Source organism: Protopterus annectens, chromosome 15.part0 (assembly GCF_019279795.1).
Source record: "Protopterus annectens isolate FY-2018-M chromosome 15.part0, PAN1.0, whole genome shotgun sequence".
Lineage (NCBI taxonomy): Eukaryota > Metazoa > Chordata > Ceratodontiformes > Protopteridae > Protopterus > Protopterus annectens.
Genome location: NC_056749.1, coordinates 855,512,065 through 855,584,153, shown reverse-complemented (window position 1 = coordinate 855,584,153; position 72,089 = coordinate 855,512,065).

Here is a 72,089-nt window from a genome sequence, read left to right as displayed (position 1 = left end):
TATAATTATAATAATTCATTAAAATTGATTATAATAATTTATAATAATTATAATTAATATATTATATACTATTATATATTAAAATAAAAATAACAAGAAGCCGCGGTGGTGCAATGGTATCATTGTCACCTCACAGCAAGAGGTTCTCCTATTCGATTCTTGGGTGGAGCACCTTCTGTGTGGAGTCTGCATATCCTCCCCGTGGTCAAGTAGCATTCGAAAGACATGAGTGAATGGGCATGCCTTCGGTAAAGGTTGGGCGTCGAGCTGGCACCGTATAAATCTACTGCCAATCATTAGCAGACTGGAGTTCCGCTGTGGCAACTGCTAACTGGGAAAAGCAGGAAGAAAAACATATATTAAAATAATAATAAGGATAATAGGAATAGTGTAATAGGAGTTATGATAAACAAATAAGGGGAATGGCAGGCAATGCTAATGACCACTGTAACATTTTAAAAGGGAGAAAAGGCACTTATCAACTTATTGCAATAAAAGGGCATAGTATATTTAACAAAATGCAAGACAACAAAAGAAGAAAGTCCTATAATTAAGGATCTTTTTAAGAGTAGCCCAGCCAGAGAGGCAGGTTGGTGGACAGACATGTTGAGGAACATGTTATCTGATCCAGGTGCTCAGTATTCTCTCATGGTAAATAATAGGTCAAGACTTAACATGGAAAGCAAGATAGAAAGAGAAGCTATTATACATACTAGTACAAGGTCAAACGTGAGGTGCTTAGATGACTGGGATGGATGTTGTTCCAAATGTATGTAGAAAAATCATCCCCAATGAGAGTGAACCTATTTATTGTAGTGTATAGTTATCAAGAGATCTATTTACTGTGTCAAGAATGCTCTTTCTTTAATTTCTTGAAAACAATTGCTTGTAACAGTTCAGATCAAGTCTGTTTCTAGTCTGTCAGTTAGCAAAGAAGATTAAGGCATTGAGCTTCATCTTACAGTACAGGTTTTGATTCCCTCCAGTGGCCTATTTTGTGATTCAGAGCTTGTGACTTTATCAGTGCCCTTCACAGTTGGGGTAGGTTAAGCTCCTCACTGGACGCCGTTACTTGCAACTACTTCTGAACTAAGCCCTTAAAAATATATAGCTTTTAAAATCCCTATGAAAATGAACTATTTCCATTGAAATCTAAGCTAATAAATAAAAATGCACAATGCAGAACAAATAAATATCACACACAAGATTTTGCCAAAATGAACTACTAAACGACTGGAAAGGAAGAGGAGGAAAACAGACCACAGAAAGCAGGTTTACGTAGATATACTACCTCTACAACTATCCATGGGGAAATGATAACTTAATGAGCAGGGGTATACTAACTCTACAACTATCAACAGGGAAGTGATAACTTAAGGAGCAGGGATATACTACCTCTACAACTATCCATGGGGAAGTGATAACTTAAGGAGCAGGGGTATACTACCTCTACAACTATCCATGGGGAAGTGATAACTTAAGGAGCAGGGATATACTACCTCTACAACTATCCATGGGGAAGTGATAACTTAATGAGCAGGGGTATACTACCTCTACAACTATCCATGGGGAAGTGATAACTTAATGAGCAGGGGTATACTATCTCTACAACTATCCATGGGGAAGTGATAACTTAAGGAGCAGGGGTATACTACCTCTACAACTATCCATGGGGAAGTGATAACTTAATGAGCAGGGGTATACTACCTCTACAACTATCCATGGGGAAGTGATAACTTAAGGAGCAGGGGTATACTACCTCTACAACTATCCATGGGGAAGTGATAACTTAAGGAGCAGAGGTATACTAACTCTATAAATATCCATGGGGAAGTGATAACTTAAGGAGCAGAGGTATACTACATCTACAACTATCCATGGGGAAGTGATAACTTAAGGAGCAGGGGTATACTACCTCTACAACTATCCATGGGGAAGTGATAACTTAAGGAGCAGGGGTATACTACCTCTACAACTATCCATGGGAAGTGATAACTTAAGGAGCAGGGGTATACTACCTCTACAACTATCCATGGGAAGTGATAACTTAAGGAGCAGGGGTATACTACCTCTACAACTATCCATGGGGAAGTGATAACTTAAGGAGCAGGGGTATACTACCTCTACAACTATCCATGGGGAAGTGATAACTTAAGGAGCAGGGGTATACTACCTCTACAACTATCCATGGGGAAGTGATAACTTAAGGAGCAGGGGTATACTAACTCTACAACTATCCATGGGGAAGTGATTACTTAAGGAGCAGGAGTATACTACCTCTACAACTATCCATGGGGAAGTGATAACTTAATGAGCAGGGGTATACTAACTCTACAACTATCCATGGGGAAGTGATAACTTAATGAGCAGGGGTATACTACCTCTACAACTATCCATGGGGAAGTGATAACTTAATGAGCAGGGGTATACTAACTCTACAACTATCAACAGGGAAGTGATAACTTAAGGAGCAGGGATATACTACCTCTACAACTATCCATGGGGAAGTGATAACTTAATGAGCAGGGGTATACTACCTCTACAACTATCCATGGGGAAGTGATAACTTAATGAGCAGGGGTATACTATCTCTACAACTATCCATGGGGAAGTGATAACTTAATGAGCAGAAGTATACTAACTCTACAACTATCAACAGGGAAGTGATAACTTAAGGAGCAGGGATATACTACCTCTACAACTATCCATGGGAAGTGATAACTTAAGGAGCAGGGTATACTACCTCTACAACTATCCATGGGAAGTGATAACTTAAGGAGCAGGGGTATACTACCTCTACAACTATCCATGGGGAAGTGATAACTTAAGGAGCAGGGGTATACTAACTCTATAACTATCCATGGGGAAGTGATAACTTAATAAGCAGGGGTATACTACCTCTACAACTTTCCATGGGAAGTGATAACTTAAGGAGCAGGGGTATACTACCTCTACAACTATCCATGGGGAAGTAATAACTTAAGGAGCAGGGGTATACTAACTCTACAACTATCCACTGGGAAGTGATAACTTAATGAGCAGGGGTATACTACCTCTACAACTATCCATGGGGAAGTGATAACTTAATGAGCAGGGGTATACTAACTCTACAACTATCCACAGGGAAGTGATAACTTAAGGAGCAGAGGTATACTACCTCTACAACTATCCACTGGGAAGTGATAACTTAATGAGCAGGGGTATACTGACTCTACAACTATCCATGGGGAAGTGATAACTTAATGAGCAGGGGTATACTAACTCTACAACTATCCACAGGGAAGTGATAACTTAAAGAGCAGGGGTATACTAACTCTACAACTATCCATGGGGAAGTGATAACTTAATGAGCAGGGGTATACAAACTCTACAACTATCCATGGGGAAGTGATAACTTAAGGAGCAGGGGTATACTACCTCTACAACTATCCACTGGGAAGTGATAACATAATGAGCAGGGGTATGCTAACTCTACAACTATCCACAGGGAAGTGATAACTTAATGAGGAGGGGTATACTAATTCTACAACTATCCATGGGAAAGTGATAACTTAATGAGCAGAGGTATACTAACTCTACAACTATCCACGGGGGAAGTAATAACTTAATGAGCAGGGGTATACTAACTCTACAACTATCCACGGGGAAGTGATAACTTAATGAGCAGGGGTATGCTAACTCTACAACTATCCACGGGGAAGTGATAACTTAATGAGCAGGGGTATACTAACTCTACAACTATCCATGGGAAGTGATAACTTAATGAGCAGGGGTATGCTAACTCTACAACTATCTACAACAATCCATGGGAAAGTGATAACTTAATGAGCAGGGGTATACAAATTCTACAACTATCCATGGGAAAGTGATAACTTAATGAGCAGGGGTATACTAACTCTACAACTATCCACGGGGAAGTGATAACTTAATGAGCAGGGGTATACAAATTCTACAACAATCCATGGGAAAGTGATAACTTAATGAGCAGGGGTATACTAACTCTACAACTATCCACGGGGAAGTGATAACTTAATGAGCAGGGGTATACTAACTCTACAACTATCCACGGGGAAGTGATAACTTAATGAGCAGGGGTATACTACCTCTACAACTATCCACGGGGAAGTGATAACTTAATGAGCAGGGGTATACTACCTCTACAACTATCCACGGGAAAGTGATAACTTAATGAGCAGGGGTATACTAACTCTACAACTATCCACGAGGAAGTGATAACTTAATGAGCAGAGGTATACTAACTTTACAACTATCCACGGTGAAATTATAACTTAATGAGCAGGGGTATACTAACTCTACAACTATCCATGGGGAAGTGATAACTTAAGGAGCAGGGGTGTACTAACTACAACTATCCACGGGGAAGTGATAACTTAATGAGCAAGGGTATACTAACTCTACAGCTATCCACGGGGAAGTGATAACTTGAGGAGCAGAGGTATACTAACTCTACAACTATCCATGGGGAAGTGATAACTTAATGAGCAGGTGTATACCACCTCTACAACTATCCACGGGGGAAGTAATAACTTAATGAGCAGGGGTATACTAACTCTACAACTATCCACGGGGAAGTGATAACTTAATGAGCAGGTGTATACCACCTCTACAACTATCCACGGGGGAAGTAATAACTTAATGAGCAGGGGTATACTAACTCTACAACTATCCACGGGGAAGTGATAACTTAATGAGCAGGGGTATACTAACTCTACAACTATCCACGGGGAAGTGATAACTTAATGAGCAGGGGTATACAAATTCTACAACTATCCATGGGAAAGTGATAACTTAATGAGCAGGGGTATACTACCTCTACAACTATCCACGGGGAAGTGATAACTTAATGAACAGTGAGGTTCATAAATAAACCCATTCATTTCAACATAACTGCCTCTTGCATGCTTCAGTGCAGAACAGCTTCATTTCCAAAGGACGTTTAATGGTTCCACTGTGAATATCCAGCTTTTCATGGACTGATATTCATAGCATTACAAGTTCCTGACAAACTTAGTTCTTGAACTAGGTAATAGCTGCCCTGTCTACTTTTGCAAAAAGACTGCAAGATATCATTAATTAGCCAAGATCTGGTAGCACTGAGTGGAATTTTTACTTGTGTCAGTCTTCAAATATACCAAACAGAATAGTGGCCATTCATGGAGTCAAATAAAATCCCAGTGATGGGTAAGTTATCAGTTGATTAGTTGCCACCCAGGCTGATTTGCCATAATTACCAGTAGTTAAGTTAATCCTTGTTGGTAAGGATATATGCACTGGTGAAGCCCCTGTGTTACTACAATAGCTCTGCATAGTGAATCTTGCAAGGTAGCAAAGTCAGTGTTTAGGTCACTTGGTAATATTATCTTATGGTGTCATTCTTACTGTTTTGTGTTTGCCATGAGGTAAGCTTAGCCAAACTTTCAAGGAACACTTGGTTTAAGGTAGGCATACTCAATGACTAGCTTCTTTCCTCCTCAGAGTAAAATCTGAATAAAAATGTTTTCTGAGGCCTCATTACACCCGAGTCATGCCTCCAGGTGTATCTGCAGTTAACTCATACTAATGCCTTTAGGTGTCAGATATTGCTTGTTCATATTTTCATCAATAATTCTAAAACCATGCTATGTACAAGGTTTTAAAAGATGTTATCTTAAATCTTACAAAATGGCAACTCAACTGCATTAATATTTGACCTCTGTCTAGTGCAAGCAAATGGATATTAACTGTTTTTATGATATTAAATTTAAATAGATATAATTTTCACACTTTTCTAAATATTTCAACAACCAAGTAACACAGACATAACTCCTTAGACTCGTATGAAAACTCTCAGCTAGATGAATAAAATGTTGACAGCATGTGAGTAATTTGAATGGTTGCAGAGATATTGTAAGTTGTTTATAAAATATTACAATATTACAAATGTAATAGTTGCTGTGTTTACTGTGACTTATAAAATTCAGTTTAAGAAATAGTTTGTGCTGAAGAGTTTGCCGTTTATACTTCTTTTGTAACTGTTATGGTTCCAGAAATATAAACATTTATTTGAAATGTGAGGACTTAATTTGATTCTTTTAAAAGGCTTAGGCTCTGCCCATTGGAAGTTGCAGTGCAAACTTCCTGAGTTGCATTGGAGTGAATGGGTTAAGTAAGAAACGGGCATGTCAGCTCTGAAGTCCAAAGCTGGTACACTATATACAGGTATATGCCAACATATAACCTATCAGGTTTCAGTTTGGTTTAAAAAGGGACATAAACTTCATGGTTAAAAATGGAACTCCATAGATATCAGGCGTGCACAGAGATAAAATAACATACATTTTAGGTTGTTTATTTGCAATACTGCTATGAATGAGAAGCTGTATTTTAAGGACTTCAGCCTCACCCCGTGCTGTCTGAAGAGTTGAGCTTGCAGTTGGGAGTACAGGATGCTGGTGGACTACATGTGGGGCTTATGTTAAGGAGCAAACCAAATTTTCCCTTGTGTCCTGTCACTTGACTTGCTATTATTGTCATATTCCTGTTTATTCTGTCTTCTTATGTACTGCAGTTAATTATATTGTCGTCCAAGCCTTTTCCACAGTGAGTCCAGATTTCTAGCACTTAAATATTTTACACCAAATTGCAATGACTTCTCTTCTCTTTTTCTGTTTAATAGCCTTAAATTTAGACTATCCAATCTCTTATATTGCCACCATTCCAAACTGATGTCTGTCCCTTCCCCCATACTCATTTAATAACTCCTCTGCTTTTTTCCAGTGCTTTTTGCAAGCTACCTTCACATATGCTATCATTTTTAAAGACTTTCATTGCCCCAGTATGTTTTGCAGTGCCAGTAGTGTCACTGTTGGCTTGTGGAAAACTCCTGATGTCAGTCCTTCTTTCTCTTTCCTCAGTCTGCTTCTAGTGCTCACCCTTTGCCCATCCATCTTTATTTTTCCCTGTGAAACTACACAGAATCATTTTCCCTTAAGTGAAGACATTTTCTGTCAGTCCCAGTACCCTACTGCACGTGCATTTCCTTGTGGGATTCTTATAGTTGTCTCAGTCCCTCTTCATGCCTAGCCCCTGCCTGTGGTTCCTTGCCATTGGTCCCTTTCCATTTCTCTACTTGACTTATTTTCTCCCTTCTCTGCAGGTTTCTTATCTTTTTGAAATCATTTCATTGTCTTATCTCTGTTTTTGTTCTTACCAGTTCACCTTAATAGTGTCAGGGTCCTGTTACCCATCTGTTTGCCATCCTGCTTCCTAGGCCATGGGTCTAGTAGGACCTTTCAGATAGCATTCAGCTTCAGCTGGGTATTGCAATAGTCCTCAGTTACTACTTCTGCCACACTGCACCTAGGCTTGCAGGGCAAATACACCAATAACCAAGACCCCAGGGCATCTCAAATCCTCCATGACAGAAATGAAAACTCCCTGCGTTGGAAGAAGAAGAACTGCACAACACTGTTATCTGTACTACATTAATCTGAGACATTTTTCTTACACTGCTTGTAAGGAATCCATTTTTATGTGGAAATCCAGCATGTCTCACTGCTGCTTAAGTGGGACACTTCACCCTGTGCATCCAGTCTATTTCTAGAGGTAGTCCTACTGAGATTCTTAATCCTCATTTAATTTTCATCTTGAAATAATGTTTTAAATCTTCTACCACGGAGAAAGGTCAAAGAAAAGCCCCGATGGTTACTTATTTATTTATTTATTTTGTGTGTGTGTGTGTGTGTGTGTGTGTGTGTGTGTGTGTGTGTGTGTGTGTGTGTGTGTGTGTGTGTGTGTGTGTGTGTAGGGGGATTTTATATGATGCAGTAGATGTGTTCTATTTTGTTTTTCCTTTGAGCAACACACAACTGATTTGCAAAACAATGGCTCAATCACAAAAGAATTTAAACATATCCCATAAGAAAACCACAGTGGTCAAAACTGGTTTAACAGGGTAACAAGTCCATGCACCCCTGAGCTCTCCACCCCCTTACTTATATAAATTAACTACACAGCTACACAACAGTGAGGAAAGTAGAAAATGCCTAAAATTATGTAAAAGTACCCCATATGCACCGCAAGAACCAACTACAAGATTTCATAAACTCAAAGGAAACAATTATCAAGCAAATGTAATTGAAAACTTGTGCAGGTAATGTTCTTGCACAGGCAAATGTTTTAAATCCTGACTGACGTTACAGTGGTGGGTGAGGGAGTCAGCTAGAAGTACAAATCTGAAAATAGTATAGGGAACAGCAGGGAGTCCATTACTTTAACCTGAAAGACCACCAGTTTTCAGATTTGCACTTCTCTCTGACACCTGCACCCACCACTTTATTTTCAGCCAGATTTTAAATGGCTTCCCTGTCACAGAAAGAGCAACTTCCCTGCTGAGCTCTTATCATTTCAAGATACACAAGAATGTTTATTTCCTCCTTCTTAATAGAAAATAACAATACAAAAAAAACAGTCCTACTCCTTGAGAAACTGTCAGGATACCACTTACCACCCTCACACATCCATGTTTCAAAACTGCTATAGAAGAAACAATGCTCTCTAGACTGGGTCCCGCCACATGGAAACAGATTACATTCAAAGTCAGATCACTGTCAACACTAACAGACTTCAAAAAGGATTGAGAAAACATTTAAAACTGGTAGCTAGGTGCATATGTTTTATATACCATGGCTAACTGCTTACCACTTAAACCAAAGTGTTATATAGGTTAGTCGCCACGTGCTCTGCTAACCCACATTATTTGCTGAGTAGTTATGGTAATGCATGTACAGTTCTTTCACATTGTACTTATAAATCAATCACAAACAGTTTATGTTGGTAAACATATATTTCATATATATTATACATATAAGTGTATGTGTGTGTGTGTGTGTGTGTGTGTGTGTGTATGAATATATGTATGTAAGTATATGTATACATTTGTAGAACACTGCATAAACACTTTGTATAAATGTGTACTTTATGCATATGTGTGTGTGTGTGTGTGTGTGTGTGTGTGTGTGTGTGTGTGTGTGTGTGTGTGTGTGTGTGTATACACACAGACATATATATTTATATATATATATATATATATATATATATATATATATATATATATATATATATATGTACACACACAAACACACACACACATATATATATATATATATATATGTACCATCCGTGACATTCATGAATGCTCCACCATTCAGCTCTTTCCTCACTGATTGCACTATTACTTAGTTCTTTCCTTATCACAGTACATGTACATACCATGGACACTGTTCAGTCAGCTCATTTTAAACATAGCTATGTAAGGTAGTCACTAATGCAGAGTGTACAGTGAATAGTATCAAGGACAAATATCAGTTTGTTGCATTGCCCTGCAGCAGTTCATAGGTTGGCACTAGGCTATCAGCCCTAGGGCCTATACAAGCCTAGCCATAACAATTCCCTGGCTATTTCTTCCCACACTATTTACTTACTAGTTCTGCCATTTATGGTATCTTAACGCTGTTTTACAAAATATGCTGCATAACTAGTAAGCCGCCATAACTTTTAGTAACACAAGGATCAGCATCAACACTCCATACGTGCAACAACAGAGTGCATGGAAAACTGAGTTTAACTGCATGGGCAAGTTCATAGCTTCACATGTGATTACTACGCTAATGGTGCAAGAACCTTTACAAACCCAGCCAATAATCCCCAGGATATGACAGTATATTTTAATTCCTCAGATATGGGATGGAGTAGCATCAAGGTAGTGGGTCTTTGGGTGTTGGAGCTTTGAGTTATTTTACAGACTGCTCCTGTCAATAAGTGACATAATGCAAGTGCAATTTTGTAATTAAAGCATTCCTATCATCAGGGCAGCAGACAAGACTGGCCATGGATGTGGACATTGAGCAACACAAAATAGCCATCTAGCAAGCCAAGAATAGTCAGCTCTTGAGAAAGTAGACCTGAATCATAAATTCTGATAGACCAGAGTCAAACCTTTCTACACCCAAAGCAGGTGATGTGTTCCATCTTTTGGAAAACAATATTCTTACATTATTTGAACTTATTGGCTGAATCATGCCAGCTAATTGTACAATGGTTTGGACACTGTCAAAAATCTGGCCTATAAAAAACAAAAATTGAAACCATGATTGAGAAAGTTTATGGGCCATAGTCTTATGAATGCCTCATTCAACACATGCCAGGAACATCGTCTGCTATGTCTTGTGTTACTTGTAACAAAGGCAATATGAGTTGTGAATCGATAAGTGCTCAGATGATTCAGACCAAATCATGCACGCCAAATTTATTATATTCCAGAAATTTACTCTTTGCAATGGATGCCTGCATCAGCTTATGGTACTGTAATACATTTGTGAACTATAACATGAAATGTGAGGTATGAAGAAGACTGTATTTGTCCTGTACACCAGAAAGCCAAGTGTAATACCCACACAATCCATAATGCAGCTAAAAGACTGCAAAATAATTGATGTATAATGTGGAGATATTTGTTTAAAAGTTATTATTTTTATGAGCCTTTCATGGCCTTCCACAAGAAAAGGTGACATCAGGGGCCTTTTTGACTTTTGTGATACGGAATTTGAATGTCATTTTAGGGCACATGCTGAGTTGATGAGTATTCTTGCTTTTTTGACATGGAATTCGAATACCTTTTTTGACTTGGTCACTATTCCTGCTTTTTGTCATAGGAACAGTCAGTAATTTTCTACCAATGCAATTTTACTGACTTTCCCATGAAGAAAGAACCCCAAAGCAAATATAACCCTATTTTGCAGAGAATAAAATATTAGTAGCGCATACTGCTAGCAGCTCTACATTGCTAACTTATTATTTCCATGTGCAGGTTTTTGAACTTTAATCAGCACATCGCTACAGTCAAAAAGACATAATTTACTGTTTTGGGAACCCTTTCTGTTATGGAGTTTTGTAAGCAGAACCTTAATGTCAGTTGTCTGGGGGGAGTAGAGTATTTGTTAAATTCTGGTTTGCTACTTCATGCAAAGCTCTGGAGAAGCATTATGCTCTTTAAGTAATTAGTTTGATTACTTGTACAGGTACTGAAGAGTGGCAGTACATGAATTCTTTTTCCTTAACGATCTAGGGGCCATGGTTGTTTTTCTTAGTCTGCAAAAACTAATGATAGCTTAGAAAACTAACAATGGCAGACTTTTACGCAACTAGTTTGTGATTAAGTCCTGTGTCTTAAATCACTATCACCAGAGGAAACACATCTGAACCTTTTCAAGCATGAACCATGCAGGCATATTCCATATCCTGTATTTGCAGCAGTGATAAGTATTCCACTATCGAATACATTACTGAGACAGTATATTCTCTTCTTAAAAGCAGATGCATTGATACAAGAAACCATTGCACGGTGGAATTTAAAAAGGCAGAAGAAATGATGACAATAAATTACCTCTACAAATGTGTTGAATTTTATTGAGTTGTTTATAACCAAGCACTTTTACAAGAAAAGAAGAGTTTTAAAGCTAAGAATATAAAGTGTAGGAAGATGCATTTATAAACACTAGGAGTCTGATGCCTCAGCATACATAAATATTATAATGTCTGAAGTCTTAGAGTTGTATAAAGGTAAAGTGTAGGAAGATGCTTTTATAAACAGTGACATTTTGATTTCTCAGAAAGAACATAGAAGTGTTAAAATGTCTTAAGGTTTAGAGTTTGGGTAGGTATTATATGTAAATATCATTCTTCTTTTGGAAATATAGCTGCATATGACTCATAAAGGTACAGATATGTTTTAAATGAATGGTTACAAATGTAGATAGTAACAGACAGGCTAAACATCTCTTGCAATGCAGACTGTACTTGTTAGGGTAGATGAAGATGTAGCTGTTGTTTGTGGCTATGTCTTCTGCATTTACCATTTTATATTTTATAATGACTGTGTGATTTTTAAATGTTCATTTTCCCCATTGCAGAGGAAAGGTGAAGAGCATTTCTGGTGAAGTAATAAATGCCAAGTAAGTGTCATATGTGAATTTTTATTTTGGTTTTATATTTTGACTATTTTTTAATTTACCCCATACATGCACAGAGTGCTAACTAAGTTATGTTTTGATGTCTCATTCAAGCCTGCTTTGCTTCAAAGGCAGACCACACACAGTGCTACTCTTTCAATGAAACTTAAGAATGTACTGAATTTGTGGCATATTCTTTCACAATTAAGTACCTTGAAAAGATGCATTTATTTTAATTGAACAACTCAGGCAAAACCTGACTTTACTTGTTTAATTTAAAAGCTATTTTTCACATTTAAATGTTCTGTTATTCTGAGATTTAGGCAATTAGTCTCCAGTCTGTCATCAGTCAGACATGTGACATGTCATTAATTGATGGCTAGAAGGTGTGAATAAGTTAATTAATGTGCAGTCTGTATCTCTCAATACCTTTTGAGATAACTGTTGTAGTGTTGGCTCAGGAGCGGCCTTAGGTTAACTGGTGCCCTAGGCAAAAGGGCTCCATGGTGCCCCACCACCATCACCTGGTGCCCCCATCCTGGTTTAGCTACATTAAATAAATACTGGAAAAGTGCCCCTGCTAGAGTGGCACCCTAGGCGGCTGCCTAGTTGGCCTATGCCTAAGGCCGGCTATGTGTTGGCTCTACTGTTTCTGTTTAAATAAGAAAACACTTAATGTTTAAGAATTTTTAACTTTATATATCTTTTCTGAGTACTATGATTTTCAAGTTTTTTCCAATGAATTTTGATTGGTTTGGGGGAACTGCTGGTTATTTCTTCACTTTGAAGTACTGCTAGGGAGTATCACAAGTGTACTTGCAGTTTGTGATTTTATGGGGATGCATATACATGTTCGTACCCTCTTTGTCCCACTTCAGAAATATGAATAGCCAGTTAAAATATTAACTTTTCTGCTTTCTAAAAAGAATATCTTGAATTGAGTAACAGTAAGCATCTGTATGTCCTCCCTGTGTTCATGTGGATTTCCTGCAGGTGCTCCGGTTTCCTCCCAAGTTACAAAGACATGCATGTGAAGTATTTTTTCCCAGGCCTACGCTGAAAATTGGCTTTGTTCCAAGTTGGACTTTCCCATTTAAGAAATGTTAAAAAAAAAAAGGTTACCTTATACACATTCTATGTGCAACTGGAATTAATACACCAAATACATCTATCTATCTATTAACAGAGTTTTCAATTTAACAACAGCAATGAGTGTATCCTGGAGAGGGGATTCAGTTATCATTAATGTGATTGTGTCCTGGTAAAACATGGACAGCCTGGACAGTATTGTGTATAATTAGAGCTTTTAATGCAGATAATAACTTATTAGTAATATCGGAAAGAGAAGTTCATGGATAACAGAACATTTATTATGACCTTACTCAAAGAACAAAAACAAAGCAATGAGTACTTGAGTTTGAAGAAATAAGCAATACTATTATACATATAAGTAAGAAGAGCAATTACCAGTTTGGGACAGGCAGGAAGAATGCAAGAAGAAAGAGCTTCCAACTGTGCATTCCTAGATATGGAGAAAACATACGACAAGGTCCAAAGAAATCTGATTTGGGCAGTCCTGTGGTGGTTCATAGTCCCAGAAACATTGGCAGAACTAGTGTAGGCCATGAGCAAAGATCCAATGACTCAAGTATGAACAGTGTTCGGTCTCACAGAGGGGTTCCCAGTAGGAGTGAGTGTGCACCAGGGTTCAACTCTGAGCCCACTGCTGTTCATACTGGTGATGGACTACATCAGCAAACAGGTTGGAGGGGAGAGGTCAACAAAGTTCCTGTATGCAGACTATATGGCATTGCAGGCAGACTCTGAACAACATTGTCAGCAAAGCTTAGGGGAATGCAATGCAAAACAGAGGCCACGTGAGATGAAACTGAGAACAGATAAGACAGTTGTAGTGGTACCAAATGGAGAAAATCAGAAAAAGCTGAAAATTGAGGTAGAAGGGAAAAGGGAACAGGTTAATAGCTTCAAGTATCTGGAAGGGCTGGTTGAGGAGAAGGAAGGTCTGAATGAGGAGATTAAAGCTAGAATCATAGGGGCTGCAGTCAAATGGCACAGAGTGTCAGGAGTTGTGCATGACAGAAGAATGCCGAAGAAGCTGAAAAGTAAGGTGTACAAAACAGTGGTGCAACCAGTATTACGGTAAGGCACAGAAACCTGGTGGTAAAAGAGCAGTTGAAGAAGTTAGAGGTGATGGGGATGAAGTGCCTGAGATGGGTGGTAGGATGCACACTGTGGGACAGATGAAGAAATGAGGACATAAGAGCCAAAGCCAAAGTAGCTTCTATTGAAGAAAAGGTCAAAAGGAACAGATTATGGTGGCTCAGGCCCTTCTGCAGGAAAGCAGAACACAATGTCACAGAGAAGGTTTGGGACAGACAGGAAGAAGGAAAGAGGAAAATAGGGGTTCAGCAAAGTGCTGAATGGATTGTGTGAGAGAAGCTGTGCACTGGTCAGACATGACTTTTGAATACGGTAGAAGAGTGATACTGAATTGAGAGAGATGGCAACAGTTGACACAACACCCTGACCTTATGTGGATAGAAGAGTGATACTGAATTGAGAGAGATGGCAACAGTTGACACAACACCCTGACCTCATGTGGGTAGAAGAGTGATACTGAATTGAGAGAGATGGCAACAGTTGACACAACACCCTGACCTCATGTGGGTAGAAGAGTGATAATGAATTGAGAGAGATGGTAACAGCTGACACAACACCCTGACCTCATGTGGGTAGAAGAGTGATACTGAATTGAGAGAGATGGCAACAGTTGACACAACACCCTGACCTCATGTGGGCAGAAGAGTGATACTGAACTGAGAGAGATGGCAACAGTTGACACAACACCCTGACCTCATGTGGGTAGAAGAGTGATACTGAACTGAGAGAGATGGCAACAGTTGACACAACACCCTGACCTCATGTGGGTAGAAGAGTGATAATGAACTGAGAGTGATGGCAACAGTTGACACAACACCCTGACCTCATGTGGGTAGAAGAGTGATACTGAATTGAGAGAGATGGCAACAGTTGACACAACACCCTGACCTCATGTGGGTAGAAGAGTGATACTGAATGGAGAGAGATGGCAACAGTTGACACAACACCCTGACCTCATGTGGGCAGAAGAGTGATACTGAATTGAGAGAGATGGCAACAGTTGACACAACACCCTGACCTCATGTGGGCAGAAGAGTGATACTGAACTGAGAGAGATGGCAACAGTTGACACAACACCCTGACCTCATGTGGGTAGAAGAGTGATAATGAACTGAGAGTGATGGCAACAGTTGACACAACACCCTGACCTCATGTGGGTAGAAGAGTTATACTGAATTGAGAGAGATGGCAGCAGTTGACACAACACCCTGACCTAATGTGGGTAGAAGAGTGATACTGAATTGAGAGAGATGGCAACAGTTGACACAACACCCTGACCTCATGTGGGCAGAAGAGTGATACTGAATTGAGAGAGATGGCAACAGTTGACACAACACCCTGACCTCATGTGGGTAGAAGAGTGATACTGAACTGAGAGTGATGGCAACAGTTGACACAACACCCTGACCTCATGTGGGTAGAAGAGTGATACTGAATTGAGAGAGATGGCAACAGTTGACACAACACCCTGACCTCATGTGGGTAGAAGAGTGATACTGAACTGAGAGAGATGGCAACAGTTGACACAACACCCTGACCTCATGTGGGTAGAAGAGTGATACTGAACTGAGAGAGATGGCAACAGTTGACACAACACCCTGACCTCATGTGGAAAATGTGAAAAGGGGGGGCTGATGACGATGATGCTGATGGTAAATAAAGCAGCGCCAATTAGAAGCAGTTATTAAAGGTCTCACCACAAACAGTATGTAATTGGGAATAATGTAGCTTGCCTATGAATGGGTACCATTTACTGTCACTAAGGTCAATAGTTTGTAACAGAAAGAAGGAGAAAACCTTATACTTAAAGCTAGCTTACAGGCAGATCACACTGCTGTGAGAAAGGGCCACATCCCATTAACAGCTTTCAATCTCTTGATAGTTCAATGTTCTGCATTCAAAATTTTTAGTTTCAACGTTCTGATCAGGTGATTATATAAGGTAGCCCCCCCCCCCCACAGAGCTCATAACACTGACTCACTCCTTTTGTGTAAGAAACTGAAGAGTGCATGAAGTGTGGCAGAATGATACACCAGTACACACTTCTAGCAGAGACCTGTAGGGTAGGTTTCTTTATAAAGACAGAGAAAATTGAAAGTGCTGAGGTGGATTTAAGAACATATCTAGAAGGAATAATGTAGCTACTCTACAAAAGTTGTGAAGAAAGTCCACACACCAGAGGCAGCAGTAAAGGGAAATCAGGCAAGACAATGAATGCAGCAGCAGGAAAAAAATGCCAGGGAAGGCAGCTCAACTAATGACAGTAGCTGCAATACTTACAAAACGGATAATTACGATGTCTAAGTCTGGTTTAGTTATTAGTGAGATTGTTGTGACAAAGTACAGTGCTGCAGTGAATAAAGTAGGCATTCAATATGTATATTAAATATAAATATGTATGATTAGTACAACATGTTTATGGAAATTGGAAAGAGAACAAGCATTTCTATATCATGGAATAATACAAGTGCTAGCAAAATAAATGCATAAACACATAAAAAATAACATAAATCCTTCCATTCAGCAGCTGATTTCAATAGTCTCTCTCCTTATTCCACAATCCTTTCTACTGTTGTGCCTAACAGACCCTTTTTACCCTTATCTCTTTCTACCTGCATGTTCCCCTTACTACTGTCTCTCTCTCTCTCACCCTCTCTCCCTCTCTCTCTTTCTCTCTCTCTCCCTCTCTATCTCTCTCTCTCTCTCTCTCTCTCTCTCTCTCTCTCTCTCTCTCTCTCTCTCTCTCTCTCTCGCTCTATCTCTCTCTCTCTCCCTCTCTCTTTCTCTCTCTCTCTCTCCCTCTATCTCTCCCTCTGTCTCTCTCTCCCTCTCCCTCTATCTCTCTCTCTCTCTCTTTCTCTCCCTCTATCTCTCTCACCCTCTCTCTCTATCTCTCCCTCTCTCTCTATCTCTCTCTCTCCCTCTCTCTCTCTCTATCTCTCCCTCTATCTCTCTCCCTCTATCTCTCTCTCTCTCCTCTCTCTCTCTCTCTCTCTCTCTCTCTTTCCCTCTATCTCTTTCTCTCCCTCCCCCTCTATCTCTCCCTCTCCCTCAATATCTATCTCTCCCTCTATCTCTCTCTCTCTCCTATCTCTATCTCTCTATCTCTCTCTCTCTTTCTCTCTCCCTCTCTCTCTCTCTCCCTCTATCTCTCTCTGTCTCTCTCTCCCTCTTTCTCCCTCTCTCTCTCTCTCTCTCTCTCTCTCTCTCTCTCTCTCTCTCTCTCCCTCTATCTCTCTCTCCCTCTATCTCTCTCTCTCTGTCTCTCTATCTCTCCCTCTCTCCATCTCCTGTTTGAACTAACCTGTGCTTTATCTATTTTTTGTCTTTTCATTTTCACCTGCTCTGTCCTCTGTTCTCCTTTCTCCTATTATGGCAGGTCTCTACCAGTTACCTCACATCTCTGAACTAATATAGCAATAACCCACGCCTGGGTGTGGGTAATGCTGGATTTACCCATGGTTGGCGTGGTTTGGTCCTGAGGGCGAAGCCCGAGGGACTAAACAAAGCCAACCGTGGGTAAATCAACATTACACTCAGAAGTGGAGTTATTCTATATCTAATGACATTATTTAAGAAAAAATAATTACTTTTCTTAAATAATAGCATTGTATAATGCCTCCTTGCTGCCCTTCGCTGCTGTCTGGTATTCAGCGGAAGTTCTGATGTACTCATGCCTCGTAATACATCAGAGCTGTGGGCAAAAGCAACGGAGAAAGCAAGATCTCCGTTGCTTTTTACCGTTTAAGCTATGTTAATGGGTTAAACATGGCGAGACAGCTTTAAAAAGCAGCGGAGAATCTCTGTTGCTTATTTTAAAGCTGTCTCGCTATGTTAAACCCATTTAACATGAGACAATTGCAAAAAGCAACGGAGAAAGCAAGATCTCCTTGCTTTTTATAAACTGTTTTGCTATGTTAAATGGGTTTAACATGGCGAGACAGCTTTAAAATAAGCAACGGAGATCTCCGTTGCTTATTTTAAAGCTGTCTCGTTATGTTAAACCCATTTAACATAGCGAGACAGGTTTAAAAAGCAATGGAGAAAGCAAGATCTCCATTGCTTTTTACACACTGTGTCGCTATGTTAAAGGAGTTTAACATAGCGAGACAGCTTTAAAAAAAGCAACGGAGATCTCCATTTGCTTTTTTTAAACCTGTGTCGCTATGTTAAACTCCTTTAACATAGCGAGACAGTGTTTTAAAAAAGACTTATAGTAATGGAAAAAGTCCGGGTGACCGGACCTTTTTCCATTAGTATAAGTCGATTTACAATGTGCACGCTGACCAATCAGCGTGCACATTTTGGAATATTAATGGGGGGGGTCATGGTATAATCACTAAGTTAGTACTCCTTACTAGGAGTCACTGCGAGAGCCTTCTTAAACTATTGGCTCCCTACCAAATAATTGCATTATTTCTCTTCTGGAAGTGTCTACAGGCCTGCCTCTTGGCTTGTCATTATAGTCTTTGTAACACCATTTTTTTTCTGTTTATTTACCCTGCCTTCTTATATTCTGCTACTAGTTATACCATCTTCCAATTGATCTGCACAGGGATATCAAGTTTCTAACACCTTCAAATGTTCTCCACTAACTTCCTTTAGATTCTCTTCTGTTCTTTAATCACCTTAAATATGGTGCTGCTCCTCCCCATTTCCATTTCTCATTTCCAATCCTTTATTTCACAGACCTGACCACCCTTACTCTGTACTGTCACTATTCCAATCTCATGTCCAGCCCATCTCCCGTCTTCATCTTATGACACATCTGCTTTTCTTCAGTAATCTCCTGCAAGGATCTCTCACAGTTTCTATCCTTTTTAAGTTTTTCATTGTCTCCAAAGTATTTTTCAGTTGCACCAGTGTCAGTATTGGTTTGTATTGTGTTCCGCATTTCAGCCTTTCTCTCTCCTACTTCTGCCTGCTTCTAATTCTTACATTTTGTTTTACAGTAAAGTCTTACCTATTTCTAGGTCTGCCTGGGTAACTAAATTATAGCATTTTCCTTCAACTGTAAGAATTTTGTGTCTATCCCAGTATCCCACTGCACCTACATTTCCATGTTGGATTCTTCTAGATGTCTCACACCCTCTTCTTAAGTAGGCCCATCTGTGGCTTCTTGTAATTGGTCTCATTCCATCTGCCTATCTGGTAACTTCTACCTTCACCTTCCCTTAAACTTTATCTTCATGAAATAATTTGACTGTCTGGCCTCTGTTTTGTTGTAAGCAATCCACCTTATTATTGCCAGGCTCCTGTTGTCCATTTGTTTACCATCATGCTTCCTAGGTCAAGGGTGTAGTATGACTGTTCAAATGATTGCAGATGTCCTTGTCTGCTGCTGGTGCCACACTACAACCTGGCTTTCAGATATTCCATTTCCCCTGTAACAGCTGTGAATGCTGCCATGTTATGTTTACTTCTGAGGTATATTCATGTACTGCTCTTATTTGCACCTCATTACTTTGAGCACCTTCTTACACTGCTCTTACAGGACCCATTCTTATATGGAATATGAACAAGCAGCACAGCACATGCAGGTCTCCCTGTTTCTGAAGTGGGACTTTCCATTCTGTGCATCTGATCTATTTCTAGACTCGTTCCAAATGATTCCCAGTACTTGCTTCCTTTCTGCATGAAGATAATATCTTAAATCTGCCAACTTGGAGAAGATGGGTCCTGCTTCAAGAGATGTCAAAGCAAGCATGAAAACACTTGTTCTTCTTCTTTCGGCTTTTCCCGGTTAGGGGTCGCCACAGTGGAACTCCGGTCCGCTAATGATTGGCAGTAGATTTTTAAGGTGCCGAGGTGCCAGCTCGACGCCCAACCTTCAACGAAGGCACGCCCATTCACGCATGTCTTTTGAATGCCACTTGACCACAGGGAGGACATACAGACTCCACAGAGAAGGCGCTCCAGCCGAGAATCGAATGGGAGAACCTCTTGCTGTGAGGCAACAATGCTACCATGAAAAAACTAAATGTTGTATATTAAAACATTTTTTCTGTTGTGGAAACAAGATAAATGTATTGAGATAACAGTAACTGGATATGTGTATTTGAATGCAATTCAGTACTAAAAGAATAGCCTACTGAGTGAAATTATCATTGTTTCAAATGTGTGTCTATGTGTGTGTGTATGCAGTCAGTTCTATGTGAAGCAACAGCTGTGTTCTTTTTCTTGTTTCTCCTTTGAGTAAGTGAGGCACAACTGATTAGCAAAGCAATGGTTGAATAGTGTTTTAATATGGTGGCAAGCATCCTGCACCACCCAGGTCTCCACTGCCTTGCTTGTATAAACTCAACAGCAAGGAAAGGAGAAAAATATGTAAAACAATATAAAAGTAGTGCCACACGCACAGCCAAACCTACTACAAGCTTCAGTAAATTTAAAGAACATTATTATCAAGGAAATATAATCAGAAATGCGTGCAGATAAAATACTTTTACAGGTAAACATTTTAAGCCCTGGGTGATGCTTCAGTGATGGGTGTGGAAGTCAGTTACAAGTGCAAACATGAACCATGCATTTTCTATTGTAGTCATTCATTGTGTTTTAAGTGATGACTGCATGATAAGTAGGGGTAGGGGCAGCCCGTATTCTAATTTGCAGAAGACATTTTTTTGGCTATGGCTGGGGGTACTGTAGTCTTATAGCATAGCTTGATTTGAGACATCACTTTTCTTTCTAGTTTATTAGTATGAGTTGAGAATGTTAATGAGGAATGTAGTGTTTTGTTGAGATATTAATATTCTGACACATTTGGTATCACATTACCATGAAAATTATTGATTGAAAATGTTACTAAGTTAACTAGTATTTGAGGTGTGGCAAAAAGCATGACAGTTTTAGTAGGATTTTTCAATAATTTGTTATCGGTAGACTACTGTCATTAATCTGTTAAGCTTTGTTTTTTTATTTTTTTTGCAGCTGTGTTTTTTGAATGGCAGGCGCTTTGCTTGTTTAGAAAATTAGTGTATTAGCAGATAGCACTATGCTTAATGATAGTAGATCATTTGTGAGATCATTCAGGATAAGGGACAGCAGTAGGGAGTCATTACTTAACCTGAAGGGCCACCGGTTTTCAGGTTTGCACTTCTATCTGACTACTACACACACCACTGTACCTTCATCCAAGTTTTAGACTGGCTCCTTGTTACAGAAAGAGCAACCTTCCTGCTGAGCTCCTTCCTTTTTAAGATACACAAGAATCATTATTTCTTCTCCTACCTAAGAGAAAATAACAATTAAAAATGAACAGTTCTACTCACTGAAGAGCTGTCAGGATACCACTTACACCCTTACACATCCATGCTTCAAAACTGTTGTGGTAGAAACAGTGCTCTCTAAACTCAATCCTGCCACATGGAAGCAGCTTGCAATCAAATTCAGATCATTGTTAACACTAACAGACTTCAAAAAATATTGAGAAAACATTTAAAACAGGAAGCCAGGTGTAACTGTCTTATAGACCATGGTGAACTACTACCACTGAAGCCACAATGTTACATAGACTAGCCCCAACATGTTCTAATTACCGACATTATTTGTTGAAAAGTTGTCATGCTTATGAATATACAGTTCTTTCAAATTATATTTGTAAAGCAATCGGAAATGTATGTGTATAAATGTATATGTTATTCATGTGTGTGTGTGTGTGTGTGTGTGTGTGTGTGTGTGTGTGTGTGTGTGTGTGTGTGTGTGTGTGTGTGTGTGTGTGTGTGTGTGTGCGTGTATGTATGAATGTGTGTACACATTTGTAGAACACTACAAGTAATATACATAGTCATAACACAAATGTTTTAAGGCTACTTGCAAATTGAGATAAGGTAATCTGCAATTTGGAGAGGCCACTTAGGCTTATGTGTGATCCCCATGAATGAGCATAAGCAAATGAAGTTATAATGAGATGTAAATGAGACATGATACAAAACAACATATACTACTGAAGCATTCTCTCATTTACTTGCAAGTCACAGTTACATTTTCCTGCTTTTCTGCATGATTCACAGATTCATTATATAAATTAATTCTGTCTACTTTGCAATCTGTGAGGATGCTGTCACTTGGCACTAGCCTGGCCAATTCCCATTGTGAGCTGAGCCAAAGCCACTTGCACCTAGCAGTACTACTTGGCAGAGAAGGAGGAGATTTAAACAGGGAACAGCCCAGTATAATGTTGATAAGCAGGAGATACTTGAAAGATATAGAATGGACAGGGTCATTACAGGGGTTTAGTAAGTATGCATGGCCTCTATAGGGGTATTGTAGGAATGTGTGGACTTCCTATCCCTGTGGATAATAAAGTATGTATAGCCCTCATGATACTTGCAAGGGGAACCTTCTGGAGAAAGACTGGGGACAAGCTGAGTATCTCACAAACTTCTGCCTCAAAAATACTGCAGCACTTCTTGGATGTAATCTTGGCATGTGTGGATCAGTAAGTTTATTTCCCAGGGTGACTACAGCACTGAACAAGGACAATGTGTGCTTTTTATGAGGTGGCACATTTCTCTGAATTACTTGGTGCAATAGATTGCAGCCATGTTACAATTAGGGCCCTTCTTGTCCAGAGAGTGAGCAGTACCAAAATAAGGAGGGCTACCATTCTGTCAGTTGCTAGGTAGTGTGTGATGCATGGGGGTGCAGCACCAGCATTTCTGCCCACCATCATGGCAGTGCCCATGATTCCCATATGTGTCAAAATAACTCATGCTACCGGCTCTTACTTCATGGTACCATGACCGTTAGTCATCCGTTGGTAAGTGGAAAATGTTTTTATTTCTGTTTTTTTTTCACTTTTATTTAAGTACATACTAATGGTAAAACACATTTATTTACGTACATACTAATGGTAAAACACATTTATTTACGTACATACTAATGGTAAAACACATTTATTTACGTACATACTAATGGTAAAACACATTTATTTACGTACATACTAATGGTAAAACACATTTATTTACGTACATACTAATGGTAAAACACATTTATTTAAGTACATATAATGGTAAAACACATTTATTTACGTACATACTAATGGTAAAACACATTTATTTACGTACATACTAATGGTAAAACACATTTATTTAAGTACATACTAATGGTAAAACACATTTATTTACGTACATACTAATGGTAAAACACATTTATTTACGTACATACTAATGGTAAAACACATTTATTTACGTACATACTAATGGTAAAACACATTTATTTACGTACATACTAATGGTAAAACACATTTATTTACGTACATACTAATGGTAAAACACATTTATTTACGTACATACTAATGGTAAACACATTTATTTACGTACATACTAATGGTAAAACACATTTATTTACGTACATACTAATGGTAAAACACATTTATTTACGTACATATTAATGGTAAAACACATTTATTTACGTACATACTAATGGTAAAACACATTTATTTAAGTACATATTAATGGTAAAACACATTTATTTACGTACATACTAATGGTAAAACACATTTATTTAAGTACATACTAATGGTAAAACACATTTATTTACGTACATACTAATGGTAAAACACATTTATTTAAGTACATACTAATGGTAAAACACATTTATTTACGTACATACTAATGGTAAAACACATTTATTTACGTACATACTAATGGTAAAACACATTTATTTACGTACATACTAATGGTAAAACATATTTATTTAAGTACATACTAATGGTAAAACACATTTATTTACGTACATACTAATGGTAAAACACATTTATTTACGTACATACTAATGGTAAAACACATTTATTTACGTACATACTAATGGTAAAACACATTTATTTAAGTACATACTAATGGTAAAACACATTTATTTACTTACATACTAATGGTAAAACACATTTATTTAAGTACATACTAATGGTAAAACACATTTATTTAAGTACATACTAATGGTAAAGCACATTTATTTACATACATACTAATGGTAAAACACATTTATTTACGTACATACTAATGGTAAAACACATTTATTTAAGTACATACTAATGGTAAAACACATTTATTTAAGTACATACTAATGGTAAAACACATTTATTTACATACATACTAATGGTAAAACACATTTATTTACGTACATACTAATGGTAAAACACATTTATTTACGTACATACTAATGGTAAAAAGTATTTATTTATGTACATACTAATGGTAAAACACATTCATTTGCGTACATACTAATGGTAAAACACATTTATTTACGTACATACTAATGGTAAAACACATTTATTTAAGTACATACTAATGGTAAAACACATTGCTGAATACAAAACCACTTCTTATTGTCTTATCTTCCCTTTCTCTCTCTCTCTCTCTCTCTCTTTTTTTCTTTTGTTTTGTCTTTCAGGTGATGCTGAATATCCAAGTGGAGCCATGGCTCATGACACCACTGAGATATTCAAGTGGAGCTGCAGAAATCAACTTTAATACAGCCCTGTCCTAGGCACATATAATCACTGAGAGGGTCCTGGTCACCTAGTCATTTTAGGTGTACAGATAAGTCTGGAGGTGCCCTTTAGTATGAATCAGCTACTGCATGCAGGACGTTTACTGTATGCTGCATTCTGCGCAACATGATCATGCACTGGTCTGGTGGTGAAATTACCCACGGTGTCATTGCAGCTCCCAGTTCCAGTCCTATTGTAATAACTAGTGACAAGCCAGCAGCAATATTAAGGGATAGGCATGTGCACAGCATACATCTGTAGAGGCAAAGTGATGGCGTCTTGTCCATAACTATGAAACATGACATTCAGGTTAGTGTTTCCTTTCTTGTAAAAAACATATGGAGTATAATTGATGTATGCAGTGGTATCAGTAGGCTATGCTGTATGCAGAATGGTTTGCTGTCGCTGTTTATCTAACATTACTTCTCTTATTCAAATAATTATTTTTTTTATTTCAGGATAGTTCCGCCACCTTTTTAATAACTTATACACCTTTGAGTTAAACACTGCCCTGTGTTTGTAAACATCAGACTGTAAGTAACACGAATGTCACACTTGAATCATAGTAGGTCATGGTCAAATGTGTCATACACAGTTAGATAATTAGTTGGTCCAATGCTGTGACCTACTTAATACAAATGATCCTACATACACTGATGTGACAGTTCCGTGGGACCAAGATGTTGAACACAAATGAGAGGATCTTCTAGGTATAGATGAATGCTGATGTGATCTGCATGACATCTGTTGTGCTTGTTCCCCATGTCTAATTATTGTACCTTCTTGAGAAGCTATTGCAGTCTTGTGATCTGCCCCCCCCCCCATTTCTGGAAAGTACCCCATCCTCTTCTATTTTCAAGACTGCCTCCTATTTGAGCCTGGTAACTCCTAACTAGTGCAAAAATGGAGGTGGATATGGATTCTTGGGGTGCCACCATACTATGCATCAGTATGATTGTGGCATTGTCCCTAATCTCTGCCATTTCCATGTAGTGATGGAATTCATTATGCATGTCCTGGGGAAATCAGACCATTTCCAGCTGACTCTCTGTGACAGTGCACTGGACCTTCACAACTTCATAGCACATTTACTGCAGGGCACCCAATGCTTCATGTGCTGCCTGGGGTAACTGTGTCAAATTCCTGTGGCTGGCTCCCCATGGTAAAGGTGTCACTTTGGGCACTGTTATTTAAGAATGTCTAACATCATCCAGAAAGTGTTCATCTGGGCTTGGAGATACTGGTGTAGATGTGCAGGGGTGTTCCTTTATGTTTGGAGGTACTGATGTAGAGGTGCAGGGGTGCAGGAGTGTCCCACTGGGTCTGGTGATACTGGTGTAGAGGTGCAGGGGTGTTCCTCTGGGTTTGGAGATACTGATATAGAGGTGCAGGGGTGTTACTCTGGGTTTGGCAATATTGGTGCAGAGGTGCAGGGGTGTCACTGTGTGTTTGGAGATTCTGCTGTAGAGGTGCAGGGGTGTCACTCTGGGTTTTGAGATACTGCTGTAGAGATGCAGGGGTGTCCCACTGGGTTTGGAGATACTGGTGTAGAGGTGCAGGGGTGTCCTTCTGGGTTTGACGATACTGGAGTAGAGGTACAGGGGTGTTTCTTTTGGTTTGGAGATACAGGCTCAGGGGTTCTCCTCCTGTACAGATGTAAGTGTGGTGTGCTTTACTTTTTAATGCACTGTCACTTATTGGAGAGTTACTAACATGTTGTGGGTTGTGAGATCCTGGCACTAACTTGGGGACTGTGTGTCACTTTCCTTGGACTGCCTCATTAATACCACAATATAATCATTATCATCATCATCTTCAACAGCCATTCTGCTGGTGATATCCTCCAAATTTATTGGTATAGTAGAACAGTTTGTTTCTATTGCTGACCCTTTAAAAAATATTTGAAAAAACTTACTGATAAAGAAATGGCATGCACTACTGTATATTTATTATGGGTGTGTAATGTGGGGGACACCTGCCATGTATACTGCCTTCACTGGCATTCTGTTCAGATGTGAAAGGTTCATCTGTTAATAGTAATTATAATGTGATTAACATAATCATTCCCATTCAGTATTCAGTTCTCAATATAAATACATGTTACTGTTTTTAAACCAACCTTCCCGAGAAGATGTGCTTCTGCTGCAGACATTGGAAATAGCCACTGTCCACACCACAGATGATTATTCCAGTGCCATCATCTTATGTACCATAGTTATCCCCACAGCCGGAGAGGAGTCCAAATGGAGAGATGATAAATTTAGCAAAAGAAGAGAAGTATTGCTGGAACTGAATTCATCCTCAAGTCTTGGTGAGTACCTTTATGAGGTGGACTCTGTTTTTCACAAAATCTCACCAGGACCACACTGATATATAGACTGTATTTTATATAGCATATATCATGGACATAACTAGGTTAAAAAATAAAGAAGATGGTTGGACGCACAAGTCCCAGGATAAAAAAGTGCCCAGTCCTGGTAGGTGGACCAGTACCAGGAGTGGAAACAAATGACAGTGTAGAATCCTTAAGACACAGAAGTATTCCTACAATGGGGCTAGTCCTGGGCCAAGATAAGCATGGCCCCCCATTATATAAGGAAGTAGCAGTCCACAAATATCATAAAAATTGATAGGCCAAAAAGAGCCATACAGATGATAGAGTGGACTATTGGGGATCAGAAAGAAATTATATATTGTTGCTATTATGCAAAAAGCCCAGAATTTCCAGAGCAAAGATATAGAAAAAGATTAAAAAAAACAGAGGAAAGAAAAATACTTCCACAATAAAAACTGACAGAAGCTTTAAATAAAAATTTGTGTTCATTAATACAGCAGATCCATGAAAAATACTATATAGACAAAGAAACCTTGTGCCATTTGGAAAAGGAAGTTACTGAGGAAGTGTGAAAATTTAAAGAACAACATTTAGAGACATTTGAAGGGTATAAAAAAGCTGATATGGTGCAATATTTATGCAAAGGAGAAAGCCAAATTAATCAACACAAAAAAGGCAGCCCCAAAGATATTCAAAGAGAACTACAAGCAAAGGATTCAGATATGGAAAATTTCACAATAAAAAAATAAGATCACAAAAAGAGAATGGAGAACAGAAGATCAGTCAAGTAGAAGTTAAAAAAATAGAAGCTAAAGTTATATTTTTGAAGTGAAGTATTCAGTGTAGAAAGTCTAAAACAGATCATCCCTCGGATTCACTATCCTTCCGTGCAGAACTAGCTTAGTCCTGTATGAAAGTGGCCGTTTAGGAGCAGGACATCAGCGCACCATGAATATGAATGAAGACGGATTGCCTGAGCTCCTAATCTTACACAGAGCATGTAAGAGTGCAGGGGCCATGTCTGAGAGCAGAGCTCTCAGAATATACATGCCCCTATAATGAAAAACAGCAAACAAGTCATAAAAAAATGAGTGAGACTGCTCATAGGTGTATGCATACCCCCAGCAACATCCCCCACATGTACAAGAGCAATAGTTAAAACAACAAATATAAAGATTTTTTTTTTCTGAAACAGATTAAATTTAACTATAGGTGCGTGAGTTTGCCCATCACTTAGCTGGAGTGAATGCAGCTTAAATAGCAGAAGAGGATAAAAATATATGATATATGTAAATGAAGCAGTACAGCAATAGTGTAGTGGGCAGAGCATTCACCTTACAGTCATTCCCGGTTCGAGTCCCACTGCAGTACTTTCCATTTTCCATGTCAAATCACTTTATGACCAATATTTTTAGTTGCATAACCTACTAAATAACATATATTTGTGAATTGAAATACTGCATTAAATGCAGATGTGAGGTGTCAGTGTCATAATGTTGCAAAGTCCACAGATAATCACACGTGCCCCATACAGCATATGTACACAGGAATCAGGGATACAAATGGAAGGTAAAGTGTGCAATGAATGATAACTCCATACAGCTTCAAAACCCCCACCTGCTCAAGAACCATTAGGCATTACTGCCTAAAGTAGTGCAGTGGTAAGTGGGAGTAAGCACTAGTAAGCAAGTGTAGCACTATTAAGCAGTAGTAAGCAGGAATAAGCATATTTAAGTAGTAGTAAGCGGGTTTAAGCCAGTTTGTGCAGGGGTAAGCAATGTGCACACAGGTTAAGCAATATTGAAGCTAACTCTATGAAAGCATATTTAACTGGAGGTTAGCATTGCTTTCCTTCGCGTAAACCCATGCAAACCCAATTACAACTGCTTAAAGGCACCTTAATCACTCTGTATGCAATAGCCACTGTTGTGTCCAAAACCAAAATAAACAGCCTTTGCAGGTCTTGAACCCAGGACCCTCTACACGATTCCACTAAGCCATCACAGCAGTACATAAGATTGAGGTATCACAAAACAAATCCTCACTACAGGAAAATCAAACTGAACATGTGAAAGGAATCTATATACAGTCTTATGTAGTATAACCTACTACATAACATAAATATGTGAACTGGAGTACTGCAGTAAGCCCAGATGTGAGGTGTCACTGTAATAAAGTGTTGAAGCCCCTAATAAATACAAGGACCCCATACAGTGTACACGCACATGAATCATGGCTAACAGACACATATATAACATGTAATTAATAATAAATCAATGCCAAAAAGCAAATATAATGCAAATTAAATATTAAGCAATGCTAAGCACTGCACAGCCCATCTTAGTAGGTGTAAGCAATGTGTAGGCCAGCTAATTCAATTTGCCCATTGGTATACCCTTTTAAACAATGCCAACCTTAGGTAAGCAGGTTTGCCCATAGCTTAGCCTTCTCAAAACTGTCCAATCACGGCAAAGTGCAGGAAATCGGCCCTATTTAAACCCAATGGGTGGGAATGCATCTCATAACTTGTTGTAGCTTCCCCTTGCAGGCACTATGTCTGGAATGAGAGAGGGTGTGCACTTTCAGGCACAGCGCTGGCACTTCCAGGAGTCTAGAGTCATGGCAGGACTCCTTGTGAAAGACCATGTGCAGAGACTGCAGCAGGGCCAGTACCAGGTTTCCCAATATAAAGCAGAAGCCTGGCACCATCTCGCCCATGACCTCACCAGTGCTACTGGCATACCCTGAACTGGTGAGCAGGTCAGGCATCACTATGCTGACCTGAAGAGGCGAAAGTGGGATCTCTTGGATCAGAGGATCCAAGAGGCTAGGAGGACAGGGGAGGTCCCAGCTGTGTGTAAGTATCACTCCACTACCTGTTTAATAATTGCCAGCTCATGTATATTATGGATAGGTATTGCAAATATTCTTCTTATGTCCTTCACAGTGGCAAGTGTGAACCAGGAGGCCAATGGATGTTGCTTGGAGCACTTGCGATGTGAGGCAGGTTAGTAATACTTTTGCATGTACTGTCATAGGAAATAAATCTAAAAGTATTAGTAAGTTAAGTTAATTGCCTGCATAAAACCTGCATTGTGTAAGGCAAGTACTGCATACACCTGAGAATAGGGCAGGAAGACTCTCATATAGGTTATATGTAAATAAAAGCATAATAGCCTGACAAGGAAGGTCTAACTGCTAGACTACATGTCTTTACTCTGGTATCATATGGTAATGTAGATTTGCAATCACTTAATAGTACTGTCGTATTAAGCACCATTACCCACACTGTGCAACATAAATAAAATGTGTAGGAATGTCTGTATATGACTGATGTAATCCCAGTAGGTCATACAGTACAACTGAGAGAGACATAGACAGTAAACAGTGAAAAAACAGACAAAATCCAAATAGCAAATGCAACTGCGATGTGAACTGTTGTATTTTTAGCACACCTAGTGATGGTTCAAATCCTGGTAGTGGAAGTAGGCTGCATACAGAATCATACCCCACAGCTGTACAGATATGCCCAGAATGTCCAGCATATCAGCCCATATCTGCTGCCTGTCACCCTGTCCCCCTGGAAAACCAGTGGGATGATCCCATATGTTTAGGCAGCAGATAGAAAATATAACTGATTGTCACATATCTATAAAAACAAACCTGTCACACTAGCAACTCCCCAAAATGTTATGAGAGTATTAGGCCAAGTATGTCCCATCTACACCCCCATGTTGTCAAGCTGTGACCAGAGTGTATAGAGTAACAGAGTGAGATGTATGTGCATAATGCTAATGTGGATTCTGGTAATTTCTGTGGCAACATTCAGGTAATGCTAACAAACATTGCTCTCACAGGTCCATCAGATACAACCACTGTGCCAGAAATAAAAGACTGATACCCTGTACTGGTACTGTTTACTCTGGTACTGTATGGCACTGTGAGTGTAGCAGTTGCTCTGAATAATCAGTACTGAGGCGATCAGAACGGCTACGCGACCGTTACCAGGGTCAGTGTCAGTATCTGAATCGATACAGGGATGTTCAAAGGTACAGGACAGATTCACATTATTAGATGTAACATACGTGGGTCACGAAAGTATCTTACCTCAGCTTATTAATTACAACAATAACATCTGTGATGAGTCTACTATAGTTACTGATTTTGAGAGGTATGTAACCACTTTATTGGGAAATGATGCTGAACACGCTATTAACAATGACAAAACCATGAATGAAGAGGTTTTATATTCTGAAAGTAGTTTCATTTTCAGTACCAGTATGTTACTATTACTAGTCAGCCAAAAGAAAGTTGCTCTATTGTTGTTGATGGTGTTTTTTCTTTATATAATTATACTGACATAGAGTTTGGTTGTGATTATATTTCACTTTTTAAAAAAAAGTTTTTCCTATGTGCTTAGTTTTAAGTTGGACATAGGCAAGATATTGATTAATTTAAAAATGTTTACAAGACTTTTGAATTTGAAATTGTTTTTTGCCATGGATACTAACACCAGAATTGATCCTGAAACAACTTATTGTGTTTTAAAAAGAGCTAGTACCTTCATACCCCCTCAAAATCCAGTTATCCATTTATTTGAAATGTTATGTGAGGTACAAATACGCAGGATTTTATCTAAATCAAAGACTTTTAATGATAATTTAACTAAAGCTGAGAGATTTTGCTTGAGAGAACTGACAAAAACTGACCAATACAGAGTTATGAAACCGGACAAAGGAGGAGGGGTTGTGGTAATGTCTAAAGTAGATTATTTAAATAAAATGACTAATATGTTAGGTGATAGTAAAACATACGAAAAAGTATCTAAATATGAGATGTGTAGAGCCTACACAAAAGTGGATTAGTTATTATATGAATATTTGATGGAAGGTATGATTAGTAAGGATGAATATGACTATCTTTTGGTTGAGTTTCCAATTACTCCATCTATTTTGGTATACCCAAAATTCATAAGAATACAAACAATCCACCTTTCAGACCAATCGTTTCAGACAAAGGATCTAAATTAGAGGCTGTGGCCCATTACATAGATATAAACTGTAGAGATACTTTAACTATGTTACCACACATTCTTAAGGACTTGTGGCATTGTCTGGAAGTTGTTAAGGAACGTGCTGCCTTTATAAATAAGGACACTGTGATGGTGACTATAGATATAGTCAACCTATTTTCAGTTATACCACACAAATTTGGTTTAACTATGTTTAAGGCAAGTTTGTCCAAATTCAGTAATATGCACAATGTCAAACGTAAACTACTCATTGATATGATGGAATTGGTTTTAACAAACAATTACATTTACATGGATGGAGAATATTACAGACAATGTGCAGGTGTGGCTATGGGTGCAAGGTGTGCACCCATATATGCCAACTTAGTGCTGGCTCAATGGGAGACAGAAAGAATTTTTACTTCTAAATATTGGCCAAAAATTTTACTTTACTGTAGGTTCCTTCATGATATACTAATTTTTTGGAGAGGAAACAAGGATGAAATGTTAGAATTTATATCATTCCTAAACACCACATCCACCTTTTTGAATTTCACACATAAAATTTTTGAGAACGATTGTGAATATTTAGACATTTTATTTCATAAAAATGAGGAGGGACTGGAATCAAATATATTTAGGAAAAAAACTTACTCAAATTCCTTTTTACATTACAACAGTAGCCATCCACATTTTCAAAAGAGGAATTTAGTAAAAGGACAGATGGTGAGGTTATCACACATTATAAGCAAAGATTCAAAGTTTTCTATTGAAATGGACAAACTTGTTAAAATGTTTCAAGACAGAGGTTACCCACAAAAATTACTTTTTAATATAAAAAGAGATTTTTTCACAAGAGACACATTAAATATAAATCTATCTTAAAATAAGGGCATGATAATACATTAAATAGAAAAAATGAATTAATGAAAAACAAGAAGGATGCATTTATTCTACCTTTTAATGAAGAAACATGTGCAATAATTAATATACTAAATGAGACATGGGCTAGTGTTTTTGTGAACAAATCAGAAATTTTGAATGCAATAGGAAATTACCCGAATGTTACATATAGTAGGGGGAAGAATTTAAAAGAATATTTTGAGACAAATAACAACAATCAATCCTACAGGAACTCAAAAATGAGTAAATGTGGTTTTTGTAAGACATGTAAATTTATAAATGATGGTCCCTACGTGGCAATACAAAATTATGGTAGATCCATTAAGTGTCCTGGTTTTTGTAACTGCAACACAAAAATGGTAATATACCTGGCTTCATGTCTATCCTGTTTGGCTTATTACATAGGGTAAACCATTAGGAGGTTAAGGAATTGCATCATGGAGCATAACTGAGACATAAAAAACAAAAAATTTACCAACTCACTGTATACTCACAGTACTAAATGTAAAGATTTTAAAAGATTTATATTTTTTGTTATCGACAGGCTCCCTTACAATTCAAGTAAAGGAGGTGATGACAATATTCTTTTAGAAGTTAAAGAATGTTTATGGCAGCTAAGACTAAATGCTAACAATTCACTTGGCATTAATGAACAAATTTCAATTTTAAGTATTTTAAAATACAAATCACATTTTATATGAAGGTGAAACATTGATGAAGTATTTATATTGAATTTTTGTGTTATTAATTTAAACATGTATTTTTAACATTAACAATGTTTTCCTTCATAAATCACCCTGTTTTTATAATTCATTCATTTAAGCTATATATGTTTTACGATAAGTATTTTTTGGAAGAATTTGTAGATTTTTACTACCAATTTTTTATACATTTTTTGATTATGGAGGCGTTTGTTCTATAGTTTATTGTGATTGGTTAATTGAGACCAGCTACACTATTTAAGTGATGTGTTACTTTAAAAAATTGATACTCTGAAGATACCCTTATTGTATAGGGGTGAAAGTGCTCAGTATCTTATTATATTTTATTTATGTATATTGTCTGCTCTGAGTTGTGTTTTTGTAGTTAATATTAAACAAGTCCGCATACAGACATAGTTGCCTTGTTTGTTTTACCAGTTTACAGTTTCTTTTACTTTTGTAACTTAGTAAAAACACTGTAAAGTTATATTCTTTAAGCCTGCATACTCACAGTCACTGGAAATCCTTATAGCTTGGTATAGCCCTGCTCCACCCCATGCCCCACCCTGCTCCCAAATTCCACCTGCCCCCACTAGTGCTAAATTTAAGCCCAATAAACCACTCCCCCTCCTACAACGTATCATAGATAACCCATACCTCCATACACCACCCCATACACCACCCCTTCCTGCCAACAATCCTCTCAATTCTCCACCCACATTCCTTACCAAGTACCACTACTATTAAGATGAGACCAATTATGTTCCTCTCAGTTATATTGCCTGGGCTATATCTCCTCACCATCTATGAAAACCAGCCCTATCTTGGCTTTCCCCACCCCATATCTCATACCATCTCTGCTCCCATGTTGAGGGAGTCAGACCAACCCCTAGCTGAGTACAAACCCATCCTCTTCACTTTTAACAACCACCAACTAACTAGACCACAGTCCATCTCCCCCAAAACTAGATATTATCATAAAATAATAAGTAAAGCACTGAAACTAATAATCTCTGTACAAATTACTCTGATGAGGGATGGAGACATCCACCCTAACCCTGGTCTCAACCTTCCCACAAGCTCCCAGCCCACTACCACCTTCAACATATGGCTAAATACAAGGTCCCCTAACTCTCTCCTGACCTGTCACCTAAACATCAGGAGCATTAACAACAAGGTCCATAATCTTCATGCCCTTCTAGCCACCTGCTCACCTGATGTGCTCTGTCTTATAGAAACCTGGCTAAAACCAGGAACTAAAAATGATGAGGTTATCCCACCAGGGTACAACATACTTAGATTAGACCGAAACACCAGGGAAGGTGGAGGAGTAGCAGTTCTGTTTAAAAACACAATAGATGTCACACTAGCCCCACAACAACCCTCTTGTTCAATAATGCAGAAGCCCTACTTAGCAAACTACAGCTTAACAAAAGTAAATCTATATTCATTGCCTGCATTTATATCCCCCAAGGCAACAATGCAGATACCCTAGAAGACATCTTTCAATGGCTTTCCAATGCATACTCCCATTAAACTATGGTGTTAGGAGACTTTGATATTGACTGGAATAATTGTTCCTCTGAATCTCCCACCACCCATATAAACCTTCATGGCTTTACCCAGCTTGTATCCTCTCCCACCAGAATAAATAAATCCAACTACAAAGGCAGTATCCTGGACTGGAGTCTTATCAACAATCACCCAGACCTGTATAACACGGGTACCCTCCCAGATGATATAAGTGACCACCTACTCACTTACATCATTAAGCATAAAGTAGATAACCACCGACAAATTCTCTATAAATCTATCAGAAACAACAAGAACTTTAACTCCACTGACTTTCAGAATGAACTCAGAGCATGCAATTGGGCCATACTTAAAGAACTTCCACTAGATGATGCTGTAGTCTATTTTAATTCTAAATTCCTCTCCATTCTAGATTCCCATGTTCTGATCCGCACCCTCAGAGGCAAAACTAAAACCAGCCCCTGGCTCTCCAAAGAAAACAAAACCAAAATCGTAGCAAGAAATAAAGCATGGGACAATTAGCACACCTCCAAAGACCCACTCGACCATATTAAATTCCAACAACTAAGGAATGATACCAAGAAAGCCACATTGTTAGACAATAAAAACTTCTATCAACACCTTCAGCAAAAACACCAGAACAAACCTCAAAAATTTTGGGCAGGCATAAACAAACTGCTCCACCCTGGCCAAACCTCCACTTCCATCCCCACCCCCTTAACTTGCGACCTTAAAACTCTAGAGGAAACTGTTAACATCATTAGCATTTTTTTTACCAAAACCATCCAATCACTAGCTAGCCCACTACCTCCCACCACCTCCTTTCAAAACTCCTCCACAACCACTACCTCACTGCCTTTCACCTTCCAACCTGTATCTACATCGACCATCCAATCTCTAATTAACAAACTAAAGCCCACTACCCTGGCAGCTGATCTCCTCCCACCAGAATATTTACAAAAATGGGCAGATGCCATTGCATACCCTATCTTGGTCATAATAAACTGCACTTTGACTGAAGCTGCTATCTCCTCTCTCTGGAAGGTTTCTCGTTATTCCCCTTCATAAAGGAGGGAATTCTTTAGACCTCACAAACTTCCGACGAATAGCCATACTATCACCACTGGCCAAAATTATGGAAAAGTGCATCCACAACCAATTAATACACTATCACACCCAAAATAAACGACTGGCCAACTCTCAGCATGGTTTTAGGCCACACCACAGCACCACATCATCCCTCCTATCCTTTTCTAACTCTATCAACATCAACCGAAACAATAACAAACTTACCTCAGCTCTCTAAGATCTCTCTAAGGCCTTTGATATGGTCAATCACCAACTGCTTCTCCTTACCCTGAAAAAACTGTCACTGAATAGTAGCTCTATTAAATGATTCCAGTCTTACCTGTCTGATAGACAATAAGCAGTTTTATGGCAGAACATCCTATCCACGTTTCTACCCATTACTCTAGAAGTCTCCCAAGGCTCCATACTAGGGCCACTACTCTTCCAGTCTTTATCAATGACCTATCCACCATCACTCCCAAGGCCACCTTCATCCAATACGTGGATGACTCTACTTTAATATGTACCACCTCCTCTTCAACTGAGCTTATGACCCTGACCCAGAATACTTTCAATGATGTAGAAAAATGGTTTGTAAACCTTCAGCTTCTATAAAACCCCAACAAAACTAAACTGCTCATCTTTTCCCCCACCTGCAAATCCTCCTCACCCTTCCTTACTATAAGTTCTAACAATGGCACAATTATATCCCAAGATACTCCCACAAAACTCCTGGGTGTCACAGTCGATAACGCCGTAAAACATGATAACTATGTCAATCAAACCATCAGATCTGTTAACAAAAAACTGGGCTCCCTATACAGGATCAAACCCTTCCTCACTCCTTTTGCAAAAACCACTATCGCTCAGTCCCACCTACTATCTACCCTCCTCTATGCCTCCCCCCTCTTCCCTAACCTGAACCAAGCCACCCTTACCAAACTTGCTAGTTGTTGCAACCATATTGCTAGATTTGCTACAGGTGCTACCTCTAGGACCCACCATCGTATCAACCTAACTCAACTAGGATGGCTAGAGAGACCCAGTCTTCTCCGATACAACCAACTTATAATAACCCACAAAATACTATGTCAACCTGAAAAAACACCAGCACTAAATAAGATCATCAAACCATACAGCAACCTGAGGTCACTATGCTCTGCTGACAAACTGCTGGTACAAACAACTAAAAGCATAAATGTGGCTGGGGACTCTCTAGTTGCCAACTCAGTAGGCAAAACTTGAAATATGCTACCTGCCGAACTTACTTACCAATCCTCCTTAACCCAGTTCAAAAAAAGCCTCAAACTACACTTCCAACAGCATTGGCAATGTCCCTGCTTAAACCCCGACTAATCACCACCTGCTGTTCCTGCAAACTCTCCCTAAGCATTTCAGTCGTATACTCTAATAAGTGCATAAATTCTTGACGGGACTTAGAGCATAACTGCGTGTATTATTGTCTGAAATTGAAGCCGCATGATTTTGATGTTGTCTACTATGTTTTATCTATGTTTGTAACCCTACTGAAATCTGCATATTATACTTATCTCTAAATGTTTCTGTTGTTCCTAATGCATTTGTACTGTTTTCTGGAGCTTTTCTCCCCAGGCCTTCGCTGAAAATGGACATATATCCAGTCAGACTTTCCCAGTAAACAAATGCAAAATAAATAAATAAACTAAATAATAATAAATGTACATGTAGCATGCATAATGTTACTTAATCTGTACTATGTAATAAGTAGAAATACTACAATCTTAGCTAATTCAGCATGCAGGGTGTTACCCACTCTGTCCTATGTAATAAGCAGGAAGAGTACAATATTGCCATATACAGCATGCAGCTGGTACTCAATGTGTACTACCGAATAGGTAGAAAAAGTGTAATCTTACCTTGTGCACAATGCAGGGTGCTAGCCTGCAGTATGTAAAAGTACATGCAGCATGCAGAGTGCTACTTAATCTGTGCTATGTAATAGGTAGAAACACAATCATACCTTATGCAGCATGCAGTGTGCTAGTTTGTATTATTATTAGGTACATGTAGCATGCAGTGTGTTAGACTATACTGTTAATAAGTAGATGCAGCATGTAGGGTGTTACTCAGTTTGTACTATGTAATAAGTAGAAACTCAATCATACCTTCTGAAGCATGCAGGATGTTACCCAGTTTGTACTGTGTATTAAGAAATAGCAGAATCTTACTTGATGCAGCATGCAAGTTGTTACTCTGTACTATGTAATGAGTACATGCACGTTATAATATGTTACTCATTCTGCACTATGTAATAAGTAGAAACAGAACAACCTTACCATGTACAGCTGTCAGGGTTTACTTGGTCTCTACTATGTAGTAAGTAGGAACAATAAATCGTACCTTATGCAACATGCAGGATGTTTGTACTATGGAATAAGTATATATGGCATGTAGGGTGTTACCCACTCTGTATTATGTAATAAGAGGAACACTACAATATTGCCATATGCAGCATGCAGGAGATACTCACTGTATACTATCTCATAAGTAGAAAAAGTGCAATCTTACCTTGTGCAGCATGCAGGTTGTTAGCCTCTGGTATGTAAAAATGCATGCAGCATGAAGAGTGTTAGTCTGTACTGTGTAATAAGAAGAAATACTGCAATCTTCCTTATCCAACATGCAGGGTGTTACCCACTCTGTACTATGTAATATATAGAAACAGTACAATATTGCCATTTGCAGTGTGCAGGCATCACTCAATGTGTATTATCTAATAAGTAGAAAAAGTGCAATTGTACCTTATGCAGCATGCAGGGTCTTAGTCTGTAGTATTAAAAGCACATGTAGCATGCAGAGTGTTACTTAATCTGTACTATGTAATAAGTAGAAACACTACACTCTTAGCTATTCAGCATGCAGGGTGTTACGGCTATGTAATAAGCAGGAAGAGTACAATATTACCATATGCAGCATGCAGGTGTTACTCAATGTTTACTATGTAATAGGTAGAAAAAGTGCAATCTTACCTTGTGCACAATGCAGGGTGCTAGCCTGTTGTATGTAAATGTACATGCAGCATGCAGAGTGCTACTTAATCTGTACTGTGTAATAGGTAGAAACTGAATCATACCTTATGCAGCATGCAGTGTGCTAGTCTGTACTATTATTAGATACATGCAGCATGCAGTGTGTTAGACTATACTGTTAATAAGTAGATGCAGCATGCAGGGTGTTACTCAGTTTGTACTATGTAATAAGTAGAAACTCAATCATACCTTATGAAGCATGCAGGATGTTACCCAGTTTGTACTGTGTATTAAGAAATAGCACAATCTTACCTGATGCAGCATGCAGGGTGTTACTTAATCTGTACTATGTAATAAGTAGGAACAGTACAATTCTGCCACATGCAGCATGCAGGTGTTACTCAATGTGTACTAACAGGTAGGAAAAATACAATGTTACCATGCACAGCATGCAGGGTGTTAGCCTGTAGTATGTAAAAGTACATGCAGCATGCAGAGTATTACTTAATCTGTGCTATGTAATAAGTAGAAACACTACAATCTTACTTCATGCAGCATGCAGGGTGTTACCCAGTCTGTACTATGTAATACGTGGAATCACTACAATCTTACTTCATGCAGCATGCAGGGTGTTACCCACTCTGCACTATGTAATAAGTAGAAACACTACAATCTTACATTATGCAGCATGCAGGGTGTTACCCAGTCTGTACTATGTAATACATGGAATCACTACAATCTTTCTTAATGAAGCATGCAGGGTATTTATCATTCTGCACTATATAATGAGTAGAACTGCACAATCTTACCTTTTGCAGTATGCATGGTGTTACCCGGTCTGGACTATGTAATAAATTGGAACAGTACAATCTTACCTTATGCAGCATGCAATGTATTGGCCTTTCTGCACTACGTAATAAGTAGAAACCGTATAGCTTACCTTATGCAGCATGCAGGGTGTCAGTCTTTGCTACATAATAAGTACATGCAACATGCAGGGTGTTACCCACTCTGTGTTATGTAATGAGTTGTAACAGTACAATATTGTCATATACAGCATGCAGGTGATACTCAGTGTATAATATCTAATAGGCAGAAAAATGTAATCTTATCTTGTCCAGCATGCAGGTTGTTAGCCTGTATTATGTAAAAGTACATGCAGCATGCAGAGCGTTACTTAATTTGTGCCATGTAATAAATAAGAAACACTTCAATCTTACTTTATGCAGCATACAAAGTATTTTTCATTCTGTTCTATGTAATAAGTAGAACTGCACAAGCTTACCTTTTGCAGTTTGCATGGTGTTACCCAGTCTGGACTATGTAATATGTAGGAACAGTACAATCTTACCTTATGCAGCATGCAATGCGTGGGCCATTCTGTACTATTTAATAAACAGAAACAGTATAGCTTACCTTATGTAGCATGCAGGGTATTAGTCTTTACTACATAAAAGGTGCATGCAGCATGCAGGCTTTTACTCATTCTGTGCTGTGTATACTATGTAATAACACTGTGAAATAAGAAAGAACAGTATAACCTTAGCTTATGTAGTAGTGACTACTCTATCTTATTCAATCCTGAGCAGCACAAAGCCAATTAATACTTTCATTTCCTGAAGCCTTTTAAGTGAGGAAACCATTTCTTCCTTAGAAGTTTTCCCAAAATCTTCTAAGAGCATACCTCCAGTTTTGGCACAAGTTACAAAAAAAAAAAAAAAAAAAAAAGTAAAATATGAAAGTTGTTCATTAGATTATGCTAATCATTGGTGTGAATATTAATATTACCTGCCAGCCATGAATTTATATTGCAATTTCATGCAAGAATATTGGTATTTTATTTCCCATATATTCATGTTGTATGGTCAAACAGAGTTATATTTTTGTAAGCATGGAAGACAGACCTAATATTATGAGAGTGAATGTTTGTTCTAAAGATTTGCAGTGATGTATGTCAAAGAATGTATCATTGTGTAATCAGTGCAAATTATGCATTTTCACAATAATTCAAACTGTATTAATTTCAAAAAACATTTCAGTGGCAGAGGTATGAATTCCTGTCAGTCTAGTATTGGGCAAAGTGGGTTAATGTTGTGAGCTATTTGACCTGTCTTACAGGGTTTGATTCTCTCTGTGGTCATTTGCCTACTGTGTGATCTTCAGCAAGTCAGGTAACCAGACAGTGCTTGAGGGCAATTGGGTATTTGTGCTAGGCTTCGCAATGATCCCATGGAGTGAAAGTCTCCCTATCTACCTATGATCCTAAGAACCTAGTTACAATCCAGGTATCTAGGACTCAATTAGCAGCCCCATCACTAAAGTAACAAATGACAGGAGGTACTGGGATGAAGAAACAAAACATTCTCTACTAGTTTCTCTTAAACAGGGATGTGGGGTGTGCACTGGAGAGCTGTACAGCTGCCTTGATGCTGGAGTTACCAGGTGACACAGCAGACCATGCACTAAGCATGAAGAGGTAGGGATCACAGAGAGGTGATGGGCTACTGTGGAGGGGCACTTACCCTCGGGTTTCCAACTGCTTTCCCCTTATGAGGATGGGACTTAATATATAAGCAAGCCTAGACTAACTAAAGAGGAAGCAGGGCTTAACAGCTGATAGCCCAGTATGATGGTGTCTCCCTGGACAGCTAAACCTCTGCCCTAATGGCAGAAGGGGCAGAAATGGACAGTTAAGTGACTGTAGAATGGAAATGATGGTCATTGGAAGACATACAGAAAAACAAAATAGTAATAATAATAATAATAATAATAATAATAATCACCCTCATCATCAACATCATCATCATCATCTACAAAAACAATAGGTTTGATGGCAACTTTGAGTCGTGAATCGTGTACTGTAATGTTGTGAATAATAAGGCAGCATTTGTTTCCCTGTGGATGATACAAACTTTACACTGTTAATATTGATAGAAAAACATAACTAATAGTCATAATACCTTACCATTCAAACATTTACCTCTCTAGATGCTTTCACATTACTCACATGTTGTGGTAATTCTTTTTAAATTAACACCCACAGCTTGCATATGACACCCTCAAAATGAAATGATCAGATTGTATTTCTCCATAATTAACATAAATCTGGAAAATGTCATATTTTCATAACATTTGCAAACATTCTCTAATAACTGCAGCCCTGCACATTTCACATTGACTTTTCCCTACACATGTATCGGTATTAGAATATTACTAATATTAATATTCTGCATTTCAAACAACCCCGTCAGTTGTGTTCCTCTTACCAAAGTTTTAATATATTTTTTCCTAATGCCCAATATAACTTTCCTGCAAAATTAGTCTTCATAGTGTATTACTTATGTTTCAAGAGCTTACATCATTGGGTAGTTTCATGTCATCTATCATGTTTGGGCTATCATTGTAAGAAGCACCTGCCACTTATTTAGGCCCCCCACATGCAGTCTCACTTCTTTTTGACATATTAATGGAAATATGGAAAATATTTAATGTTTTTCATAACCTTTTGCAACCTCTGTTCAGTAATTCCATCCCACAATAATTGATTCACTGAGCAAACCTACCAGATCATGTCAGCTTGCAGATGCCAAATTGCTCACTAATTCATATCCCACCTTTCATAACACATTTGTATCAATATTAGAATATTGTAAATGCTAATAACTTGTACCTACAACAAAGTATATGTATATCATATACTTTACCACCTTTCTTACTGGAAGGTTTTGTTTAACAGCCACTGCTTGTACAGGCCTCCCTAACATGACACTGTCACTATTTACATCAATAATGAAGATACAGAAAATCTTTCATAATTTCTTTCCAAATAGTTTTCAATTACTGAAGCCCTACATGTCTCATGTTGATGGTTTTACAACATCCACGTGCTTCTTGCTTCCTAATGCTGATGGTACTCTTTTGACGTACTGCTACTAGTGTTTACAAACCTGAAGATAGAGCTGCAAAGACAAAAATGAAGCTGTACAACTAAAGATGGCTGCATATTACCAAGCTACTATTTAATGTCATGTATTACTTCCATCTTCTGATTGTATGTCTGCAAATTTAAAATCTGTTTGCCAAGTCAACCAATTCTTTATTAACATGAGCGGGTCTATATTAAAAGAACAAAACAAGAAAAGAGTGAATGCTCTTTCATCAACATATAAAATCTGAAAGCACAAAACAGCAAAGTAACTGAACAGCCGTTCTTGGGACTTTGCCATTTCCTCCACTGTGGTGCGATCTTGGAGTTGATATATTTAAGCAGGGAGGGTGTGGAGGGCTTTATTTTGTCTGTACATTTTTTTTTGAGCAGCGATTTTTTTTCCCTGGGAAAAAATAACTGTTCCGTAACTTCACTGTATTGTGCTTTTGGGTTTTATGTATCAATGTAACGGCATTCGCTCTTATGTCGTTTGGTTCTTTTAATATAGACCCATATGAGCACAACAAAATATGGCATTCTTCCATGAGATTTTACAAGCAGTTTTCAATATTTCAGGGACTGCGCATCTCATAAATATTGTTTCATTGCACACACATGTACACTGTAATTTCACATTTGTTTGTGGACAACACCTTGCTTTCTTTTTTTGAAACTACATTTCCTGAGATATTATCATTGCATGTATAATATGGATAGCATTCAGAAAGGCATAAAGTTATATATGCTACCAGTCTCTTTTCCAGTGCACGGATGGCTGATTTCATACTTTTGATACCATGTCCATAATTGCATTAAAAAACAAAGTAAGTGTGTACCAACAATCATCAGTATCTTACAGAAAGTGACTCTCATGTTGTGTCTTTCATAATACAAGTGTCCTAAATTAGACAAATGTGGCCATGATACTTCAGACTCTACTGCCACAGCTATCATCGACATGAGATGGACACAAGTGTGCTAAATCAGACAAATGTGGCCATGATACTTTAGACTACTGCCACAGCTATCATTGGCATGAGATGGACACAACTGTGCTAAATCAGACAAATGTGGCCATGATATTTCAGATTCTACTGCCACAGCTATCATTGTATCTGTGGTGATGCAGCGATAGTGTTGTTGCCTCACAGCAAGAGATACTCGGCTTGGGTTTGGGAGTGCCTTCTGTGTGGAGTCTGCATATCCTCCCCGGGGTCGAGTGGGCATTCGAAAGACATGCGTTGAATGGGCATGCCTTCGTTGAAGGTTGGGCATCAGGCTGGCAACTCGACACCATAAAAATCAACTGCCAATCATTAGCGGACCGGAGTTCCGCTGTGGCGACCCCTAACTGGGAAAAGCCGAAAGACAAACAACAAAAACAACAACTGCCACAGCTATCATTGGCATGAGACGGACACAAGTGACCTAAATCAGACAAATGTGGCCATGATACTTCAGACTCTACTGCCACAGCTATAATTGGCATGAGACGGACAGTTTAGTTTAAAGTAAACTTGGATATCACTTTAGTCAAAAAGCAATTAGTTCTCAAGGAATTCCTATCTCTGTACAAAAAGAGATAAGACTGACCCGCCAGGCACTCTTCTTGCAGAGGTCAAAGCAACCAGTAAAGCTGTTTCCCATGTTAAGAACCTCAAGCCATCCAGACTAGCTGGTTCAAATGGAGAATGTGTTAGCTCCTCTATCACAAAGTTAAAATCACAAGGAGGAATCACACATGTTTTTGATGATCTCTTATGCAATCTTCTTCTTCTTTCGGCTTTTCCTGGTTAGGGGTCACCACAGCGGATCACCTGTTTCCATTTCTTCCTGCCCTCTGCATCTTGCTGTGTCACACCAACCACCTGCATGTCCTCTCTAACCACATACATAAACCTTATCTTAGGCCTTCCTCTTTTCCTCCTACCTGGCAGCTTCATCTTTAGCATCCTTTTCCCAGTATACCCAGCATCCCTCCTCAGCACATGCCCAAACCAACACAATCTCGCCTCTCTGGCTTTGTCTCCAAACCTGGGCTGACCCTCTAATATACTTATTCCTAATCCTGTCTACCCTTGTCACACCCAGTGCAAATCTTAACATCTTTAACTCTGCCACATCCAGCTCTGACTCCTGCCTTTTTGTCAATGCCACTGTCTCCAACCCATATAAAATAGCTGGTTTCAATGCCATCTTGTAGACCTTCCCTTTCACTCTTACTGGTACTCATCTGTCACAAATCACTTCTGACACTCTTCTCCACCCTGCCTGTACTCTCTTTTTCATCTCTCTTCCACAATCGCCATTACTCTGAACTATTGATCTCTTATGCAATATCCCCTTCAAAAATATTTTGATATGAGAAAGCCTTGAAAGAGAGTGATTCATGGGCAGACATGCTGAAATGGCTGACAAATAAACCTTGATAGAAGCGTAAGAAAGTAACTCATGCATATTGTAAAACCAGAGAAACACTAACATTGAATGGGTGCTGGTTATGTTCTTGGTACCAACTAGAAAACCTTTTTCATTTGTTAATATAATATATATAGTATATAATAATTTTCAAATCTAGGTGCTTAGGATTTCCCTCTCTCTTCCCCCCTTGGCTGACCTGGTGTGACTTAGTTTGAACTCTACAGTTCCCTACAAAACGATGTCTACAGGACTGCAATCTGTTTCTCTCAACATTTAAACAGATTGAACCCTACAGTTCCCTACAAAACGGTGTCTACAGGACTGCAATCAGTTTCACTCAACATTTAAACAGAGTAGGTTACACACACAAAAAGCATTTGTTAAGCTTTCGCTTACAGTGCTTTGTAAATAAGCAGGTCACCATATTGGTCAGCCATAGGGCTCTTTGTTTCTACTTGAGTGGTTGCCTCCTTCCCCTGTAACTGCAGTAAATTGACTCTTACATTAAGAGCTGTAATACTTACCTTATAGCTTTAGGACACCTTAGGAAACCTTGTAAACTGCAATAGCCCCGCTACGTTTGCCCTCGCTATGCTCGGGCTCTCTTCGCTCCCCTCCCTGCCCCCAATTCCCTCCTGCCCCCAGTACCTCTACATTTATAATACTATAGCCAATCACCCACTTTCTAGATCCTATTTGCTTTCATCTGGGATAATTCCACCCACCCCCATTCTACTACCTACATTTTAATAGCACCTATTAGCTTTCATCTGGCATTCTCCCATCCCCCTTCCAGTACCTTTACCTCACCACTCTTTCTTCTGGTGTTGCATCACCAGGTAAAACAGTTCCTTAACTCACTAGCTGAATCACAAATAATGATATACTCCTCTTTACTACCCCTCTTGTTCACACCATACCTACTTACCTTGTATGTAAACCAGTTTCTCACGGGATTTCAGGTCCCAAAATGCCATACTATCACCCCAGCTGTAAATCCTTCCACCTTCAACCATACTTACAGTACCACATCCTATCCAACATCTTGTTCAGTCTATCAACATCTCAACCCCAGGCACATTAGCTCTAGATCCAAACACTACCACAAACTAATAAACAAATTCCTGAAGTTCATCACCAAGTATAGACTCAACCTAATACTTGGTGGTGATATTCACCCCAACCCTGGCCCACTCACTTCAGATACACATACCCCCTCTACTTGTAATCTAAGCTACAAACTTACAATTAATAGGCCAATTAACTCTCTCCTAGTCTGTCATCTCAATATTAGAAGCATTAATAACAAGGTACATGAATTGCATGCACTTCTGGATGTCCACTCCCCTGAAATTCTCTGTTTATCTGAAACCTGGTTAAAACCTAACACTAAAGACAATGAAGTGTTACCACCTGGGTACAACATACACAGGCTGGATCATGATTCGAGGAAGGGGGGTGGGGTAGCTGTACTCTATAAATCTGAGTTGAATGTCACCATAGATGTAATGCAACCTCCTCAGATTAATAACTCAGAGATTCTTGCCACCAAATTGCAACATAATAAAAACAAATGCATTAATATCATCCGTATGTACATTCCCCCAGGTAACAATATATCTACATTTGAAGATATCCTGCACTGGCTATCATGTCACTACCCCCAAGAAACCCTACTACTTGGAGACTTTAACATAGACTGGGGCACCTGTTCCTCAGAATCCCCAACCACCCATATTAACCTGCATGCATTTACACAAATCATATCCACCCCTACCAGGACAGGTAAACCCAACCAAAAAGAAAGTATACTTGACTGGGTACTCATAAACAGTCACCCCCAACTGTACACCTCTGGTACCCTCCTTAATGGCCTAAGCGATCACCTTCTCACATATGTAATTAAGCACAAAACCATTAATTCCCAACAACCGTTACTCAGAAAGGTTAGAAACAATAAAAACTTTGACCCTGCCAAATTCCAACAAGAACTAAACTCATGTAATTGGTCTATTCTAAAACACCTCCCCTTAGAGGAAGCAGTAGCATACTTTAACAACAAATTCCTTGAGATCCTTGATTTGCATGCACCTGTTCGTTCAAAGAGAACAAAGGCAAAAACTGCACCATGGCTTTCTATAGAGTCTAAACTCAAAATTACCCTTAGAAACAAAGCATGGGCTTTATGGCATTCTTCTAAAGACCCTCAAGATTACATTAAATACAGGCAATCCAGGAACGAAACCAAAAAATCAATTTTACAAGACAAAAAACAATACTACTGTAATTTACAGACAGTAAATCAAAATAACCCTCAGAAGTTTTGAGCAGGTTTAAATAATCTATTACATCCTGGACAAACGTCAACCCCAATCCCTGCTACTACTATTGATAAAACCCTGAAGATGTTTCTGATAGTTTTAACCAATTCTTTACTGAGACAATTCAAGGCCTAGCTAGCCAACTACCTCCTGGCTCCCCTGGTCCTGAAAGTAGCACCCCTAGAAACCTACTTGCATTCAGCTTCCAACCAGTCGCCACTTCACTTATCCGTACCTTGATCAAAAAATTAAAACCCACTACACTTTCTGCTGATCAACTCCCTGCCAAGTACCTACAAAAATCAGCTGATGCTATTGCTTACCCAGTCTCAATACTAATCAATCGAACCATAGTAGAAGCTAAAATTCCCACCATCTGGAAAATATCCTATGTAATCCCACTTCACAAAGGAGGCAGCTCTACTGAATTCTCCAATTATAGGCCAATAGCTATACTCTCTCCACTTGCAAAGATTATGGAAAAATGTATCCATTGACAACTCATGCACCACCTAATCCAAAATCGCATGGCTTCCGTCCTCATCACAGCACTACTTCAGCCCTCCTAGCCTTTACTAACACCATAAACCATAATCGCAACAATAATTATATATCTTCAGCCCTCTTTTTGGATCTTTCCAAGGCATTCGATATGGTTGATCACCAACTTTTAATCCAGACTCTGCAAACATTCTGTCTAGATACTGGAGCCCTCCAATGGTTTCAATCCTACCTGAATGGTCGACAGCAGGCTGTCCTCTGGCAGAACAAACTCTCTAACCTTCTACCTAACACCCTTGGAGTACCACAAGGCTCTATACTGGGGCCCTTACTGTTCTCCATCTTCATTAACGACCTTTATACTGTCATCCCAAAAGTCAGCTGTATCCAATATGCTGATGACTCTACTCTGATTTGCTCAGCCACATCTTCAGTAGAGTTATGGTCAGCTACCCAGACCACCTTTAATACAATAGAAAACTGGCTTTCTGAACATCGTCTGATCCTAAATCCCAAAAAAACTAAAATGCTGTTATTTTCACCAACACTTAGGTCTACCGCTTTCACCTTTACCGTAAAATCAAATGATGGCACAATAATCTCCCCTGACCCATCTACAAAACTATTAGGTGTCATCATAGACAATAATCTAAAATTTGACCTACATGTTAACCAAACTATCAAAACCATCAATAAAAAACTAGGGTCACTTTACAGAATAAAAGCCTTCCTAACCCCTCCAGCTAAAATTGCCATAGCTCGCTCTCACCTTCTTTCAAACCTTCTGTATGCATCCCCTCTACTCTCAATTAACAAACTCTCAATTTGCTACAACCACATCGCCGGGTTTGCCACTGGGCTACCTTTTAGGACACATCATTGCGTCAATCTAAATCAGCTTGGGTGGCTTGAACTACCCAGCCTAATCCAGTATAACCAACTGATTACGGCCTATAAAATCCTCTATAATCCAGACAATACTCCTGCACTTAAAAATATTATCACCCCTATAACAATCCTAGACCGCTTCGATCCTCTAACAGACTACTAATTCAGACTAGCAAAATTAATAACACAGCCGGTGATTCTCTTTGCAAACTCTGTAAGTAGATTCTGGAACTCTCTTCCAGCTGATATTACCTTATTTTCCACCTTAGGTCAATTTAAAACTAGACTCAAACAACATTTGTCACTTAACTGGCTATGTCAATGTATCAAGCCTGGCTAACTCTCTCTAGAATGTGTAAAAATCTGTTAACCAGTTTACTGTGTAATTTAATTTAATCCTAACTTGCGCTCAGGATTAACTGTAACCTGTGGAACTTGTTTAATTTGCTTACTTATGTAATCTCTGTAAATAGTTTGTTTGTAATATGTAATGCTGGTATTATGTAATGCTGTATCTGCTTACCCTTGGAGCTTTTCTCCCCGGGCCTCCGCTGAAAATGGACATGCATCCACTCGGACTATCCCAGTCAACAAATGTAAAATAAAATAAAATAAAAATAAATAATATATGATTTTCCAGTAGCAGACATCCTTGCCTCTATTAGTACCTATTGTACACCTTCAATCAACAGTTGCCTAAAATGTATTAAGACCCTACCATACAGGCAGTTAGTTGAAGTTAATTTGGGGTCAAGACGTATCAAAAAGCCTTGTTCTTGTGTTAGTAGATCAGTCTGTGAAGAAGCTTTTGCCAATTGACCCTGGCCAATTTCAAAAGAAGGGAGAAATGCTGTTGCCTGCACCAGAAGGGAGTCATGACAGTCATCAGGGTACTTCTTAGAATTCAGAAGGAATCCCCAGAATATCAGTGGAAATAATAGAAAACCTTACAGGAACATTCCTGTCCAAGGAAAAGAAAAGGCATCTGTCTCAGTCCTTCTTGTATGGAGTTCTGGGCCAGAATATTGCCAACTGATTGTTCAGTGAGGAGGCAAAAAGGTGTGCTTGAGGGACTCCCAACAAATTGATCAAATTTGGAAGATCCCATTTGTGAGGGCCTACTGTCATCTTGCTCAGCTTGCAGCCACACAATTTTGCTCTGGCAAAATGTAGGAAGCCTGTTGTATGAGATTGTGCTGTAAAGCTATATCTCTTGCTAACATGGCAAGTCTGTATGGGGGGGTAATACCTGGTTCCCCCCTTGATTATTTATGCACCATGTCACTTTGTTATCATCTTTAACAGCTTAAGTGGTCCCGCGGGCAAAAGATGATTCAGGAAGTTGAGTGCCTTGATAAGGCCAAACATATCTTTTATGCCTACATCTGTCTTTGATATCCCAGTCACCTTGCTGTTTTTTTCCCATTGACACTGTGACCCAAGCAAAGTCCAAGGCATCTGTGGTGACTGACTATTTTGAAGTAGGTAGGGAGAATGGGAGAGGTGGATTCTGGGATATTTGATATCTCCAACAAATGATTTCTCTTCTCACAAATCCCAGAACTGGAATCTGAAAAGATAATGGGTATTGGTGCTGGAACTAAAGAGACTTCAGATGTTATTGTATCTTTCTCATGTGGAGTCTTGCTGGATGTATCATGAGAATCATAGATGCCATGAAACCTAGAATCCTGAGATATTTCTTCTGAGTGTGACTAAAGTCTGAGTGGAAAACCCAAGGAATACATATAAATATAGATAATTTTTTTTTTCTTGTGGAAGAAAAGCTCTTTGTACTTAGGTGTCTAACATACACCATAGGAACACAATCCAGTGTGATGAAGTAAAAAAAAAGACTTTTAAATGGTCTCTTGCACTCCCAGCCTGTATATGAGATCTCTCATCACAGTGAGAGATTCCTGACACTTTGAAAAAGACTGCAAAGATAAGCAAGCAGTCTAAATATGGGAAATTATGTATACCCTGTAGCTTGCAATGTCCTGTAATTGGGACTAGATACTTTGTGAGCACTCTTGGAACAGTGGATGCCCCAAAATGTAAAGCAGAAAACAGATAATGTGACCCAGACACAAAAAAACATTAAGAAACATCTGAGGTCTAGATGGATCTAAGGTTACCAAAAAATTCAAATTAGGGAAAGAGGTAAGAAGTAGTGTAGAGAAAGCATTTTGAACTTGAGCACTACCACAAAATGGTTTAGAAAAGAAATGTACAGAACTGGTTTCCAAGAATTTTCTTTAATTGGCACCAGAAATGTATTTGTATAAAAACCTCTTCCCAACTTGGAAGAAGTAACTGTTGCTCTTACCCCTAAGAAAGCATATGTAAGTCAGGAGGAATAGGGAATAGAAGGGTAACATCTGGTGGATGTGGAATAAATCCCAGAAAAGGATGGATGTCTTTCCACTGCTATCTCCAACCCTGCTGAATCCGTCTTACAACCTGTCTGAAACAATCTATTGCCAAAGAGAGAAATGGAAATTCAGGCTTTCTATAAGGGTATGGAATTGCTAGGATGGGAAGAGAGACAAGGTCCCTTACTTAGTCATTCTGACTTTTTGACTGCACTGTGTTTTGGGGGTTCCTGCTTTCTTTTTAAACCTCCCTGCCATTGTTTCATCTGCTTGCCATTATTTTGCAGAGAAAAAGAGACTGTTCTGTTTTGTGCCAAAATTGGATGATGGAGCAGAAAAAACTTTGGAAAACTTACAGAAGGAAGACTGGAAAATCTGAGATTCTCTATATCAGCTTACCATTATCATTACATTTTTTGTGATAAACATAGGGTCCAAAACTAAATCTCTATCAAACGGTAAATCTAATATCTCATTTTTTTGGATCTATATCAGATTATCGAAGTTTTGAAACTTTGAAATTCATATGGCCTTGTCCATATGATTGAAGCTTTGGAACTTTGAACATTACAACATTAAAAAACAAAAAAATCCTATTTTTAATGTTTTTTGCAGGGGGGAAGCACCATTGCACCCCCCCACCTGCTAATAAAATATACCAACTTTGAGATTGCACTACATTGCAGAAAAGGGTAACTTTTCTGTTCCTCACCGTTCTGAGATTTCCATTCAAAACATTCAAAGTTTCAAAATTTTGATCATATGGTTCAGACCATATGACTTTCAAAGTTTTGAAACTTTGATAATCTGACACAGATCCCATTTTTTACATCCTCATGGAGACTCTGAGAAAGCAGCAAGGCAAACCTTCTCAACACAGTACCAGTTGCAACAGCCCTGGATGTAGTATCTACAGATCCTGAACACACTTTAAACAATGAGTAGTGACCTGAGAAATAGAAGAAACTAAACAACACAAAGCAGGTTTTTACTTACAGGAAGGAACTGCAGATAAAGCATTCCTCATACTTCCACAATTAGTTGAAATAACATATAGGTTCATATGTGTGAACTAGGCTAATAGCCCTGGAGTCTTTACAAGCCTAGCCCATAGGATTACCCTGGCATCGTGCCACCTGACGTTATTTCCCAGTGCCTTTGTCAAGTAGAGCCACTGGAGTCATCCCCGGGGTGAATTTTCTATTTCCCATCCACTCATCAAATTTCTCTTGAAGAGCACCACTGAGGTGCTCTGCTTGACATATATATTGGAAGTCTATTCCATAGCATGGGCATTCTCTGGGTTATGAACCTGACCCTCCAGCATGTTCTGTTGATTGTGGTAATGAGGTTGAGGTCTCTGGAGCATGTGGTGCAGAGGGATTGGGATTTCTTTAGATGTAGCATTTCGAACAGAGCTGGGTCAGACATGGCTTTGTAAGTAAAGCTGAGACTGCCTCTAAGTAGGCAATATGAGACAGAATAGTTGGAGTTTTTTGAGTCTGTTCATATAGGACAAGTGTTTAAGGCCTAGGATCCTCTTTGTGATGTACTTTTGCGGCCTCTCTAGTTGTTACAGGTGTCTAGTGAGGTACATGCCAAATGGGGCATTATACTCAATGATTGGCCTAATGAAGGAAGAGTAGAGGGAGACAATGACCTCTTTCTTCCTGGATGCAAAACCCTTAGTAATGAGATGTGCCACATAGAAGGACTTTCTGACCACAGTGGCAATGTGGTGGTCAAAAGAGAGGTTGCTGTCAACATGTGTTCCCTGATCTCTTATAACACCTTATGTGTTCAGTGGGCTAACATCAATGTGGTAATTCATGGGAACTGGGTTTTTCCCAAGGGGGATGACAACACATTTTTTGGCATTGAGCTTAAGGCCATGGTTGTGACACCAGTCATTGGTTTCAATGAGGCCTTTCTGTAAGATGTCAACATCACTTGGGGAGTTAATAATGGCTCCCAACTTACAATCATCTAAGAACCTTGTCAGCCAGAGTCCCTTCGTGTTGGCCTGGACTTCAGAGAATTAGATACCAAACATGAGAGGATCCAGGACTGAACCCTGTGGGACTCCACTCGTGACAGGTCGGCAGTCTGACTTGGAGTCAGCTACTTTCACACTGTGGGTTCTATCTGTGAGCCAGTTTGCAACCCAACTAGTGATACAGGGGTTGATGCCCAGCTTAGTGAGTTTTCCTATGATTCCTGAGTGGAGACTGGTATCAAAGGCCTTGGCCAGATCAAGGTAGTCTGTATGAACCACCTTGTCTTTATCCACAGATCTGGTGACTGACACAAAGAAGTCGACCAAGTTGAGCAGGCATGATCTACCCTTCACAAAACCAAACTGTGCAGGATTCAGAGTTTGGAGATTCCCTATCTTCTTCTTCTTTTTTTGGCTTTTCCCGGTTAGGGGTCGCAACAGCAGATCACCTGTCCGCTCATGATTGGCAGTGGAGTTTTACGGTGCTGAGTTGCCAGCCTGGCACCCAACCCTCCACAGAAGGCACATACACACACACACTCACACCTAGGGCCAATTTAGAGTGTCCAGTCCACCTACAGCATGTCTTTGGGATGTGGGAGGAAACCGGAGAACTAGAGTTTGGAGATTCCCTATATCCTTGTATATTAGGTCTATGATGATGCGTTCCATAGCTTTGCATATCAGACTCATCAGGCTAATAGGGCGATAGCTCCCAGGGTTTGTAGTCGCTCCTCCTTTGTGGAGAGGGATGACTGTAGCAGTGCTGCATTCAGTAGGGAGAAAGCCTGAGGTGATGCTGTGATTGAACAGGGCACACAGATGAGGTGCCAGTTTACTCTGTAGTTCATGTAGAACACAGCCAGGGATATTGTCAGGTCCCATAGAAGCTATATTCTTGGCCTTGGACAGTGCTGTTTCAACCTGTGCAGCAGTAATACTGGGTGCCTGGCAATCTACTGGCATTGTGATTGGTCATTAGGGGGGAGAGAGTGGTAAAGTTGGCACTGAATCTGTCAGCCAGTATATTGGCAATATCTGTTGGCTCAGTATAAGAGGTACCATTGTGCAGTAGCTCAGAGCAAATCTGGGTATTGCCGTGGAGATTCTTTACATAACTATAGAAGGCCTTGTTGTTGTCTTTACTATCTGCTGCAATTTTGTTTTAATAGCTAGCTTTAGAGGATTTGATGAGGGATCTCAACCTTTTGTTGAGGCTGATAAGGGAGTTTTTCCAGTCTTGGGACTTCACTTTATTCTGCATCAGTTTCCTCCTTCTGCTGTAGAGTTTGTTTTTGGCAAGGGACCACCAGATTGGCTTCCTTGTTTTTGAGGAGAGCATCTTGGTTCTATTGGGTATAGCGAGATCCATGCATTTGTGTACATGTTCGTACAGTGCATTGGTGTATGAGTCAGCAGTCATGCAACTATTCCCCATTTGCATGGGTGCCGTGAAGTTCACCACATCTGTTTTTAGGAGCCCAAAGTTAGCTTTGGAGAAGTTTTTCATGGTGGTTGCCTGAGTGTGTGTGTGTGTGGGGGGGGGGGTGAGAGGGATGTGGATTTCCAATGTGATTAGTTTGTGGTCGGATCTAACCAGGGAGGAGTTGACTATTGGTGTAAAGCAACAGTCACCCATGTTAGTAATGAACAGGTCAAGGATGTTGCTATCTCTAGTGGGGGTAAGAACAAGCTGGTCCAGGGCATTGGAATTAATGAATTCCAGGAAACATTGGGTGGGTGTATTGGCACATGAGTAGTTTTCCCAGTTAATGGAGGGGTAATTGAAGTCACCCAGTATGATAATGTTAGGTTGGACTCTATTATTCTCCAGGGTGCTTAAGAACGTGGAGTGCAAATTTTGGGGCATGGTTGGGGACCTATAGCAGGCTACCACCTGAATCTCTGCCTTACCCAATGTTAGCTGCACCTGAAGTATCTCGGATGCATTATGTTGGACTACCAGTCGGGAGGTGTGTGCATCCTTTATGAATATGGAAACGCCACCACCTTTGGAGCTTCGGTCCAAGTTCTGGGGCTGAAAGGTGTGTAATGAGTTATAGCCTGGTAGTGCAGGGATGCTTTCTGCTGCCTTGAACCAGATCTCTGTTACAGCACAAATGTCGATGTTATCCATTTTAAGGAGTGCTTTGATAGAGTGCATTTTGAGATTTAGACTTCTAGCATTGAACAGCATGACTCTCAGATTGCATTTGTTTGTAGCTGTTACAGTGGTAATTTGGTCTTTGGAACACCACCTAAAAATTCTAAAAAGTAAAGTTGCAAAAGAATATATTTTTTCCAGACTTATCAGATGTTTTACCGCCCTTGTCAGAAGGGGGAGGATTAGATTTAAAATACCTGGCAGCAGGTGGCTAGATGTAGCTGCTGTGTCAGGTCTAGAATAAACGTATATACATTTGAAAGACTGAGAAACTTTGCACATTCTATCCACTTTCTTAAGTGCAGCAGACTGGCTATAAGAGAAAGAAGAAGCTGTGACAAGCACATCCTCCAAAGCTTGCAGTGCAGAGGGTGGGGTGAGGAGATCCTAGGAATTCTAGTTGTAAAAGTTCATAGTATTTTCTGAGAGAGACTGAGAAACCTCAGTATTGTCCCACTGAAAGCACTGGCGCATTGTATAAATAGTCTCAGAGAAAGAGAATCCCTGACAAGGAGGTTCAGATAAAATACTCTCCTCTAAGTCTGAATCAGAATTCTGATGGGGAAAACTGTCTGTCCCATCACAACCTTCTCCAGATTCAATTCCCTCAATCTGTTTATGAAAAAAGGAATCTGTTTTTCTCTTTCTTAAAATCACCCAGTAAAAAGGGTCAATAGCCTGTACAAGACCCTAAGCCAGACTTATGAAATGACTCCTTTCCACTGAAACAACAGTAGGAAAACAATTACATTTATTTTTTTGCTTCTTTTTGAAAGGAAAGTTAGGGCAAGCATGATTTTAATGACAGCACTAGTCTTGAGAAGGTTGGGCACAACATTCTGTTTAAGCACAAGCTGGTAAAATGTAATAGTATAAAGCCACTTTTCCCAATAAAAACAGAGTAGAAAGCACTGTTAATACACTTTGCTAGCCTAAAAATGTAATTTTCATGCAGTTTATTGGCAGAAGAAATGGTTTTAGAATATGAAAATAAAATTTTAAACTGTCAAACACAAAAGTGTATACCCATTTAAAAGTATAGCAAAGTCAGATGAGTGTCAATAAAAACACATTACTAGCTTAAAACATACTTTCACAAAGAGGAAAGTAAATTTCAACAGTAAAAATAATACAACAAATAAATCAATGGAATAAAACATGAACCAAGGGACCATATAATGTAATTTTAATAAGAGAGAGATAAACACTTTCACCACAGCTTAGTCAGACCATAAAAACTCTAGCTCCATTTCTAATTATAAATGACCATATTAATTAATATCTAACCAATCAAATGAGTATATCTCCTCACTTCCCTAGTCTCAGTAAAATTCCTCACACCCCCTTCCCAAAAATCAGATCTCACTATACCCATAACTAAAAATTTGTATTCTACACATGTTTTGATAGAACATTATTGGCAGAACCACAATGAATATTGTTTTTTTTTTATATCATGTTTACTATTTTCAACAGTTTATTCATTCCTGTGAGTGTATTCTATTTAGTTTTCCTTGGATGCTTTGCTGGGAGCATGGCCTAGGGATGCTTGGATGATTTAGGGCTTAGTTACAACTCGGATGGTGCTGGCAGTTGATTTATTAACTGCTCTGGTAAGCTTATGTGATGCATAGTGAGGAACGATAATTCACTATTGCTGTCTGAGATGTAGTCTCAATCGGAAGTGGGTGATAACTCTGATCTTGAATCCTTTAGTAAGATGGTGGACGACTTGGAATAAAATCTCCTAAAATTTAAATGTTTACAAACACAAAGGCAACACTTCAAGGTGTGTTTGCAGAAATGGATTATCCTTAGAGGTCTGTGAGTTTTTAAAATGCTGATGTATATATACGGAGACCAGTATCCAGAACTGCTTGCATGGTGCAAAAATTGAATCTTGAGGTAAGCTACAATTATCTAAAGCTGCTAATTGACTTTTTTAAACCTGAGGAGGATTCATTAATGGTTAAGATAAAAGAACAGCAAGCTGCACTTTATGACCATTTTCTGACGAGTTTGGTTGACTGTTACTTGGATAAATTAATTGATACCATACTGCTATATGAGAGAAAAAACACTCTAACAGAAATGGCTTAAGATTGAAAGAGACATGACTGATTTTAGAAATGGCCATGTTTTTACATGGCCTAGGGACAAGTCTAATATGAGAAAGACATCACTTCTGGGTTCTAATGTTGTTGAGAAGTCTGTAGGGAGCTCTGACATTGCAACTGCCTCAGACTGTTCGTAAAGTATGATAGACACTGTGACACCCACTGTTAGTTGCACTAATGGTGAAGTGTTGTGTGCCAAAACTAGTGGTGTGAACAGTGAAACTTAACTAGGAATACAAGTGGTAGCACCCGTGGGACATTGATTGCAAATCCTTCTCATCCTCTATCTTTTGGCAGTGATGTAAGGAGGAAGGTTCCATTGACAGAAGCAGTAAAAGCTATAGAGATGCTGATTCTAAGACACATGTTGAATCTTTTGAGTTCCCTTTACCTATCAACCAGAATCAGCACAAGGGCAGAAGTCACTCCAGAAGCACAGGCAGATCAGAAGGAAAGTATCGCTGGAACAGAACACCAGTCAGTCTTTAAAGAAAATGTGCAGACAGATAGAAACTTAGAATTTATCTAACAGACATTTAACTTACGAGGAGAGGTATGTTTTATAGGAGGGGCTCTCCTTTATTCCAGCCCAACAACGTGAATTAACTGATACCAAACTAGATATTACATTATAACTTAGGAATGTCTTATTGAAGATGGAGTTTGGTGGGGAAGGGCGGCGCAGTGGTGCAGCGGTTAACGCTGTCGCCTCACAGCAAGAGGTTCACCGGTTCGATTCTCGGCTGGGGTGCCTTCTGTGTGGAGTTTGCATGTTCTCCCTGTGTTCGCGTGGGTTTCCTCCGGGTACTCCGGTTTCCTCCCACATTCCAAAGACATGCATCTGGAGTATTTCTCCCTGGGCCTCCGCTGAAAACAGGCTCTGTGGAACCTAGTCGGACTTTCCCGGTCAACAAATGATAAATAAATAAATAAATAAATAAATAATAATGTTTACAGTTTTAGAATACTGAGTTTGTATATGCCTGCCAATCATCCCTTGATAGCGGCATTTGGCAAATTAGTAAAGAATGATATTGACAGTATTTTTAATGGGAGGCAGAGTGGCCATAGGAATAAGCAGAATAACAGTTACAATAACCTTACTCATGGGTAACGTTTGGCTTTAACCAATTTACAGAAGGATTAGACAATAGTGATTAGACTAGGAAACAAAGGTGGTTTAATAGTTGTTATGGATAGGACTGATTATTTTGATGTTATGAAACAAATGTTGGATGACACTTTACACTATACAGTGATTGACATAACTGAAATTAATATATTGAAAATGAGAATTTGTCAGACATTAGATAATTGTTTATTAAGTAGAGTGATGACTAATGATTCATATAATTATTTTTGGTTGAGGAGCTCTTGATTCCCTTGACTCCTCTCATACAAGGCCTTCATAAGATATATAAGAATAGCTGTAAACCACCTCTGAGGCCAATTGTAGCAAGCCATAATTGGAGTACTGAGCCCTTCTCTATTTAAGTTAAGAAGCATTTGTGCCCAGTTTTAGATAAGAATGAAAAGGTCTTGGGGGACTCTAAATAACTTTTGAATGATTCATATGAGTTTATCAAGTTACAATCTTTAAATTTGAAGTATTACTTTGTAACAATGGACGTCCAGTCGTTAATCACAATCATCTCTAATGGTTTTGGAATTACTTGTGTTAATGACTATTTACTTAGACATAGTGGATAAAATCAGTCACTGATTGACAGATTTGCCAATGTGTATATGTTTGTGTTGAATGGGGTCTATTACCTACAAAAGGATGGCAAAGCTATTGGTTTGTTGACAATTTGTTTTTTGTATGGATAGGAGCTGCAGATGAGTTGTGCAGGTTTTCTTGATTGTCTGAATGCATTTACACTGTTTTTTAAATTCTCTATGACATACTCTGAAACTAGGACTGAATTGTTGGACGTTTATGTGTGTAGATTGGCTAATGGTGCCATTGATACAGGGATATTTAGAAAACCTTGTTACAGGAATACTTTGTTACACAGATATAGTATGCACCCCATTTTGGTTTTCAAAAACGTAGTAAAAGAACAAGGGATGAGGGTCTCTTGGATGAATGCATCTGAAGAAGGGTTTATACCTGAAATATCTGACCTAAGAGATAGGTTGATTGCAAGAGGGTATGGTGGAAGGGAAATGGATGATATCGTGGATACTATTCCACCCTTGAGGAATGATATAGCAAGACCTTATTTTTCAAGCAGACTGTTTCCACTTATAATAAGAGGCCCAACCAGGGATCATCTAGGACATTGTCTGTTCCCATGTTTTTTACTAGTGATACAAAAACAATAGTGACTGTTATTAATAAACATTGGGGTATTCTGACCACTGATCCCAAGATAAGAAGGATAATAGGTGATGTACCCCATTTTAGTTATAAGAATAAGAAAAGTTTGAAGAGACTCCTATGTTATCCTAAGGCATTCCCCAAGAATGTATATGATAGGGTCAATGTAACCAATCCCTGTGGGAATTGTAACTATTGTTGCAACACTGATAGTAGTGGCTATTTTGAATAAGCAGATATTGGACAGAAATTTATATTTAAAGTCAATGCTGACTTTATGACGTCACATGTTGTTTACCTAGCCCACTGTGCATTATGCAGGGCATTATATATTGGGAAAACCAACAGAATGTTGAATGATAGGGTCAGGGAACATTTATTTAATATTCATTGTGGTTCTGCCAATAATGCCTTATCAAAACATGTGAGAATACAAATTTACAACATGTTTTCCATTTTTTAATTATAGATATAGTGAGATCTGATTCGTGGGAGAGGGGTGTGAGGAATTTTACTGACACTAGGGAAGTGAGGTGGATCATTAGATTAAGAGCTGATCAGGGCAGTGGGCTCAATGAAAAAATTTCCTTAAGGCCCATTTTTGAAAGGACGTAGTCTGAGGACTTGACATCCTGGAATGTGTTTGATTATTCATTTTGTTCTTATCATTTTTAGTTGTTTTTTATCAGTTTTATTTATTGATTGTTTTTATTATTAGCATGTTTTAATTAGATAATTATTGTGTTCTTTTGAATCGTTAGATATTAATTGATATGGTCATTTATAGTTAGAAATGGAGCTACAGTTTTTATGGTCTGATAACGCAGTGGTGAAAGGGCTTCTCTCTCTCTTTTTAAAATGATGTTTTATGGTCCCTTGGTTTGTGTTTTATTCTGTTGATTTATTTATTGTTTTTTATATTGTGATTACTTTTTTCAATGGTCTATTCATTCCTGTGACTGTATTTAGTTTGTTTTCCTAATAAAAATAATACGTTTAAGTTTTTTTTCCCCAAAGTGAACTTAATCTTCCAGCAACGGAACAGCATAAGTTGACCTCCGGGCTTTAAAAGCCCGCAGATATCTTCAGTTGCAGGAAAGCTGTGAAGGGCTTGGCACCCAAACCTGTTTTTTTTTTTTTAAGTCAGCTCAGCTCAAGCTGACCAATAATTTGAGCAAGTGGGACGTGGCCTGATGCTTTGCAAGTTGGCTGGTTGCTATATTCTATGTAGGATATAAGCCATATAGCTTAGGCTACTATAGCAGTAATCAGTATGAACAAATTCAAAGGTATCAGCAGGAGAACTTCTCATCTCTACGTGAGATTTGGAGTGATATATGGTGAGACTGAAAAGTACACTGTGTTGTAATGACTTCTTAAGAACTGAATACTCATTTTATTGAAAAAGAATTAGGTTGATTCTCTGTTGTTTTACCTTCCCCAGTTAGGTGTTACCTTTGAAGTGGAACATATAAAATAAGAAGATGTGCAGAGTGAAGACTCCCACTACAAGGCTTTAGGAGATCTGTCTCAAGGGGAGAAAACAGTATGTTAGCTGAGCTCATTTTCTGTGAAATAAATTCTTGATCTATTCGAAGTCAACAAAACATAGTGTAGCCATATATTTTCTATAACTTGCACTGATAGTCATCAATATCTCATAGGATGCACATCTTATGTTGCACCCTTCACTGCTGAATAAATAAATGCTGTATAGCTCAAAATGTGTGCATCTTACCCACCTCTGATTTGTGTGTATGATAAATTATACTAGGTAGTAGAAAGATAAGGTCAAGTTATGGAATGCAGCCTGCTAACAGCTATCGTGGCATGCCTCCTCCAAGAACAATGCAACACAAACAATGCTCCTTATGACCACATGCCTTAATTAGTTGCCAGCAGCACAGAGATGGTCTAATATAAGTGCTAACAGTGACTTTGACTGACTAGTGAAAGAAAATGTGGCAATAAAAATGCCTGTTTGCTTACTGTAAATGATAGCAAAGGCTATGAAGATTAAGCATGTACACATTATACAATACAGCACAGTGTAGTAATTCCACTAGAAATGCACTCAGCAGGTAAGCTAAGCAGGGCAGAATCAAGGTATTTTTGACAGATGTTAATCTGAGTGCATGGGCTGTTTTAACACATTAAATAATTTATTTTAAAAAGTCTTAGTCAAATTCCTGCATTTTCCATGCCTTAGAACTGCTGCATATGCTAGCGAGTTAGTTTTTTTTTCTTTTGTAGTATGCAAAACAGTACATGGTCCACCTATATTCTAAACAGCAACAGTAAAACTGTAACAAAAACAGTAAGTAGTAAGGTACCTGGTCTATACTATGAAAAGGTACTAACAGCAAACACACTTTGCAGCATGCATCATAGTTTCCAGTGTATTATAGGCTCATAAGAAGGAACACTAAAACTTTATTTTATTCTGCATGTAGGGTATTGTCCAGTCTACACTGCATAAGAAACAGAAAACCTTACCATATACAGCATACAGAGCAGTGCCCTATCATCACTATGAAGAATAGTACAAACAATACAATCTTGCCTTCTGCAGCCATGCATTGTATTGTACAGTTGACATTATGCAATAAATAGGAAAATAAGAACGTTAGCTTATGCAATACTTAGCACAGTAGACTATACAATGCAACAATAGGTAAAGCTGCAACTTCATCTTATGCAGCATGTTGGACCAAATGTCTTTTGCACTCTAATTGTTATGTCTTCATTTTTTTGTAATAGGAAAGCATAGCAGCTGATTTAAAGAATGTTTAGGGTGCTTTGTAACATCAAGGGTTGTTTTAATATTCTATTTGGCTTCTAACACTGGGATTGTTGCTGTGCTACATTGTTGCTGGGTTGCTTTAATGTTCTATTTGGCTTCTAACACTGTGATTGTTGCTGTGCTACATTGTTGCTGGGTTGCTTTAATATTCTATTTGGCTTCTAACACTGTGATTGTTGCTGTGCTACATTGTTGCTGGGTTGCTTTAATATTCTATTTGGCTTCTAACACTGTGATTGTTGCTGTGCTACATTGTTGCTGGGTTGCTTTAATATTCTATTTGGCTTCTAACACTGTGATTGTTGCTGTGCTACATTGTTGCTGGGTTGCTTTAATATTCTATTTGGCTTCTAACACTGTGATTGTTGCTGTGCTACATTGTTGCTGTGTTGCTTTAATATTCTATTTGGCTTCTAACACTGTGATTGTTGCTGTGCTACATTGTTGCTGGGTTGCTTTAATATTCTATTTGGCTTCTAACACTGTGATTGTTGCTGTGCTACATTGTTGCTGGGTTGCTTTAATATTCTATTTGGCTTCTAACACTGTGATTGTTGATGTGCTACATTGTTGCTGGGTTGCTTTAATATTCTATTTGGCTTCTCACACTGTGATTGTTGCTGTGCTACATTGTTGCTGGGTTGCTTTAATATTCTATTTGGCTTCTAACACTGTGATTGTTGCTGTGCTACATTGTTGCTGGGTTGCTTTAATATTCTATTTGGCTTCTAACACTGTGATTGTTGCTGTGCTACATTGTTGCTGGGTTGCTTTAATATTCTATTTGGCTTCTAACACTGTGATTGTTGCTGTGCTACATTGTTGCTGGGTTGCTTTAATATTCTATTTGGCTTCTAACACTGTGATTGTTGCTGTGCTACATTGTTGCTGGGTTGCTTTAATATTCTATTTGGCTTCTAACACTGTGATTGTTGCTGTGCTACATTATTGCTGGGTTGCTTTAATATTCTATTTGGCTTCTAACACTGTGATTGTTGTTGTGCTACATTGTTGCTGGGTTGCTTTAATGTTCTATTTGGCTTCTAACACTGTGATTGTTGCTGTGCTACATTGTTGCTGGGTTGCTTTAATATTCTATTTGGCTTCTAATACTGTGATTGTTGCTGTGCTACACTGTTGCTGGGTTGCTTTAATATTCTGTTTGGCTTCTAACACTGTGATTGTTGCTGTGCTACATTGTTGCTGGGTTGCTTTAATATTCTATTTGGCTTCTAACACTGTGATTGTTGCTGTGCTACATTGTTGCTGGGTTGCTTTACTATTCTGTTTGGCTTCTAACACTGTGATTGTTGCTGTGCTACATTGTTGCTGTTTCAGTTTGCTGGCATTCTTTTCTTCACTTCTATGGCTGACTACCTGTTTTGTATGTAGATGGGTATTGTTAGGACCTACATGGGTTAGTTATAACAGTTTGCTGATTCTGATACTAAAATATACACAGCTGATTAGTTTTGGCAATATTAATTTCTGGCCATAGGTTTCTGTTTACATTTGTGCTTTAACAGGGCTGATAAGTACTGTTTCTTATAAGCTGCAAAAATAAAAATGGTATGTGATTAACAAGTAATGCTGATATAGAACAGTTCTATTATCAAAGTATACATCATCGTGAAGACGTTAATGTTGAACTGACATTAGCTTTTAAACCTGTTAATATACGATTATTGATGTGTACGAGATTGTGATAGACACTTGGCTATTTATTTAATGCTATACCTCACTAAAGCTAGTTGCATATATCTTATTGTCAATGTTTAATAAAATAGATTACAAAGTATATGCTGTTTGCCTCCTATATTTTTGTTGCACTGATCAAGTATTTACAGCTAATATGTATTACATACTGCTAATGTTTGCAGCTATGCACTACATACTGGTAATGTTTACAGCTATGCACTACATACTGCTAATGTCTACAGCTATGCATTACATACTGCTAATGTTTACAGCTATGCACTACATACTGGTAATGTTTACAGCTATGCACTACATACTGCTAATGTCTACAGCTATGCATTACATACTGCTAATGTTTACAGCTATGCACTAGATACTGCTAATGTTTGCAGCTATGCACTACATACTGCTGTTTGCAGCTATGCATTACATACTGCTGTTTGCAGCTATGCATTACATACTGCTGTTTGCAGCTATGCACTACATACTAGTAATGTTTACGGCTAATAAGCACTCTATACTGGTAATGATTGATGAGAATATCTGTCTTTTTAACTATGCACTACTGCTACATATGTTCGTATTGGCTGCAAAAGTTATCACATTTGATGTAGCCCATTTAGTGAGATAATCTATGTCAGGAAGGGCTAATCTACAGTTACCCCCTAAAAAACAAACCTCTCTCTTAGGAAGAGCTAATCTATGGTTACCCCCTAAAAAAACAAACCTCTCTCTCTAAGGAAGGGCTAATCTACAGTTACCCCCCCAAAAAAAAAAATTATGTTAGGAAGGGCTATCTACAGTTACCCCTAAAAAACAAACATCTATCTAAGGAAAGGCTAATCTACAGTTACCCCCCACCAAAAAAAACAACCAAACAGAAAAAGATAGTAGTTTTTCAAAAATTAACTCATGTCTGTAGAAATTTTACGTGAACTCTGTCCATTCTACCTTATTATGACATTTTCAGCTTGCATATGTTTCAGTATTCTTGACCAAAGCTGCTTCAGTGAACATGTAGAGAAGGCTGGCTTTCTAACATAACCCGGCTTTCTCTATTACATTCACACTGCAGTAGTTAATAAATGTAACATTATTCTAAAGCATAAATTTGCTCTTCTGCCTTCTCACTTTTTACTTTAGATAAAGGTCTGTGTCAGCCCACAGCAATCAGGCAACCAAACCCTTCTTCCCTAATGTCATTGTCTCCAACTGTGAGGGCAGTCACTAAGCAAGCTAAAAGAACAAAGGGTAACACACTGAGCTTAAGCAAGATTTCAGCTTGCATTAACTGCCATGTTTGTTATTTTTTTTAAATAACTGTTACAAACAATCTTAAGTCCTCTTAAATAATTGTATTGGTGTTTGACCGATTGCTGTACTGACCATAACAGATATGCTTGCATGACTTGGGACATAGTAAGCACCAACTCTTCCCAGTTTAATAGTGAATTTTTCACATATAATCTGCTTTTTAGTTATCTGCCATTAATGGTATATTCCTCCCCCGTGCACCCAAATAAACAATATGTCTCTAGGTTGCTTAGTTATATGTCTTTACATATATTTTCTTTACTGGATATACTCTGCTTCAAATCAGTACTGAACCTGTAAATGTTAGATAATAGTGCCTATAAAAAATGTTACTTAATAGTGCCTTTTTCAAATGTAATCTGCCTGTCACCCTTATTACAGTAGTGCATCACTTTCCCCACTCTCTCTTATTTCTCTTCTTCTGCAGCTGTAACATATATTTTCCTTACTTCATAGAAAGAAACTTCCTTTAACAATATTGAGGTTATCCTATAAATTTTTAGAGTAATACAAACACTGCTAATAAAAGTTAAACTTTATAAAAGTAATTTTCTGCTGTCAGGACATCTTCTTAGATTTTATTTTTGGTCAAACTACAATAGTGAAACAAACACAAAAAGGCCAGCAAAATAGTTCCACCGTTTATTTAGAGGTAAGAAAACGGACCAAATGGTACCGTGGTTTAAACAAAAGTACTCATACTAGTTTCGGCACCCGCCTTCTTCAGTGAGTATAAGCAGACAAAATTATTTAGTATCAAACCAACGTCAGTATAAATACTATTGTTATCCAATAGGAATAGAGACATTCAAATTAGGCTCCCAGCACAGAATTAAAGTCATACCAAAAACAGAAAAATTAGTGTATAGTGAACAAAAAATATATATCCAAATACATGGGTATAATTACATATGTTAACCTGATAATAATATGTAATCAAAAAATAATAACCAGAAACAAACCTCTAGCAAGGTCTAATATTTGCAAGTAGTAGGTTATTACATATCAATATTTCTACAATAAAACAACTGGATATACAAATGATGACAGGAATGGTTAATATCATAATGTATAGATAGTAATGCAGACCAGATGGAAAAAGAACATCTAAATATGTGATCCTATAAAATATATAGGTAATAATATGTTAGATATCAGTATACATACAATTATGGCATCCGTATACACAAATGATGATTTAAATAGTAAATATCATAATTTATAGATGGTCATTCAGGCCAGGTGGAAAAAGGGCACCAAGGTGTGTGATCCAGTACTTTTCTTTATGGCTTAGTATTCCTGGCCAACCTGTCGTGTTATTTCTGTTACCAGTAATTTTATCAATAATAGTGAACATAAACTTGGCACTTGGATGTTTAATCGTATGTAGATATAGTGCATTGGATGTTTTGTGGTTCCTGATGTCACTACGGTGTTCACCAATTCTTATACATAATGAACGTGATGTTTTGCCAACGTAAAAAGATTTACATTAGCATGTAGCCAGATATATAACCCAGCTGGTTGAGCAATTGCCAAAAACCCTCATATCATATACTTTACTTGTGTTAGAACTTGTGAACTGTTTCAACTGACTGACGTGGGCACAAGATACACAATGTCCACATCGAAATGTTCCTATTAACTCATCCCCCATGATGGTAAGTTGTTTATATTTGGCTGCACCACTTTCCCTGTGTTTATAGTGGGAAAGAAAACCACCCAACGTTTTGCCTCTTCTAAATTAAAATGAGCATTGGTTGTCCAGGATACCCTTCAAAAAATCATTGGCTAATAGAATATTTCAATTATTATTCACAGCTTGCCTCACTGTTTGGTAGTTTTTGCCTAAAGTGGTGATGAGTCTGATATTTGGACTACTGAGATGTTGACTTTTGTCCCTGTATTCCAACAGTGTTGCCCTTTCACCGGAAATATCCTCAGTTTAATACTCTACTACATGCTCAGAGTATGCATCCACGTCACACCATCCGCAACATCCCCAAATCTCAATATTTGAGAATTCGGAGAATTAACTCCTCTCAGGAAGACTATACAGCTGCCAAATCTGATTTAAAATCCAGATTTTTGGATAGAGGATACCATATCTCTGATATTGAATCTGCTAGAATTTGGTCAGATAGACAGGAAAGGCACCTGAAACAGTGGCTGAGGAAAATTTTGACAAAATAACTGCCTTTGAAGATTATGGAGTTTGTGTCTGTTTAATACGTTTAACATATTTGCATTTGACATGATTACACAGACTAAGTGCATTTATATTGTTTTTAAAATCTGTTGTTTAACATTTTTAACATTTCTTGATATGTTTTTAAAAGGGTTGTAAGTTAATAGTTATGATAGTGTACGATTAGTGGTCTGGTTAACCTAAGCTATGTAGAATTCTAAACGAGCGGTTTTCAAACAACACTTGAACATTTAGAGAATTTGCAATTGATTAATCTTAATTATGATGTCATTAATTGATCAATTACCACCCTATTTAATAGGGAGTTGTCTTGTAATTCAGTGTTTTGTTTCGTCTGAAGAAGGAAGGATACAAAGCCTTCCGAAAGTGCTTGTTTAAAATTAAAGTTCTAACGCTGAAAAACCAAAGTTCCTGCCGTTTCATCCTACCTTTCATTTGGAGATATTACAGTTGTGGTATTACAGTTGTGGAATTATCGGATTCTGGTTGTGTGCTTCCTCGGCTTTTTTCGTTTTTCTACAGTTTGTTTGGCGTTTTTTAGTCCAACTGTTTGTCATGGCCAGCGAGAGAAGCTCTACATCGCAGAGTCTGTTTTCTTCCCTAGACGGAGCCAATATGGGTAACGATAGGAGTGACAACTTAGATGGCGTGGAGGCGAAAGCCGACGGCAACCTTACAACCCTAATCCAGATGCTGTTGGGTTGGAGGGACACGCTTACCCAACGCATTGATAATTTGGACAATGCTACAAAAATAAATGATAATTATGCTAACAACACCGGAGATGCAATAACGAGTTCTAATGCGGTTGAAGCTGGAGCCCGTACACAAAATAGATGTTATCAGCAAGCGGGAGGATTACGAAGTACCGTCACGGATGCCATAAGCCCCACTTTAACGGATTCAGTTATTATTCCAGCAGGACAAGGGCAGGCCCTAGTATCAGGCAATGACACAACGCAAGGTACTGTAACAGCTCTTAATGATTCTGTACCTACGGTAACTTCTTATTTAAATAGAAAAAACTTTTTCTCTTTTGATAACAGTGGAGGGGGTGTGAGCCATAATGAAAACACTGTTGACCTGAATTCAAATAACATTGCTACGCTCATTGGAGAGTTTGACTATAAATTATTCAGATGTAAAAAACTACAGTTAGAGATCGCCTATCTAGAAGAATGTCTGGATAAAAGATCGTGCCTAAAGGCCTTAGGCAATGGCGGTTTCCTGTGGGTTTAGAGGAAGGCTCACAGTTCCACAAGCAGCTTCTAGTATTGTTTGATCGGCATAGCTTTGAATACATTAAAATGTTAACTGACAATTATTTGCAACAAGTTAATGACTATAAAAAGGATTTAGCTGATCTAGAACAAGAAATCAAAAATAACCATGATTTCCTACGTTATAAATACGATTATTCCCGTATTTTTTCAAGCATTGAAGCTACTACAAACAAACTGTGTGAAAATAAGAAAAAGAAAATTATGAGGGATGTTAAACAATACGCAGACAACAAAGCGTATCCCAAGCCACCACAAATAGGACAGTCTAAGAATAAACCTAGTGCGCCTTTCCCTAAGTCAAATAAGAAAATTACTCATAATGACAGCCATGACATGCACCAGTTGGACACCTTTTTAGAGGAAGGCTACAACAACAACGATCCTCTTTTAGAGGCTGATACAGACCTAGACAACGATCAAGAACAAGTGCATCAATTCAATGCAATGAGTAACAATAACGGTCAACAGCAGAGTAACAGTAGCGCTAGGACTGGCTTAGTAGGGGCAGAATATAATCAGGGTTTTGGACAGGGCCAGAACCAGCATCAAAGGAACCTGAGGTCGAACAGGTACCAAATGACCCTAAGGAACAAACAGAACCAGAGGAAGAAATGATGATAAGAACAAGTCAGCCAACTATTATTTATAGTACTGAGGGGGATTTCAAGATCTTTAATTATACCCCCCTCAATATCACCACCGAAATGGCTGACTTTTTCTCGAAAGGACTCTCTTTCGTTCCAGACACCCATATGGACTTGGTCAAGACCATCATTGACCTAAAACTGTTTGTCCGTAAGCTAAACCTCTCTGCTGTACTAGATAAAAACTCTTCATTGATTAAGCCTTTCAGAATAGCTAGTCTATTCAATCCACCCCTGGTTAGTAACCTCAAGACCTTTGAGAAATCGTGTGAACTGGATCTAAGATTTTTGGCTGCCAGCAAGGACAATAAAAGTAAAGACAAGCTCAACATTACAACTGAACAACGTGACTTTGTTAAACTATTGCAGGATTGCAATGTTCGGGTTATGAAACCCGATAAGGGTAGTGGCCTTATGCTTATGAATCAAGTGGACTATAATAACAAATTATCCACTCACTTGGACACTGGTCCCTATGAGAAGATTAGTTTAAGTGAAGTTAACACAGCATACAATAGGATTAGAGCTACGGTGGAAGACTTGTTTTTAGAAGATCTAATAGATATAGACATCCATACTTATTTGAATGTCTTAGCACCTAGAATGCCATCTTTCTTTGGTGCTCCAAAAATCCACAAATCTATTAACGAACCCCCCTTTAGACCCATTGTCAACGGTAGAGGGTCCATCCTAGTAGCATGTGCCAAATATGTAGACAGTTTCTTAAAACCATATATTGAAAAAGAAACTCAGATATGCAGAGACTCATGGAGTTTCCTTGAAAACATTAACAAGATACCTTTCGACCCAAGTTTAACATTTATGACTATAGATGTGAAGGACCTTTACATGGTCATTCCACAACAACTAGGATTGGAATGGGTCAGGGATTTTCTTGAATCCAGAAAAGTAGAGCAAAACATTATTAACACAATAGAAACTCTATTAGAGTTAGTGTTAAAATACAACTTCTTTGCTTTTAACAACGCTACATATAGGCAAACCTCAGGAGTCGCTATGGGATCTCCATGTGGGGAGCATTCACTAATTGTGTCATGGCCCACTGGGAAAACACACTGTTATTTAACAATGCTCTATTCAAAGAACATGTCGCCTGGTATACTAGGTACCAGGACGACATGTTCTTGTTATGGAAAGGACCCTTAGACATGGTAATACCCTTCATAGAAGATATAAAATTACTTACTGATTTCTTAGATTTCACATATGAGGTAAACAATAGCGAAATCAGCTTTCTAGATATAAAATTAAGTAAGGATATTGGGGAGTCCAGATTTATTAGTAAGATTTATCGTAAACCCACCTACTCCAATGGTTTTCTTCACTTTAGTAGCTGTCACCCTTACCATCAAAAAAGAGCAGTAGTGAAAGGACAGATGGTAAGGGCGGCACGTATGATTACTAAAGATGATGATTTTTTGGATGAATGTAGTAATTTGAGTAAAATGTTTATAAATAGAGGGTACCCTGGACCTCTGATATCGGACGTTAAAACTGAAGTGATGTTTAAAAGAAAATCTGGATATTTTAAACCCATTTTATGTAGACAAGTTTTGTCCGCAGTTGGTAACCAAGAAGGGGTTGTGGTTGAGGATAGAAACATTATTATCACCAACATTGGTGTTAGATTTTTATGTACGTTTTCAGTGGACCACTACTTTATAAGAAATATTCTACAAAAGAATTGGGCAAACATAGTAGAGTATAAACATCTACAGCACCTGTTTGGAACCTCACCAAAGATAACTTATAGAAAAGGGTTTAGCCTGAAATCCTTGTTGGAAAGGAACAACAAAACCACCTTCCAAAGGATAAAAGGGATGACTAAGTGTGGATCTTGTCA